At 37.8% G+C, this 72,089-nt stretch overlaps 1 protein-coding gene and 2 long non-coding RNA genes across 3 annotated transcripts; 1 reads left to right on the plus strand and 2 right to left on the minus strand.

Moving 5' to 3' along the window:
* Positions 1 to 23,660: 23,660 nt before the first annotated feature.
* On the minus strand, positions 23,661 to 38,379 carry LOC142170790 (uncharacterized). Its single transcript, XR_012700350.1, has 2 exons — positions 34,792 to 38,379; positions 23,661 to 23,877 (listed from the first exon to the last, which is right to left on the minus strand). It is a non-coding gene; the product is annotated as an uncharacterized LOC142170790 (long non-coding RNA).
* Positions 28,070 to 30,090, plus strand: LOC107761307 (UPF0481 protein At3g47200-like). Its single transcript, XM_016579530.2, has 3 exons — positions 28,070 to 28,156; positions 28,318 to 28,364; positions 28,498 to 30,090. The coding sequence occupies exon 3, from the start codon at positions 28,522 to 28,524 to the stop codon at positions 29,944 to 29,946; it is 1,425 nt and encodes a 474-aa protein (XP_016435016.1). The 5' UTR covers positions 28,070 to 28,156; positions 28,318 to 28,364; positions 28,498 to 28,521; the 3' UTR covers positions 29,947 to 30,090.
* A 2,819-nt stretch (positions 38,380 to 41,198) lies between the features above and the next one.
* On the minus strand, positions 41,199 to 47,375 carry LOC142170791 (uncharacterized). The gene is made up of 2 exons (XR_012700351.1): positions 46,285 to 47,375; positions 41,199 to 41,652 (listed from the first exon to the last, which is right to left on the minus strand). It is a non-coding gene; the product is annotated as an uncharacterized LOC142170791 (long non-coding RNA).
* Positions 47,376 to 72,089: the final 24,714 nt, after the last annotated feature.

The following is a 72,089-nucleotide window of genomic DNA, read 5'->3' on the forward strand; positions in this document are numbered from 1 at the left end:
CAAGTCACCAATTTTAATCCCGAATCGAGGAAAAGAATGACTCTATATTACCGTCTGCATACCAGAAATCCGGATAAGAAATTCTGTTAACCCGGGAGAAGGTGTTAGGCATTCCTGAGTTCCGTGGTTCTAGCACGGTCGCTCAACTATTATATTTGGCTTGATTATCTGATTTTATACATGTTGGACCGATGTGCAAATTTTAACTTTTAACCGCTTTTATCATTTATTGTTATTTTATCAAGAATTGCAACGTTGTGAAAATGTATCTCGAACCACGTTACAATCAATGCACCCGTGGTCGTCGACACACTTTGACTCCGTTGAGATTTGGATTTGGGTCACATCAATGTGCACCCGAGTTTAAGGAAATTAAATTATTAAAGGCGCGCCTAAAGCGACTAGCGTATTTATTTTGGGTAGGACCGTGGAATTTTGCTAAACGGTCCATCCCGAAATCTAAGCAATTTGAAAACAAATATTTACTGAGGGCCCCGCAATTTTGTATTTTTATTTGGCGAGGCTCATCTCATTCTTATTTTTTAAAAGGAATTTGCAACGTCATGGACACGCATCTCGAACCACGTCACAATCAATGTACCCGTGATTAGAAACACATTTCGACTCCGTTGAGATTTGGATTTGAGTCACATAAATGCGCACCCGAGTTTAAGAAGGTAAGATTTATTAAGGCGCGTCCTAAAGAGTCTAACGTATTGTTATTTTAGGAAGAAGCCGTGAACGTTCATTAAACGGCCAAATCCAAAGTCTAGTCAATGGTTACATTCTGTGAGGGCCCCGCACTCTATACGTTTTATTTGGCGAGGCTCGTCTCGTTCTTATTTTAAAGGGTAAACCTACAACGACTATATTTTCTATTAAGTTCGTTTCTAAAAAAAAGAAATCCTAATTTATTAATCGAACAATGGAAGCTAGTAGGATACAAGGCTAATGAAGAGTATCTCAAGCTTTGACGAATTACAATTAAACATGAACTTACATTTAGAACTAAACCATATGATGAACAACTGAATAATGACTAATAAAATTATAACAGAGCTTATTAAATCAATCTGACTACCCATTCGGCAAGCTAGTCACGAACATGAAAACTTTTGTACAACTTTCGTCTAGCATGCCCATTCGAGATAGCAATAACATAAGCACAAAACTAAAACTCGACGGATTTAAACAAAATCTTCAACATAACATGTATTCAAGCTCGGACACGATAGTAACCGATAGCAACTCAAACAAAGATTAGAAAATGAACCTCTAATGATAAACACTGCTGGGGATTTACAACTCATTCATCAAACCGAAATGGAGCCATAGTCGGCGAAATGACGCAACGAGACCAACGAACTGGAACCTCACCTCGGCACTCGAACGGACTTCAAACGGGAAACCATGGAAACAGTCATCACAGCTCAAACGGAATAGCTCGCGCTAAAACTCGAACTCGAACGGACTGAGCATGAAACATGGCTGCCACTGGTTTTCCCAGGTGATCCGTTGAACGCGAGGGGGGGTGCGACTGGTTTGGACGTTCGAGCTGGGCAGCGGCAGTGGGTTGTTGTCAACGATGTCTGGTGGTGGTGCTTGGACGGTGTCTGGTTGTACTCTGGACGTGGGGGAGTAGGGTTATGGGGTAGTGATCGTTGGGCAGTGACGACGACGGAGAGAGCTGGTTGAAGGGTCGTTTGGTGGTTTACTGGAGGTGGTTTTGGCATTGGGAGGGCAGCTGAACGGAGGTGGTCGTTTGAACAGTTGACGGAGTGGTGCGACTGGGTTTTTCGTCGAAGGTTGGTGGTTATGGCGTCTGGTGGGTGGTTCAGTTGACAAGGAGGGTGAGGCTGGTTATGGCGATGGTTATGGCTGGGTGGGTGATGGGGAAGGTGACTTGGGGTCGTTTTCCGGCGTCGGGGAAGGTGAGGGAGTTGAAGGTTTGTTGATGGAGGTGGAGTTTGGGCGTGACAGTAGGGTTTGGACGTGGTGTTGGGTCTGTTTATGGTGGTGTTTGGGTGGTTTTTGGGGCAGTGGTCGACGGTGGAGGGGCGACACAGGCGAGACAGAGAGGGGCGATGCAGGCAAGACGGAGAGGGGTCAGCTGGTGGACTGTTTGGTCGTTTGGTGGTATTCTGGACGTGAGGATGGGGGGAGCCATAGAAAACCTGAGGAGGCTGCTCATACCTTCGAGATGTTCTCCTGGGACCTCTTCTAGACCCTGATGTCATCATGATTTCTTCAATCTCCTCATTTGTGTCGCTAAGATTATCTGACTCAACCCGGACAGCCTGAGTTGCGTCTTTAAGAACAGCTTGACTTATAATTTTGCCTGTCTTAAGACCATTCTCTACCATTTCTCCAATTTTGATTGCTTCCGAGAAGGTTTTGCCAACTGCGGACACCATGTTTTGAAAGTAATCTGGCTCTTGCGCTTGAAGGAAGACAGTAATTAGCTCGTGGTCATCCATGGGTGGCTTAACTCGAGCTGCTTGCTCTCTCCATTTTATGGCATATTCCCTGAAACTTTCACTTGGTTTCTTCTTCAGGTTTGAAAGGGAAATGCGGTCTGGGGGAATGTCGATGTTGTATTGGAACTGTCTGACAAAGGCCTATGCCATGTCATCCCAGACATACCAGCGAGACGTGTCTTGATCCATAAACTATTCGGAGGCTACTCCCGTAAGGCTTTCCACAAAATAAGTCATCAACAATTTTTCATTTCTTCCTGCCCCTCTCAGTTAATTGCAATACCTTTTCAGGTGGGCTATGGGATCTCCATGTCCATCGTACTTTTCAAATTTGGGGGTCTTGAAACCAGGCGGCAAGTGGACATCGGGGAACATACATAGATCTTTGAAGGCAACACTCTTTTGGCCTGCTAGCCCTTGCATGTTTTCCAACCATTGTTCTAAGCTTTTCACTCCTTGGGTCATTTCTTCCTGTACCATCTTTCGGGCAGGCTTCTCAGTTTTTGCAGCAAGATCAAACGAGTATGAGTGATACTCAGGAGAGTGGTACTGCTCTTGTTGTGTCGCAAATTGTGACTCATGACGAGGAACCTTCCCACTCTGAGTCTCTGGAGCACTTGTAACAGCTTCGACGTTAGTTGTCATTTTTCTTTGAGGCACAAACCAACCACCTCAACTTTCTTCACAATTCAAAACCAAATATGTTAGAATGGACTCAGTCGGTCCTTATTATTATCAATATATATATATATATATATATATATATATATATATATATATATATATATATATATATATATATATATATATATATTTATTTATTTATTTATTACCTTTGTTTTTCTTTTTCTTTTTTCTCTTTTTCATCATTTTTTTGTGTGGTCGAATCTTATGGAGATTGCCTACGTATCATGACCCCGCATGAATCAGACCTTGCGTAGTTCGGACCAATAAAAGATAAACAATAATAAACATTTTTTTCTTATCAATTTTCATAATAAAACAAACTGGGTTTCAAAGGTTTAAAGATGACCTACAAACTCGAAAATCAAACAACCCATATATTCTAATAAAGAGATTTATAAACTCAAAAACAAAAGGCTAGCTCCCTTTCTCTGTTCGACAAATGCAACCAAACAGTTATTTTTGCAAATGTGGCCCCTTCCAAATTTCACATGAATTTTGAGGCCGGGGAGGATTATTTTATGACACTTTACAAACTTGTCCGTTCTTTTATGAAAATAACCTTTCGACAACTGAAAGATACTCTAAGGCTATTTCGGCAAGAACGGTTTAAGACGCGGCCGAAGCTGGCTCGGCTTATTTTGACCAAAAATCCGAACGGTATTCACCTGACCGCTGACTCTTTGTTTTTTTTCTTTTCAAATTGCAATAAAAACCTGGTGTTGCAAACACGGCCCTTCAGCGCCTCGGGGACGAAGATTTTTAAGGTTGTGTGGGTCCATATCTCAAAATGACCCAAAGGTGGCTGTTTATGCCAAATCAGCCTTCCGGCGTCCCTTTCGGGAACATTTGGCTATTTATGACAAAACAACATCACCTGACTTATTTATAACTCTTTTTTATCGTTTTTCAAATTAGAAAAGTCAATATTGCAAACACGGCCTTTCGACGTCTCGGGGACGAAGATTTTTAGGCTGTGGGGGTCAACTGGACCAAGTCTTAGAAATGACCCAAAGGTGGCTGTTTATGCAAAGTCAGCCTTACGGCGTCCCTTTCGGGAACATTCGGCTATGTCTTGATAAAACAGCGTCACCCGACTTCTTTATGACAAAATTAAAATTTGACATATATATATATTTTTTTTTTACTTCATTATTATTTATTTGTTTTTTTTGGATTTTTAGCAAAAGGTGAGGTTGGACCCGATGAGGATTGCCTACGTACCTCACATCCGGTGAGAATCAAACCCGCGTAGTTCGGGCAAATAAGTAGATGAACTAACTTTTTTTTTTTTTGAATTTCTGAAAGAGCTACTTTAAAAGAAGAAAGGAAGTATTTTTTTGAATTTTTGATTGATTTTCTTTTTAAAAGAAATACTTCTAAGATATACTTTTTTGAATTTTCATTGCCTTTTTTTCTAAAGAAAAAGAAGAATTTTTTTTGAATTTTACCTTTAATAAAAGAAATGCTTCTAAAAATGTTTTTTGAATTTTGAATTTTCTTTTCAATTTGAAAGAAGAATCAAAATATTTTCGGATTTGTTTTTTTTTTTATATTATATTTTTTATTCTTTTTTTTTTTAAAAGAAACAAAAACAATTAGAAAGACTTTCTAAAGAAGACAATAATGGAAAATATTTTTGGATTATTTTAATTTTGTCATTTTCATAAACAAATAAATAAAACATATTTCAAAAACAAGACTCTTTTTTTTTTTACTTTTATTTTTATGGCAAGACAAACTATTTTCTTTTCTATTAATATTTTTTTTTTTTTAGAAAAACAAGACAAAACAATGATAATTTCTTCTACTTTTCCTTTGCTTTTAATAAAAACAAACTATAAGACATATTTTTTTTATTTTCTCAAAATTTCGGCAGAGTTTCGACACTACTTGGACATTTGCTTCCTAACAATAAGTAGTCACATCTCTACACTGTTATTTTCTCCTCAATTCCACTATTTTCTAATTTGTGGATGGTGATGAAAACATACACAATCTTTTTTTTTTTTTTAATTTTCAATGTTTTTTTTATATATACATATATATTTTATTTTTTATATTTATTATATTTTCAAAATGTGGCATGGGGGATTCCGCAAATGTTCCCCATGTGCTTTTTCCAAAAATGAAGCGTGGGGGACATAGGGAATTCCAAGACTTCTTGGATTCCACAAATGTTCCCCATGTGCTTTTCCCAAAAACGAAGCATGGGGGACATAGGGAATTCCAATAATTCTTGGATTCCACAAATGTTCCCCATGTGCTTTTCCCCAAAAATGAAGCGTGGGGGACATGGAGAATTCCAAGACTTCTTGGATTCCACAAATGTTCCCCATGCTTTGATTAAAATAAACCATGCTGGAAATGACCAAATGACCCATTCGCCCTTGACTAAATACAACATGTTGCACATAGGATGCAAGTTGCAAGATGGTCTATTATTTTCAGGTTGCTTGTCCTAGACGGACCCAACCCCTGTGTTGAGTCCCCTAAGTCAAATGCACATGATGCAAATAAACGCTCCTACTAGGGATCCGGCATGAAATTGAGTTATTCTAGGTTCAAAACCTGGGTATTTGTTCTAGACAGTGTACCCGAGCGGACAACTCGAGTCGAGGAGGGGGCTACGTACCGGGGACCCGCGGGATCGTCCGACTTTGTAACTTGTCCGACCTCTTTCTTATTTCATGATATGACACTAACAGAATAGGGAGTCTCGACCACCGAGCTTCTCCCCGGAGGTAAGAAGAGAAGGGTTTCGGCACAGTTTATATGTACAGTTCAAATAATATCAAAGCGGTAAAAGCAGCATTTAGCACATTAGGCTAAAAACATGTAATAAAATCAGATAATAAACAAAGCCAGATAACAACAATTATTCTAAGCTCGAATTCTTAACCCTGTGTCACACCTCCTTTTTCCGCGCCCAAGGGGGCGCAGGGGAGTTTTTTTCCAATTAAAGGACAATCGAAACGGGATTTGTTTATTTATTTCAGAGTCGCCACTTGGGAGATTTAGGGTGTCCCAAGTCACCAATTTTAATCCCGAATCGAGGAAATAATGACTCTATATTACAGTCTGCGTACCAGAAATCTAGATAAGGAATTCTGTTAACCCGGGAGAAGGTGTTGGGCATTCCCGAGTTCCGTGGTTCTAGCACGGTCGCTCAACTGTTATATTTAGCTTGATTATCTGATTTTATACAAGTATGAACTTATGTGCAAATTTTAACTTTTAACCGCTTTATTATTATTGTTTTTACAAGAATGTGAACATCGCTTAAAACACGTCTTTGGACTGCGTCACATGAAATGCACCCACAATCCGGAACGCATTTTATTTGATGTTTTGAGATTTGGATTTGGGTCGCATGAAATGCACACCCGAGTTTAAGAAAGTAAATTATTAAACGCGCGCCTAAAGAGACTATCGCGTTATTATTTTGCGGAGGCCGTGAAATTCGCTAAACGACCCTCCCGAATTCTAAGTAATTTTAAACAAGTATTTACTGAGGGCCCCGCAATTTGTGTTTTTTTATTGGAAGAGGCTCATCTCATTCTTATTTTTAAAAAGGAATTTGTAACGTCATGGAAATGCATCTCATACCACGTCACGGTCAATGTACCCGTGATTAAAGACACATTTCGATTTCGTTGAGATTTGGATTTGGATCACATAAATGTGCACCCGAGTTTAGGGAGATAACATTATTAAAGGCGCGCTTAAAGCAACTAGCGCATTATTATTCTTTGGGTAAGGCCGTGAAATTTGCTAAACGGCCCGTCCCAGAATCTAAGTATTTAATACATATTTTTGTGAGGGCTCCGCAATCTGTACATTTTTTCCCGGCGAGGCTCGTCTCATTTTATTTATTTTTATTATTATTTTTTATTCATTTTTTTTTATAATTATTTATTTATTTTTAAAGGATGTCATTTCTATGCCTTTAACAATACTAAACTTACGGCCTCTTTACAACTAAAATCCCATGACTTGTTAGAAGTTTAATAAATGGGGTTTAGTGAATGAGTGTTTCGGTAGTAGTAACAGCATGCACTAATACTATTTTTTTCCCGAATGACCTAACCGAAGGAAAGGACGAACAGATTAACGTCAAACTTGTGTCGTAGAGCGACTAGTCCAACTTAATTAAACGACATCAAATAAATAAGAATAACATAACATGAAAATGAACCAAAATGCAGACAATGAAACATAGGCAGAAAATTTCCATACCAATTTTTATATTGCATCTCAAACATTCAACGTAAAGTTTATTTATCTAATACATCGAGGTTTACTAACCTTTGCACCTCGACAAACTCAGAACGACAAACACGATTCCGACGGAACTCAAACCGGACCTTTCTGAACGAAGAACAACGACGAAACCTCGGAACAAACTCGACGCACCGGACCTCGACTCAACCTTTGGACCTTGGACTAGAACTCGACCTCAACACAAGGTCGAGCAGCTCACCTCCATGAACTCCGGCTCAGCTAGTGGCGTGAAGCTGACGGACTGTTTAGTCGACGATTGTGGGGGTCGACAGGCAGTGTTTAATGGTGACGGGGTGATGGTTGTCGACTGGAAAATGACGAGGGCGTTGGTTGCGACAGTAGGGTGGGTTGTTTGGGCAGTGGTTGACGCGGGGAGCTTAGAGGTGGTAGGCTAGGTAGCGGGCAGCAATGGTGTTCGGACGTAGGGTCGACGAAGGGTGGTGGACGCAGCCGGTGATCGTTTGGGTGGTGGTTATGGTGTTTGGGCGATGGTGTTTGGACGTGAAGGTGACGACGCTGCTGCTACTCGTCGGGCTGGGTAGTGATGATGGTGGAGGAGGGTGGTCCGCGAGGTCGAGTTGGTGGTTTTGTTGGCGATGGAGGTGGTTGTTTGAGAAGGTGGTGCGTTTGGATGGTGGAGGAAGCCACTGGTTTTCAAAGGAGGAGGACGACGATCCACAGTAGGTGATGAGGGGAGGGGGACTGGGATCGTTTTTTTTTCTCCCGTAGGGTTTGCTTCTTTTCTCTTTTAAGAAGAAAGAGGAACAGTAGTCGTTCCCCTTCAAAAATCCAAAAAATCCCCTCCGTTCCTTTTGTTTTACCCGTGTATTTAGCATTCTTCTTTATCAAGAAGAAAGACCAACAGTCGTTTTTCTTCCCAAAAAATTCCCAGTCCGTGTTTTTGTAATGCAATGCCCATGAAAATGAGCCCCACGCGTGGTGGGGTTCGAGGCATATGTCCCCCACGCGTGGTGGGGTTCCCCATGTGTCCTGGACACGGTTTATTATGGGCTAGGTCCGAAAATTAGGCCTAAAACCGGGTAGTTTGAACCCGAATATTATTCTTTTGCCCGGACCCGAGAAATAGGAACACGTTGCTTAACTAGTCCTATGTAAGCAAAATAACTACCAAAAATAAGACTAGTATTTAAACAAAATTATATCTTTTTAAGTATTTTTCAAGATTTAAAATAGCTACAAAATATTAATAAACTATTTTTGTAATTTTCGTTTTTTTAAATATTAAAATAAAATATGAAGCAATATTTTTTGTATTTTTCAAAGTTAAAATGACTATAGAATATTAATAAAACTATTTTTTTGTAATTTTCGTTTTTATATAAAGTACCAAAATAAAGTACAATTTTTGTATTTTTCAAGTTTATGAGAAATACATAAACTAAAATTTATATATATATTTTGTGATTTTTTTTCTTTTTGCAACGAAATAAAGTAAAATAGTTAAAATAGCTATACTAGACCCAATTTCACATATTCACGCTAAAAATGTGAAAAATTCTCGGGGAGGGTCAAAAATCACGTGCTTACAGCTGCCCCTCTTTGACTGGAAACACGAAGAGTTTTCCGACAAAGAACGACTAGATGTGTTTTTGACCCGACCATTACTTGGACGGACTACACTTAAGGAAAGGGAGGGAATGTGACCGAGCCCTGGTATCTGAGCTGCCTACATATCCTTGGTTATACAGGAATCAGGCCACGTGTAGTTCGGAAATGAGAGAGATAGTGAAGTGTACCGAGGTGGAGAGCCGATCGAGGTGCCGTTCCGTTGAGGTTCCGGTCTGCGGTCCTGTCATTACAACAAAAATGAAAACTGAAAAAGACTAACTAAGCCTATCAGCTACTAGTTACAAGGATTCCTATCTCTTAAGTCTTATGAAACTTGGTCTTGAGTCTTGAATGGTGCTTCATACAGACTTTGGATCTGAACCTTGATACTTGCTAGTTGTAGGTGCTAGTTCTTGAGCAGACCACATTTGTTCTCCACTTCCGTAATTTGGGTTCTTTTCTTTTTTTCTTTTTCTCTCTCTTTTTTTCTTCTTGTTTTTTTGTTTTTTGGTGACCAGCTTCTGTTGATCATCCCAGACTGTTGACTTGCATTCTTGGGGCGAGCTTCTTGTTGCTTCTATCTTGGATTGAGTGCTGGGGATTTTTGTTGTAACCTTCTGCTTTCCAGTGGGTCACTGCTTGATCTTGAAAAATGTTTCCCTGTTCTACAGGCGGACTCCTGACTTCTTCTATCTTCGACACGCAACAACCTCCGTTCTACAGGCGGGTCCCTGACAATTAAAACAAACAAAATTTCCTAACCCAGTTTGTACTGGGAAGGTTTGTGAGTCGTTAGCAAAATCGTAACTTACTTACACTACTGATGCAATGATGAGAGTAAACTAAAGACTAGGCTAGGATGTGCATCTCCTATGAGTAAAACCAAAACTCTTGCTAGCAAATGTGTCTGCTAAAATAAAAACCTCAACGACTCAAACTAGAAAGTGTGTCTTCTATGGTTGAATCGGAATGAGCTAAACTAGGAAGTGCGTCTCCTAAGGGTGAAAACTTCAGTGACTAGAAACTAGGAAGTGCGTCTCCTATGAATAAAATCTCGATTAGGAAGTGCGTCTCCTATGGGTAAAACTAAACTTTGAGGAAGTGCGTCTCCTGTGGGTACAATAAACTTAGGAAGTGCGTCTCCTATTGGGGATAACTGTTCTTAGGAAGTGCGTCTCCTACTGGGTGAAACTATTCTTAGGAAGTGCGTCTCCTATTAGTACAATGGATCTAGGAAGTGTGTCTCCTATTGGTAAAACTTAGCTTAGGAAGTGCGTCTCCTATTGGTAAAACTTAGCTTAGGAAGTGCGTCTCCTATTGGTGAAATCAACTTAGGAAGTGCGTCTCCTATTGGTGAACCTATTCTTAGGAAGTGCGTCTCCTAATGGTAAAACTGAACTTAGGAAGTGCGTCTCCTATTGGTAGAACTAAACTTAGGAAGTGCGTCTCCTATGGGTGAAATGAACTTAGGAAGTGCGTCTCCTATGGGTGAAATGAACTTAGGAAGTGCGTCTCCTATGGTGAAACTGAACTTTAGGAAGTGCGTCTCCTATGGTAAAACTGAATTTTAGGAAGTGCGTCTCCTATGGTGAAACATATCTTAGGAAGTGCGTCTCCTATTGGTGAAACTGAAACTTAGGAAGTGCGTCTCCTACTGGTGAAACTTATCTTAGGAAGTGCGTCTCCTACTGATAAAACTTGCTTAGGAAGTGTGTCTCCTACTGGTGAAACTTGCTTAGGAAGTGCGTCTCCTACTGGTGAAATATTTTTAGGAAGTGCGTCTCCTATTGGTGTAACTTATCTTAGGAAGTGCGTCTCCTACTGATAAAACATGCTTAGGAAGTGTGTCTCCTACTGGTGAAACTTATCTTAGGAAGTGCGTCTCCTACTGATAAAACTCGCTTAGGAAGTGCGTCTCCTACTGGTGAAACTTGCTTAGGAAGTGCGTCTCCTACTGGTGAAACTTGCTTAGGAAGTACGTCTCCTACTGGTGCAGTGGATCTAGGAAGTGCGTCTCCTATTGGTAAAACTTGACTTAGAAAGGAAATGTATGCCTCTGTTATCTGGGCGGGCTCCCAACTTCAACAATTGAAATAAAAAGACTGAATGTATGCCTCTGTTATCTGGGCGGGCTCCCAACTTCAACACTTAAAAGTAAAGACTGAATGTATGCCTTTGTTATCTGGGCGGGCTCCCAACTTCAACACTTGAAAATAAAAACTGAATGTATGCCTCTGTTATCTGGGCGGGCTCCCAATTTCAACACTTAAAATAAAAAGACTGAAATGTATTCCTCTCGTTATACAGGTGGGCGCCTGGTATATGAAATGCAAATACTGAAATGTATTCCTCTCGTTATATAGGTGGGCGCCTGGTACATGAAATGCAAACACTGAAATGTATTCCTCTCGTTATTCAGGTGGGCGCCTGGTAAAGACATGAAAAATGATACGCCCGCATTATACTGGTGGGTGACTTTGAACAGAAATGAAAAGACAGAAAATGTATTCCTCTCGTTATTCAGGTGGGCGCCTGTCAAGAAATGTAAAGACTGAAACCAACATATCCTATTTGAGGGCGGATGAACCCGACAGATCCTATTTGAGGGCGGATGAACCCGACAGATCCTATTTGAGGGCGGATGAACCCAACATATCCTATTTGAGGGCGGATGAACCCGACAGATCCTATTTGAGGGCGGATGAACCCAACAGATCCTATTTGAGGGCGGATTAACCCAACAGATCCTATTTGAGGGCGGATTAACCCAACAGATCCTATTTGAGGGCGGATGAACCCGAAATATCCTATTTGAGGGCGGATGAACCCGACAGATCCTATTTGAGGGCGGATTAACCCAACAGATCCTATTTGAGGGCGGATGAACCCAACAGATCCTATTTGAGGGCGGATGAACCCGACAGATCCTATTTGAGGGCGGATTAACCCAACATATCCTATTTGAGGGCGGATGAACCCAACATATCCTATTTGAGGGCGGATGAACCCAACAGATCCTATTTGAGGGCGGATGAACCCAACAGATCCTATTTGAGGGTGGATGAACCCAACATATCCTATTTGAGGGCGGATGAACCCGACAGATCCTATTTGAGGGCGGATGAACCCAACATATCCTATTTGAGGGCGGATGAACCCGACATATCCTATTTGAGGGCGGATGAACCCAACAGATCCTATTTGAGGGCGGATGAACCCAAACAGATCCTGTTTGAGGGCGGATAAACCCAAAATATCCTTAAGACTTGAAGATGTCTTACCTTGAATACTTGCTGGGGATTGGGATGAGTTTTCCCTTTCTACCTTCCCCATTTATTATTATTATTATTATTTATTATTATTATTCCTTTCTACCTCCCTTGAGAGTCGTTTTGCCTTTCCCCGAAAGGAACCGCTGAGGATACCGACTTTCCAACCTTGTGTTGGACTCCTCGCAACTGCTAGGGATAACACTGTTGGGGAATTATTTACTTACCTGTTGGGGGGTAAAATGTTATCAGCTGGGGGTACCTGACTTCCAGAAAATTTTCTAAATGGAAGGAAAATTTTCTGCCCCAGTTTGATAATATCCCTTGTGGCATGCAGTTCTGGCATCAATGCCATTTCCGTTACCTGCTTCAAATCAAACAAAATTTTGTTAGTTTAAAACATGGTGGTTGGTTGTGATACTCCTACTGGGATGGCTTTCCCTTTCTCCTTCCTTGCGCTGTGCTCCACGACTTGTTGGGGATGATATTATGTGCTGGGGATAATCCCTTCCTGCTGGGGGATATCCTTCTTCTTTTGTGGCATAGCTTGGAAACTGGCATCTTCCCCGACCTTTTAGTCTAGTATGGATTTCGCCAAATCATGCTCACTGCTTTCCTTGCTTTGTCCATGGGCCTTGGCCTTGAGGTTTATAACTTTGATGAAGGCAACGGTATCCCTCTTGACGCTCGTCAATCCTTTTGTCAATTCCCTTTGCTGGGGATATCTTTTTTGACACTGGCCTCGCGCTTGTTCCTCGCTGACTATACCATTTGGATATACTAGTCAGATCTCATCTTGGAAAGCTGATGGCATATTCTGAAATCATTTCATACTTGTTCTGACCGGACAGACTCTATTGGGGAAAATTTTTTATGAAAGGAGAAAGATAACAGAGACACAATAAAATACAAAGGAAACGATGACTCTTTTACAAAAGAAACTATAAATAAAAACCTATCAAACGCAGATACCGACTCTAATGTCCATGCCATGCATATGGGGCCTATCCTTTACCGTCAATCATCTTTCAAGATCCTCAATTGGTGATTCTCCATCTGATTCTTAATCTTATTCGACTTGCAGTGCCCGAAGGGTTTTCACTATCAAGTCTCTCTCATTTTTGGCTTTTCTCTCAACTTTCATCGCCTTATGATGCCTGTGAAGGTTTTCACCGATAAGACTCTCTCATTTGTATCTCTCTCCAGCTGGGGGGGTTTGGAGTGTTGCCGGTATGACTCTTTCTGTTGGAGATTAGAGTCCTTTCTGCTGTGGAACAGAATGTTATGTTCGCCGGTAAGACTCTTCATTTGTCTGACTTGGCATTTTTTGAAAACTGATCAGAAGGTCTTTCTTTGGACCATAATGTGGTTTTTTGAATAGGGCTAGAAAGAAAGGGTATTAAAGGCTCAAAATGCATCGATTTTGGGTTATTAATTACAACTTTCGGAACTAGATTTATTTACAACAAACGCAACATCTGCCCCAGTTTCTTGCTTGGGGATATTTTAATTGATTTTTTTTTATTTTTCAAAACTATGACCGAGCCGTGAAGCGCCTATGTATCCTCTTTGAGGAATCAGGTCGAACGTAGTTCCCAATTCCTCTTTTTCATTTGACTTTCCCTTTTTTGCTTTTTGTTATCATTTTTCTTTTCTCTTTTTCTTTTGTCGTTTTTTTTTTCTTCCTCTCTTTTTCTTTTATTCTTCTTTTTCCATTTTGTTGTTTTCTTTTCTTTCTTTTCTCTTACCTGCCATGCTTGCGTATTTTATTCGTTGCTACTAATTCCGAACGAGGGGTATGAAAGAAAATAAATAAGGCTCAAAGGGCTAACGAAGGATAAAGTGTTTGGGTAGCAGAACAAAATGCCTTCGTCATTCCAGTCTTCAACACATGCCAAGTGCAAACAACACAATTAAACAATAGATTTATAGTCTCTTCCGATGGTGCCGGACTTGACAATTATATTCAATATTTGTTTGTTCATTTGTTACTTCTAAAACATCGTTGGGCGACACTCTCATTCTCATGACCGACCCTCATGCCAATTTGGCGAACCTTACTTTTAACGGTTTTCTTTGTGCTTAACTTGCCCCAGTTCCACATGACTCGGGCTCTGAATAATCTCAAACCGTCCTTATTTTCTTTAAATGGTCGGATCGCCTTTCCAGGGTTTTATGATTAACTTTAAAGACTAGGCCCAAAGTGTGTGCGCATGTCATGTTCCTAGAATCGGCATCGAATGAAATGATAAAAGGACTAAACAAAAGACGACTGGAACAAACAAAAGACCGACTTTGTATTAGACTACCGGCGAAATGGTTTGAATAATAAAACAAACAAAACAACCAGAATAAAATCCTAACACAAACTGGACAAAATTTAAACAAACTGCTATGACAAAAATGGAAAGATAAGAAGGTTTGACACATGACAAAATCCCAATTACAACCTTAATAATCCGAACAACAGAAATGACCACAAAATAAGCCACCAACTGCTTCTTTCTTGTTAACCAAGGAACGGAGCTTCCTCCCATTTTATCAAACTTGGCATCGTAGCCACTGAGCTTTGCATTAGTATTGCAATGACCATTGCCAACTTCAATATCATTGCCCTTAGTCAACAAGTTCCCAATAGGACTCGAATGCTTCCGTCATCAGGCCTGATTCCCGCAGAGTGTGCATCAGGAGGTGCAAGTAAAGGATTTTGGGTGTCATTGTCCGGCTTACCACAAACCAACCACCTTAACTTATTTGCAAACAAACGGGTTAGAATGGACTCAGTCGGTCCTCATTATTGACAACATCTTTTCTTTTTTTTTTTGGTTTTTTTTTTCTTTTTTTTTTCGATTTTTCTTTCTTTTTTTTTCATTGCTTTTTTCATTTTGCTTTTTCTATTTTTTTTTCATTTTTTTTTGTTGTGGTCGAATCTTATGGAGATTGCTTACGTATCATGACCCCGCATGAATCAAACCTTGCGTAGTTCGGCCAATAAAAGATAAACAATACTAAACACACATTTTTTTTAAAAAAATTTAGAACAAACTGGGTTTCAAGGATTTAAAGATTACCCACAAGCTTGAAAATTAAATAACCTGCATGTTCTAATCAAAAGATTGGTAGACTTAAAAACAAAATTCCAGCTCCATTTCTCTGTTCGACAAATGCAACCAAATGGTTATTTTTTGCAAATGTGGCCCCTTCCAATTTTCACATGAATTTTGAGGCCGGGGAGGATTATTTTGACACTTTAAAACTTGTCCATTCTTTTACGAAAATAACCTTTCGACAACTGCAAGATACTCTAAGGCTATTTCGGCAAGAACGGTTTAAGATGCGGCTGAAGCTGGCTCGGCTTATTATGACAAAAGACTGTATTCACATGACCGCTGACTCTTTGATTTTTTTTTCTTTTCGAATTACAATAAAAGACTTGGCGTTGTAAACACGGCCCTTCAGCGCCTCGGGGACGAAGACTTATAAGGCTGTGTGGGTCAACTTGGACCAAAAATTCTAAACATGACCCGAAGGTGGCTATTTATGCAAAGTCAGCCTTCCGGCGTCCCTTTCGGGAACATTCGGCTATTTATGACAAAACAACATCACCTGACTTATTTACGACTCTTTTAAAATTCGACATGTTTTCATTATTTGTTTGTTTTTGGCTTTTTAGCAAAGGTGGGGTTGGACCCGATGAGGGTTGCCTACGTATCTCACATCCGGTGAGAATCAAACCCGCGTAGTTCGGGCGAATAAACTATTTTTGAGAGGACCCTTTTCCATTTTCTATATTTTTTTTTTATTATTATTTTCACAACAAACAAATAGACTATTATTCTATTATTTTTTCGTTTATAACAAACAAACGAATTAACGAAAAACATAAAACATTCCTTCTTTTTGAGAAGGTGGGGGTTGGACCCGATGAGGGTTGCCTACGTATCTCACATCCGGTGAGAATCAAACCCGCGTAGTTCGGTCCTCGTGAATAAGTAAATGAACAACATTTTTTTTTAATTGGAATTTGTGAAAGAACTGCTTCAAAAGAAGAAAGGAAGTATATATATATTTTTTGATTGATTTCTTTTTGAAAGAAAGACTTGTAAAAATTCCTTTTCTATTGATTTTCACTTTGAGAATTTCAAAAGTAAAAGGAGGATATGTTTTTCTGGATTTTCATTTGTTTTTTTTTATTCTAAAGAAAAAGAAAATATATTGGGAATTTTACTTTTAATAAAAGGAATGCTTCTAAAAAAAATATTTTTTTTGAATTTTGAATTTTCTTTTCAATTTTGAAAGAAGAATCAAAATATTTTCGGATTTTCTTTTGAACCTTTTTTTTTGGATTATATATATATTTATTTTGGAACAAATAATAAAATCACGTTCAACGCCCGACTCTTTTTATATTTTTTTATTTTTTATTTTTAAAAACAAGACAGAACAATGATGATTTTTTTTCTTCTATTTTTCTTTGCATTTAATGGCAACACAAACCGTTTTTTTTTTTTTAACACAAGCCAGAACAATGACGATTTTTTTTCTTCTATTTTTCTTTGCTTTTAATATAACAAACTAATTTTCATTTTCTCAAAATTTCGGCAGAGTTTCGATACTACTCGGACATTGATTTTTCTCAAAAATAAGTAGTTATATCTCTACACTGTCATTTTTTTTCTCCTCTTTTTCACGACTCTTTTTTTTTAAAAAAAAACCTGTGGAAAATAATGAAAACATACAAAATCTTTTTTGAATTTTCATGCTTTGTTTTATTTGTAATTTTATTTTTTATATTTATTATTTCTTTCAACAATGTGGCATGGGAGACATAATGATTTCCAAAACTTCTTGGATTCCGCAAATGCTCCCCATGCGCTTTTCCCAACATATGAAGCGTGGGGGACATATGGGAATTCCAAGACTTCTTGGATTCCACAAATGTTCCCCATGTGCTTTCCCCAAAAGCAAGCGTGGGGGACATAGGGAATTCCAAGGCTTCTTGGATTCCACAAATGTTCCTCATGCTTTGATTAAAATAACATCATGCTGGAAATGACCAAATGACCCATACGCCCTTGACTAAATACAACATGTAGCACATAGGATGCCGAAAGATTGTCTATTATTTTCAGGTTGCTTGTCCTAGACGGACCCAACCCCTATGTTGAGTCCCCTAAGTCAAATGCACATGATGCAAATAAACGTTCCTACTAGGGATCCGGCATGAAGTCACGTTATTCTATGTTCAAAAACCTGGGTCAGTGTTCTAGACAGTGTACCCGAGCGGACAACTCGAGTCGAGGAGGGGGCAACTTACCGGGAACCAAAAGGCCGTCCGGCTTCGTAACTTATCCGTCCTCTTTCTTATTTCGGGTATTGACACTAACAGAATAGGGAGTCTCGACCAGCGAGCTTCTCCCCGGAGGTAAGAAGAGAAGGGTTTCGGCACAATTTATATACAGTCCAAATAATATCAAAGCGGTAAAAGCAGCATTTAGCACATTAGGCTCAAATATGTAAAAATCAGATAAAACCAAATATAACAATTTATCTAAGCTCGAATTCTAACCCTGAACCAGTGGTTCTGGGTCGTGATCCCCAGCGGAGTCGCCAGAGCTGTCACACCTCCTTTTTCCGCGCCCGAGGGGGCGCAGGGGAGTTTTTTCCAATTAAAGGACAATCGAAACGGGATTTGTTTATTTATTTCAGAGTCGCCACTTGGGAGATTTAGGGTGTCCCAAGTCACCAATTTTAATCCCGAATCGAGGAAATAATGACTCTATATTACAGTCTGCGTACCAGAAATCTAGATAAGGAATTCTGTTAACCCGGGAGAAGGTGTTAGGCATTCCCGAGTTCCGTGGTTCTAGCACGGTCGCTCAACTGTTATATTTAGCTTGATTATCTGATTTTATACAAGTATGAACTTATGTGCAAATTTTAACTTTTAACCGCTTTATTATTATTGTTTTTACAAGAATGTGAACATCGCTTAAAACACGTCTTTGGACTGCGTCACATGAAATGCACCCACAATCCGGAACGCATTTTATTTGATGTTTTGAGATTTGGATTTGGGTCGCATGAAATGCACACCCGAGTTTAAGAAAGTAAATTATTAAACGCGCGCCTAAAGAGACTATCGCGTTATTATTTTGCGGAGGCCGTGAAATTCGCTAAACGACCCTCCCGAATTCTAAGTAATTTTAAACAAGTATTTACTGAGGGCCCCGCAATTTGTGTTTTTTATTCGGCGAGGCTCATCTCATTCATTATTAAAAAAAAGGAATTTGCAACGTCATGGAAATGCATCTCATACCACGTCACAGTCAATGTACCCGTGATTAAAGACACATTTCGATTTCGTTGAGATTTGGATTTGGGTCACATAAATGTGCACCCGAGTTTAGGGAGATAACATTATTAAAGGCGCGCTTAAAGCAACTAGCGCATTATTATTCTTTGGGTAAGGCCGTGAAATTTGCTAAACGGCCCGTCCCAGAATCTAAGTATTTAATACATATTTTTGTGAGGGCTCCGCAATCTGTACATTTTTTCCCGGCGAGGCTCGTCTCATTTTATTTATTTTTATTATTATTTTTTATTCATTTTTTTTATAATTATTTATTTATTTTTAAAGGATGCCATTTCTATGCCTTTAACAATACTAAACTTACGGCCTCTTTACAACTAGAATCCCATGACTTGTTAGAAGTTTAATAAATGGGGTTTAGTGAATGAGTGTTTCGGTAGTAGTAACAGCATGCACTAATACTATTTTTTTCCCCGAATGACCTAACCGAAGGAAAGGACGAACAGATTAACGTCAAACTTGTGTCGTAGAGCGACTAGTCCAACTTAATTAAACGACATCAAATAAATAAGAATAACATAACATGAAAATGAACCAAAATGCAGACAATGAAACATAGGCAGAAAATTTCCATACCAATTTTTATATTGCATCTCAAACATTCAACGTAAAGTTTATTTATCTAATACATCGAGGTTTACTAACCTTTGCACCTCGACAAACTCAGAACGACAAACACGATTCCGACGGAACTCAAACCGGACCTTTCTGAACGAAGAACAACGACGAAACCTCGGAACAAACTCGACGCACCGGACCTCGACTCAACCTTTGGACCTTGGACTGGAACTCGACCTCAACACAAGGTCGAGCAGCTCACCTCCATGAACTCCGGCTCAGCTAGTGGCGTGAAGCTGACGGACTGTTTAGTCGACGATTGTGGGGGTCGACGGGCAGTGTTTAATGGTGACGGGGTGATGGTTGTCGACTGGAAAATGACGAGGGCGTTGTTTGCGACAGTAGGGTGGGTTGTTTGGGCAGTGGTTGACGCGGGGAGCTTAGAGGTGGTAGGCTAGGTAGCGGGCAGCAATGGTGTTCGGACGTAGGGTCGACGAAGGGTGGTGGACGCAGCCGGTGATCGTTTGGGTGGTGGTTATGGTGTTTGGGCGATGGTGTTTGGACGTGAAGGTGACGACGCTGCTGCTACTCGTCGGGCTGGGTAGTGATGATGGTGGAGGAGGGTGGTCCGCGAGGTCGAGTTGGTGGTTTTGTTGGCGATGGAGGTGGTTGTTTGAGAAGGTGGTGCGTTTGGATGGTGGAGGAAGCCACTGGTTTTCAAAGGAGGAGGACGACGATCCACAGTATGTGACCAGGGGAGGGGGACTGGGATCGTTTTTTTTTTCGTAGGGTTTGCTTCTTTTCTCTTTTAAGAAGAAAGAGGAACAGTAGTCGTTCCCCTTCAAAATCCAAAAATCCCTCCTGTTCCTTTTTTTTTCAGGTTTCCTTTCTTTCTTCTTTATCAAGAAGAAAGACCAACAGTCGTTTTTCTTCCCAAAAAATTCTCAGTCCGTGTTTTTGTAATGCAATGCCCATGAAAATGAGCCCCACGCGTGGTGGGGTTCGAGGCATATGTCCCCCACGCGTGGTGGGGTTCCCCATGTGTCCTGGACACGGTTTATTATGGGCTAGGTCCGAAAATTAGGCCTAAAACCGGGTAGTTTGAACCCGAATATTATTCTTTTGCCCGGACCCGAGAAATAGGAACACGTTGCTTAACTAGTCCTATGTAAGCAAAATAACTACCAAAAATAAGACTAGTATTTAAACAAAATTATATCTTTTTAAGTATTTTTCAAGATTTAAAATAGCTACAAAATATTAATAAACTATTTTTGTAATTTTCGTTTTTTTAAATATTAAAATAAAATATGAAGCAATATTTTTTGTATTTTTCAAAGTTAAAATGACTATAGAATATTAATAAAACTATTTTTTTGTAATTCGTTTTTATATAAAGTACCAAAATAAAGTACAATTTTTGTATTTTTCAAGTTTATGAGAAATACATAAACTAAAATTTATATATATATTTTGTGATTTTTTTCTTTTTGCAACGAAATAAAGTAAAATAGTTAAAATAGCTATACTAGACCCAATTTCACATATTCACGCTAAAAATGTGAAAATTCTCGGGGAGGGTCAAAAATCACGTGCTTACACCCTGAACCAGTGGTTCTGGGCCAAATCCCCAGCAGTGTTTATCATTATAGGTTCGTTTTCTAATCTTTGTTTGAGTTGCTATCGGTTACTATCGCCGAGCTTGAATACATGTTATGTTGAAGATTTTGTTTAAATCCGTCGAGTTTTAGTTTTGTGCTTATGTTATTGCTATCTCGAATGGGCATGCTAGACGAAAGTTGTACAAAAGTTTTCATGTTCGTGACTAGCTTGCCGAATGGGTAGTCGGATTGATTTAATAAGCTCTGTTATAATTTTATTAGTCATTATTCAGTTGTTCATCATATGGTTTAGTTCTAAATGTAGGTTCATGTCTAATTGTAATTCGTCAAAGCTTGAGATACTCTTCATTAGCCTTGTATCCTACTAGCTTCCATTGTTCGATTAATAAATTAGGATTTCTTTTTTTTAGAAACGAACTTAATAGAAAATATAGTCGTTGTAGGTTTACCCTTTAAAATAAGAACGAGACGAGCCTCGCCAAATAAAACTTATAGAGTGCGGGGCCCTCACAGAATGTATGGTTTAATTAGAATTCGGAAGGACCGTTTAGTGAATTTCACGGTCTTCCCAAAATAATAACGCGATAGTCTCTCTAGGCGCGTGTCTAGTATTTTACCTTCTTAAACTCGGGTGCACATTTATGTGACTCAAATCCAAATCTCAACGGAGTCGAAATGTGTTTCTAATCACGGGTACATTGATTGTGACGTGGTTCGAGATGCGTGTCCATGACGTTGAAAATTCCTTTTTTTTTAAATTATAATAATAATAATAATAAGAATGAGATGAGCCTCGCCAAAATAAAAATACAAATTTGCGGGGCCCTCAGTAAATATTTGCTTTTAAATTGCTTAGATTTCGGGGTGGACTATTTAGCAAAATTCCACGGTCCTACCCAAAATAAATACGCTAGTCGCTTTAGGCGCGCCTTTAATAATTTAATTTCCTTAAGCTCGGGTGCACATTGATGTGACCCAAATCCAAATCTCAACGGAGTCAAAGTGTGTCGACGACCACGGGTGCATCGATTGTAACGTGGTTCGAGATACATTTTCACAACGTTGCAATTCTTGATAAAATAACAATAAATGATAAAAGCGGTTAAAAGTTAAAATTTGCACATCGGTCCAACATGTATAAAATCAGATAATCAAGCCAAATATAACAGTTGAGCGACCTTGCTAGAACCACGGAACTCGGGAATGCCTAACACCTTCTCCCGGGTTAACAGAATTCCTTATCCGGATTTCTGGTATGCAGACGGTGATATAGAGTCATTCTTTTCCTCGATTCGGGATTAAAATTGGTGACTTGGGACACCCTAAATCTCCCAAGTGGAGACTCTGAAATAAATAAATAAATCCCCTTTCGATTGTCCTTTAATTGGAAAAAACTCCCTTGCGTCCCCGCGGGTGCGTAAAAAGGAGGTGTGACAGCTCTGGCGACTCTGCTTCGCCAGAGCTGTCACACCTCATTTTTGCGCGCCCGCCCCGAAGGGTTAAATGCGTGAGGGAGTTTTTCAAATTTAAGTGACAATATTCGAAGTGGGATTGTTTATTTAATTCAGAGTCGCCACTTGGGAAAGGTTTGGCTTTTGGTGTCCCAAGTCACCGGTTTATCTTGAATCCCAAATCGAGGAAATTTTCGACTTTTCCAAATGAAGTCTGCGAACCAGAAATTCTAAGTAAGGAATTCTGTTGACCCGAGGGAAGGTGTTAGGCACCCTCGAATCCCGTGGTTCTAGCACGGTCGCTTAAATTGTTATAATGGCTAAATATCGGATTTAAATACATGTTGTGACTTATGTGCTTTTATTAAGTTTAAAACCGCTTTTATTATTATCATTTATTTTTATAGAATTGCAACGTCATGAAAATGCATCTCGAACCACGTCACAATCAATGCACCCGTAGTTGTTAACACATTTCGACTCCGTTGAGATTTGGATTCGGGTCACATCAATGTACACCCGAATTTAAGAATATAATTTAATTAAACTGTGCCTAAAAAAAGTCTAACGCGTTATATTTTTTGGAGAAAGCCGTGAGATTCACTAAACGACCTGTCCTGAATTCTAAATATTTATTATGGTTAGTTATTGAGGGCCCCGCAATTTGCATTCTTACTTGGCGAGGCTCGTCTCATTATTTTAGAAAATGATATCCTGAAGCGACTACATTTCTATTACGTTTGTCTCTAAAAAAAATAAAAGAGAAAAATACCAAACTTACTTGTTTAAGCAACTAACATACTAAATCTCTACTATATGTGACGAGTCCGAATTTTGCTTGATTGCCTAATTGGTTGTTTATGGGGTGAGGATTATTTCATGCCTCGTCTTCAAGGAGTGAATAAGCTTTGTTAATTTGATAGGAGAGATTGCAAGCAACAAATAACTCATACTAAATTTACATTAAACAAACCTTAAGTTTGAACTTTATAATTAACTTATTTAGGCTTGATAAATGAAATCGGCTACTTATTAAGAAAAACTACTGTTAATTGGATTCGAGAATGCCTATTAGTTTTCCTCGAAAGTCATCGCATTATTCCGAAACAATGAATCTATATTGAAGCCCATATCGAAACTATGTAGAAACAAGTAATCTAACAAAAGGGTTGGCGTACATTATCACCCTGTTAACGTAACGCTGCATGAGAATTAGTTTGGGGTACACTTATCTTGAAGTCAAATGGAACCGAATATAGCAGATTCGATAGTTCAGAGATCTAGGCAAAAATACATACATATGCTTGCTATGATTCTATGTTATGATGTCATAACTGAAACCAAACTAACGGTTGTATGCATTAAAACACATCTGATCTAACAAGCAAATGCTATCTAATTGTTTATCTAAACTTAGAATGTATGTTAATTTATACAGAGTATTTGCAGTTTGCAGTTAAACAAATACAGGCTAAACTAACATTCAACCTATTTTTAACACAAGTATTATAAAGTAAACAGACATTCGTTTCTTTATTTCTGCTTCAAACTTCAAACTTTCAACAACATATGGTTTCAGAAGTTGTGTACCTGGAAATGTTTGACAATTGAAGAAAAAAGGGAAGTCAGCAGAGTAACAATGGCAACAAGTGCAGCAGCAGTAACAGGAGGTAACCAATAGAACAAATCCCAGTGCAAGATGCAGTTAGAGCCGATGGAAAAATGGCAAAATGAAACAATTTTCTAGTAGTATGGAATCAGAGTTTAGGCAGAACAAATCCAGAAGTGAACTAATGCTACCACACAACCAGTAACCTCAATCAAGACTCAGAAGAAAACAATATGGAACAAGGAAATCCAGACCAGTGAGAATCAAGACAAAGATGAAAATGCAGTCCCTTTTTCTGTGATATGCCTCTATCTATCTATTTCTGTCTGTGTGTGTATATATCAAAATCTGTTCCTCTATCCCCTTTTCTTAACAATTTCCCTGTGTGTCTGTATATTATCCTTTCCCTCTTCTCAAAATCTCCTCCCCTAATATCAGGTGTCCCCCCCCCCCTTTTATAAGCCTCAAATCACCCCTTTAACAGTCTGTTTTAGACAATCAGAGCACCCTCCCATGTGCTGCCTTCTTTTCAGTTTCCACTTACCATTTAAATAAAAACAAACCCCATGACATTCTCTGGCAAACTTACTTTTTTAGTAAGGTTTATTATTTCTGAAACTAAAGCAGTGTATGGGCAGCAGAATGTGATCTGACAGCATGTGCTGTCAACTATTTTATTCAAAAGCCCTTATGCAGGGCACAGGCTATGCACAAATGCACCTGTGGTGCACAAATGCACATGTTGTGCACAAGTGCACATGCCCTCCAATTCAGAACTTAAACAAAACATTCCTTTTATATTTCTGATTCAAATTAACCACTATAAGTAAACAAACTCAGTTCCTAATTAATTCAAACAAATGTGTCCAGAAGCAAATCGATTTGTTGTTGTTCAGGCAGTTGAAACTAATTGACGACACATGTCGACTCGACTATATTAATCATAACATGCACAATCGTAGCCAAAAATCAGACATTTAACAGTATCGACACATGATTTGAATTGTACTGACCAAATAGAATTGTACTCGAGGAGTCAGTTAATCGGTTCAAATTTTGAGATTCAGTTAATTGCACAACACATACATACATACGCATTATCAGAACAGGAGAGGGACCTAATCAAACACGTAGGTTCAAACAAAGTGGACAGGACACAGTTTGATAAAACTCAAAACACAAATTTCACAAAACATGAACAGCCTTTAAAACAATCACATGGACTAAAACAAATAAAGAAAAGAAAGCGAAACTCACCTTAAACCCCGAAAAATCAAAAGACCCTAGCTTGGACTCGAACAGACCTTTCTTAAGGCTGAACGGACTTTAATCGAAGTGTTTCTCAGATGAGAAACACTTCGATTAAGGTCCATTAGACCTTAATCTCTTCGGCTTGAACAAGATACGGACCAGTGACGAGGAACCCTAAGGTTCCAAAAATTAGATCCGGGATTCATGCTTCCCTGGTCAGATTCGGACCAAACCAAGCATGGTTTGGTCACGAGGGGGGTCTGGGGAGTGTCTGGTATGAATTTAGGGCAGATTGGTGTAGATCGAGTTTTGACTCGAATCTTCAAATGAAGATTTGAGAAGGTGGGATGGGATTCGAGCTGAACGGTTGGTGGATCTATGTTCAGGGTGTCAAGGTGGTCCTAGGGTGTTAAGGTGAAGGTCACCGGCGTTCATGCCGCCGGGTTTCTGGTGAAAGGAGATGGGGGCGGCTAGGTTTTGAAGGGGAAGGGTCTGGTGAAGACGAGGCTGGGGCATTGGACAGGGGGGCAGGGTATGGTTGTGGGTTTATATAGTTAGTGAGGGGTTGATTCCTAACCGTTGGATGGGGTGCGATGAAGGGTCAGGATCTCTTGGCTGATAGGGGACGGTGTTGTTTCATCTTTAGAGGGTTTGGGTCGGTCCGGGTGGAAACGGGTCGGGGTCATCAATGGGTTATGGGGAAGTGATCTTGGCCGTTGATCATTCAGAGATCAACGGCTCAGATCAGACTCAACCATTACGACGTCGTTTGGACGTCCTTGGTGTCAGCTGGACTGGACTGGGTTGCACAGGGGTTTTGGGCTGAGTTTGCTTGGGCCAATTTGTTTAAAATTGGACTGGCCCAAGTCTGAGAATTTTTTTTTATTATTATTTTTATTTTCTTCTTTATTTTAAAAACAAAACCCAAGTAAATCAAATTAAAATTAAATAAACACTTAATGCAATTATTTGCACTCACATATTAAAATATTTAAAACAGGTAAAATCAAACAAAACAAAAATCACGGACGAAGACGCATATTTGTGATTTTCTATTTAACAACCGGATTGCGGTTCAAATTACGCATGACACGTACATTTGTATTTTATTTTAATAAAAATAAAAATGGGTAAAAATTATAAATAATTAACAAAGTGCCATGTAAAATCCAAAAATTGTACAACATGACCATTTGTTATTATTTTTATTTCTTTTGGAGCGATTGTCGCGTAAAACAAAAATCACGTGCTCACAATCCAAACCTCGAGTTTTGACCAAGCAGGCCCGGGTTGATTTTTGTCTTTTTGGAAAAAATGATAGAAAACCTAAATTTTGGCATCGGGGTTGAATTCTATAGCATTTATTGATGTTGTTAAATTAATTTGGGTTAGATGGAAGTAAATTGGAGGCAAAATCTAAATGGAAAGCGGTGTTTGAGGCTTGAGTATGGCCATGGAAATTGAGGTAAGTGTTTGGTCTAACCTTAGCTTTAGGGAATAGGATTTATGGTCTTATTTGCTATGTGTTAAGTATTGAGTACGACGTATAGATGTGGTAGATGAGTATCTATACGTTGGTGTCAAGCATGCCCGTGAGTCTTATACTATAATTGTTGTGACTCCGTTATGTATTGTCCATGCTTAATATGATGATTATAAATATTGAACAAGGCTTAAGAAAGTATTATTGGTAATTGACCATTGTGGAGCGTTGGCTCAAGTTAAGACTTAGGTTGTGAAGTAATTGTGGAAACGAGATGAGATATATTGTTGATTCCCTTGCCGGGACGTTATCGTCTATGATATTGTTTCCCTTGTCGGGATGTTATTGCTTATGATATTGTTTCCCTTGCCGGAATATTGTTGTTATATTATTGTTCCCTTGCGGGAATTCTTTTGTGATTGGTATTGATTTGTATATTGGGATCGGGTTGCACGCCGCAATAATAATATATGGGATCGGGTTGCACGCTGCAACAAGGAGTAATAAGGGAGGACAGGTGGGGTCAGGTTGCACGCCGCAACATCATTATATGATTTGGGATCGGGTTGCGCACCGCAACAATATTATATGATTGGGATCGGATTGCACGTCGTAACAAGAAAGAATAAAAGTGAATGTTGATTCGCTATTGTTTTCCTTATTCTTGCTGATACGAAATTGTGGTGTCTCTATGCTTCTTTACTGAAATTCTGTTAGTACTTGATATTCCCCGCAGCATGTTCCCCTTCCCATCTTTAACTGCTAGTTTCTGTTATTATTATTATTTGTCGTTTATGCTTTAACTGCATATGTTTATTTGGTAGTCTTGTCCTAGCCTCGTCACTACTTCGCCGAGGTTAGACTCGACACTTACCAGCACATGTGGTTGGTTGTGCTGATACTACACTCTGCACTGTGTGAAGATCCCAGTACTGGAGCTTTTGGACCATAGTGAGGTTGATGCCTTCCGTCCAGCGGAGACCCGATGTAGTGCTACAGACGTCCGCAGGCCTTGGCGTCCCCTTCTATCATTTCCATTCTATTTTTATTTATTTCAGAGACAAACTTGTATTTTTCTATTCAGACCATTGTTTGTAGTATTCGTAGATGGTCCGTGATATTGTGACACCAGTTTTGGGTAGAGTTGTATTTTGAATTTTCGTACTAGTATTTAGTTAAATTATCAAATTTCGTCTTCCGCATTTCTTTTATTATTATTATTATTATTATTATTATTATTATTATTATTATTATTATTATTATTATTATTATTATTATTATTATATGTTTTAAAATTGTTAAAAAGGGTAATAAAAATCTGTAACACTCGGCTTGCCTAGCTTTCACGAGTAGGCGCCATCACGACTCCCGAGGGTAAAAAAATCGGGTCGTGATATTTATAAAAATTTGATTAGTATGTAAAGTATAGACAACTTCAGGCCTTTTCGTCATCATCATCCTCCTCCTCCTCCTCCTCCTTCTCTTTCTTCTTCCTCTTCTTAGTTGCTGTGTAAACAAAGGTGACGGTGAGTTTATAAGATATTTGTGAGCAGGTTTTAAGGTGATTTATTGTGATGCTCCGGTTCCCTCTATTAATCTTATTCCTCTTAGTTTGTGGAAACTACGGTTCATTGCATTCCTTCCTCGTTGACTATATTAATATCATTCCTCTAACGATATATTTCAGGGAAAGCAAGAGCAACAAGGAAAGAGGCAAACAGCCAAAACAAAGAGGTAACTTTCTGCATTTCTCATACTACTATGCCATACAGTTTTTGTCAGAATACAATTCTACAATTATTTTGCTGAACAAGAGTTTGTGCAGTACCATTTTAACACCCCCCCCCCCCTCCGGGTAATAATACAGTTTCAACAAAATTATCTAAGAGGGATGCCGAACAACATTGAGATTACCCCACTGCAAGATAGAACTCCTCTAAATGAAGCTACAATAAATGGTCAAGATGGATTAGTGTTGCAAACAAATATATCTGCAAAAGAAATCTTTGATGAAAGATTTAAGGATTTGAACAAATGGTCTACCAAATCTTGTACCATATTTAAAGTAAATGCGGGGCTACGTAGATCAAATTCAGATGCTTATACTCCACTGTTGATCTCTATTGGTCCTTACCATAAGAAGAATCCACAGCTTTGTTCCATGGAAAATTATAAACTACGTTACCTACAACGGTTTCTCCAGCGGAATAATGAGATTGATGTGAAGAGTTACATAAGGGAATTGCAGAAAATGAAAGATGAAGTTCTAAAGTGTTATGATGATAAAGTGGAACTTGGTAGTTATGCTTCCGGCCAATTTTTGGAAATGTTATTGCTTGATGGTTGTTTTGTGGTTGAGTATTTGCGAGAGGTTTTCAAAATTTTTCCAGAAGGAGAAGACAAGATTATCAACGCAGATTGGATGGTAAATCTAATAGATCGTGATTTGTTGCTACTAGAAAACCAACTTCCCTTTTTGGTCCTCACCAAACTTCATGACATGACTAAGTATCCTACAGAATCATTTATTAAAATGGTAAAATATAACTTTTGTGGTAGTTTACCGAGGGTAACTCCTAAATTCTTATATGAAGCTAATGGTAATGTCAAAGGAATCAAACATTTACTTCAAGTGGTACACATGTGTGGTACTGGTCGCCCCGAGAAACCTTATTCTCTAACATTTGAGTCAGAATTAGAGCCGCAAATTATTAAGGATGCCAACTTATGGCACGACCTCATGAGAAGTGCGACAGAGCTTGATGAAGCCGGAATCAACTTCGCAAAAGTTAGTGAAATCTATAGAATGCTGGGCGAAGACAACGAGGGGGACAACACGAGTTTATTCGATATCAAGTATAATAATGGAAGGATGAAAATCCCTTGTTTTGAAGTCGTTAATGGTACAGAGACAGTCCTGAGGAATCTAGTAGCTTACGAGCAACATTCTTCTGATGTATACACTAAATATTTCACAGATTACGTGATTTTTATGGATCGTCTTATCAACGCAGCCGAAGATGTGAAGTTGCTACGCATGAAGGAAATCATCAGGAACCGGATAGGCGACGACAGTGATGTGGCTAGCATCTTTAACAAACTTGGCGATGGAGTCATCCCTTCTTCTAACTTCTATTACAAAGAAGAATGTAAAAAAGTGGTGGAGCATTGTAATAAAAGATGGAATAGAAGGATGGCAAATTTGAGGCACAATTACTTTAATGGACCTTGGGTGGGACTTTCAACTGCAGCAGCCGTGTTCCTCCTCGTGCTCACACTTATGCAAACAGTTCTAACTTTCATAAGTACTCTTTAAGAAGGATGGGTAACTTAGTAACTTTTCATGCATCTACAAAAGTGTAACGTTAACGATCCGATAGGTCATTTTGAGTATTAGTTCTTTTTTCCTGTGTTACGAGACTTTTCATAACTCAATTTGATGATTTATGACTTGCGTGTGTGGTCCGTGTCGATTTTCGAAAAGTTTATATGTTAAATTTTACAGAAAATGTGATTTTTGGCTTTAAAAATGACTAGAGTTACCACGGTCAACGATTTTGATAAACGATCTCGAATCGGTTTTTAACGATTCCGGTAGGTTCGTATGATGATTTTGGACTTCTACGCATGTTTGGTTGGGGTCCCTGCTGACACGAGGCCGTATCGGCGTGTTATGTGGCAAATTGAAAAAATAAGTTTTGAACTTAAAAATCTTGAGTTTTAATACCCGATTCTTAATTTTTGATGTTATTTTGATGATCTGAGCTTGCGGGCGAGTTTGTATGTTGTTATTACATTTGTGTGAATGTTCGTATCGGAGCCTGAGGGGATCAGGTGAGTTTCAGATGTGTTGCGGATGGGTTTGGCATAGCTGATGAATTGCTGGTGTTTCATGGTCTGCAGGTCTCGCATTTTCGGAGACCTGTTCACAAATGCAAGCTTCGCTTTTGCGAAGTCGGACTTGCATTTGCGATGTGGGGGCTAGGACTGAGAACTTCGCTTTTACGAAGAACATGTCGCTTTTGCGAACTAGAGGGACCTCACATTTGCAACTTTGGTAACGCATTTGCGACACTGATAGGCTGAGGCGCAACTTTGCTTTTGAGAAGTTTGGTCCGCATTTGCGAGGAGAGGGGCCTTCGCAAATGCGATGTGAGAGTCGCATCTGCAAAAACTGCGAGGCTCAAGAACTGATCGCATCAGTGGTTCGCATTTGCGAACGTCACAATTGCGAACAAGGATTAGTAATTGTGATACCTTGAGCTGCATAAAAGTTGAAAATTTCGGGACTTAGCTCATTTTAAATTATTTTTGAAACCTAGTCTCCATAGAGATGATTTTTGGAGAGAAATTTCTTCGCACTTCATAGGTTAGTAATCTTAACTTATTTTCATTCAATTTACATTACGTTTTCATGAATTTCATCATCAAATCTAAGACTTATAGAGTAAAAATTGGGGATTTTGGGTAGAATTTAGAGATTTTGTAAAATTGAGATTTGAATCTTAAATTGAGGTCGGAATTTGAAATGAATCACATATTCGGGCTAGGGAGTGAATGGATAATTGAGGTTTTGGTTTTAATTTCGGATATCGATTATGTGAGCACGTGATGACCTTTTGATGACTTTTTTAGTTTTGTAAAGAATGAACCTTTATCGTGCGGGTAGGTTCTAAAGCTTGTTTTGACTTGTTTTTTTGAACAATAATTGATTAAATTTGTGTGGTTTGGAGAGTTGTTCCAAAGCGAAAGTCGTGTTGGATTATGATTGTGTTCCAGAAAGAGGTAAGTCTCGTGGTTAAACCTTGATTTGAGGGAATTAAGACTTGATTGGTCTATGTGCTATATGATTTTTATTATTATTATTATTATTATTATTATTATTATTATTATTATTATTATTATTACAATAATAACAACAAGATTAACATACCTAGTGTATTTTTACGAGTGGGTCTGGCAAGGATAAAGTCCACATAAATATTGTCTCTACTTTATGTAGGTGGAGTGACTATTTTCGGTAGATCCTCAGCACATACAATTGTGACAATCATTAGTTTTATTTCAATTTTTTCATTGGAGGAGGAAATAACATAAACGAGCAGGAACTTATTAATGATCTCCCATTTGTCAGCTAATACAAACAAAAATAGTCTGACAGAAAAATTTACAGGTGAAAAATAAAAAGAAACTAGCCCACAGACAAATGGCCGGTACTATCAACTAGTAATATTTATATGGGCTGTTAGCTGTCAATTAGTGTTATTAAATTATTATTAGTGGTGGTTGAAAGGTAAGGATATATAAAAGTTTCTGAAAAATAATATATTACCTCTTGCTAAATATTTGGACAAAATTATGGTTGGCTTTACTTTCTTTGTTTCAATTATGTGGCAGTATTTTTTTTAATCCATTTGAAAAAATGATAATTTTATAAATTAAAAAATAATTTTAACTTACACTCTATTTTTACCTTTAATGAGAAATTTTTATATCCATACAAATAACTATGACTTATTTTAGATCATAAATTATAAAAATCTATTATTCTTTCTCAAACTCTGTATTAATATAAATTTTTTCGGATAAAGTGGAATGAAGGGAGTAGTAAACTAGTAATCAGTGTAATTATCAACTTGAGAAAGTCTACTTCGCAGGTTTATTAATTTGTTGACTCCGCTCAATTATTAGCCTAAGTCATTTTAAAATCCACGATTTACTTTACATCCACCAATGGTGTAATGAATTTGGGCACAATTTAATGTTGTAATAATGCTAGAGCGTTTGGGAATATAAACAAGTTCAAAAATCCTCCATATCGCAGTTGAAGTTGAGTGAATGATGTACCCGAATTTTTATTCCTACAAACATAGATAAGAAATAACTATAATTCAAAGTCTTAATTTAAATTAACTACTAAAAAGCATAGAATTAAATATGAGAAGTATAGAGTCAGAAAGACGCACGGTCAGAAATTTTCATACAAAATACACACAGTGGAGAAAATGACTCGTAACAATGAAATTACTTGCACAAAATAAAAAAGGAAAACAAGTACTATGTCTTAAGTTTGGACCTAGATTTGATTGAAATTTGAAAAAGAATTTTTGAAGTTGTGTTGAAAAATAATTTTTGAAAGTTAAAGTTGTGTTTGGAAGAAAAAATTTTACTCAAAAACTGTCCCAAACCAGTTTTTGGGAACTTGAATTTTTTTTAAAATATAATTCCCAAAACATGATCATATTTCATAAACATACATTATTTTCAATTTTTTAAAAAAAAAATAAAACAAAAATCTATAACCAAACCGGACCTAAATTTCCTTCTCCGTTGACCCGTAAAGTGGTTATATGTCCATGTCTGGCTCAAAATTATTACAGTATTGTTTAATGTTCATTTCAAAGTGCCACTCATGTCAGACGCGAGTTTTCCGTTTACTTGAATGAAATCAATAGGTTATTCATATTTATATAATCAATAACCTTTGGTATCTCCGAGAAGTAATCAAGTTTAATACTCCATAATAAAATACTATAAATTTATTTTTATATGCTATTGTAACACTGGACCGAGTAAAACATATTGGAATTGCTCTATTGGCCGCACTCGTCAAATTGTGTTGGGCATATAATTTACGGTTTTGCTTAGCTGTACTTTTTAAAATATTTTCAGCACTAATTTCACCGATGTATCACGGTCGTTGGTTAATCCACATCTGCTCACGTCCTCACGATAGTGCTTTATTGGTAGGTGTCACACCTCCTTTTTCCGTACCCGAGAGGGCGCAGAGGAGTTTTATCCAATTAAAGGACAACCGAAACGGGATTGGTTTAATTATTTCAGAGTCGCCACTTGGGAGATTTAGGGTGTCCCAAGTCACCAATTTTAATCCCGAATCGAGGAAAAGAATGACTCTATATTATGGTCTGCGTACCAGAAATCCGGATAAGGAATTCTGTTAACCCGGGAGAAGGTGTTAGGCATTCCCGAGTTCCGTGGTTCTAGCACGGTCGCTCAACTGTTATATTCGGCTTATTTATCTGATTTTTGATACAATTATGAACCATGTGCAAATTTTATCTTTTAACCGCTTTATTAATTATTATTATTAGGAATGTGAACATCGCTTAAAATATATCTTTGGACTGTGTCACATGAAATGCACCCACAATCCGAAACATATTTTATTTGATGTTTTAGGATTTGGATTTGGGTCGCATGAAATGCACACCCGAGTTTAAGAAAATTAAATTATTAAAGGTGCGCCTAAAGCAACTAGCACATTATTATTTTGCGGAGGCCGTGAAATTCGCTAAACGACCCTCCTGAATTCTAAGTAATTTTAAACAAGTATTTACTGAGGGCCCCACGATTTGTGTTGTTATTCGGCGAGGCTCATCTCATGCTTATTTTTTTAAAAAGGAATTTGCAACGTCATGGAAATGCATCTCATACCACGTCACAATCAAGGTACCCATGATTAGAGGCACATTTCGATTTCGTTGAGATTTGGATTTGGGTCACATAAATGTGCACCCGAGTTTAGGGAGGTAACATTATTAAAGGCGCGCCTAAAGCAACTAGCGCATTATTATTTTGGGTAGGGCCGTGAAATTTGCTAAACGACCCATCCCGGAATCTAAGTATTTAATACATGTATTTTGTGAGGGCCCCACGATTTGTCCCTTTTATTTGGCGAGGCTCGTGTCATTTTATTTTTTTTATTATTATTATTATTATTTATTATTATTATTTTTATTATTATCTTTTTTTTTATTTTAAAAGGGATGCCATTTTTACGCCTTTAACCATACTAAACCTTATAGCCCCTTTACAAATACAATCTCATAACTTGTCAAGATTTAATAAAAGAAGTTAAGCGAATGAGTGTTTCGGGGGTAGTAACAACAGGTACTAATACTAATTTTGTCCAAATAAACTAAGACAATGAAGGGCCGAGCGAATCGACGTCAAACTGTGTCTTAGGACTACTAATACAACTAAATTAAACGACATCAAGTAAACGATAATAACATAACACAAAAATGAACTAAAATGCATACGGTGAAACATAAGCAGAAAATTATCATATCAATCGATATATTGCAACTTCGAACATTGAACGTAAAATTTCTTTACCAATACATCGAGGCTTACTAACCTGAATAAACAGAAATGCATAGAGCCATGGACCGAACCTCAACATCGACTTCAACGAACAAACTCGACGCGCCGGACCTCGACGAACAAAGACGACCTCAACGGACTGCACGACAACAGTGAAAGAACCACGATAACATGGCTGGTTGGTGGTCACGTTTGGATAGTATAGCTGAAGCAATGGTGTTTGGACGGTGTTCAGTGGTCGTTCGATCCACTGCTGGGCGTGAGGAAACGACAGGGACACTGGTTGTTGCTGTTGGTCGTGGTGTTGGGGAAGGTGACACAGCTGCGGTCGACGAACGGGAGGGAGTTGGTGGCGCGACGGACAGTGACGACGCAGCAACAACAGCTGCTGCTTGTCCGGCTGGGTTATGGTGGTTTGGACAGTAGGGTGGTGGTGTTTGGACGACGAGGGAGTGAAGGACGCTTGGTTCAATTCACTGCTGGGGAGCGAGGGGTCGTTTGGACAGTAGGGTGGTCGTTTGGGTGGTGGTTATGGTGTTTTGAAGGGACGGACTGTTTGGTCGTTGATGGTGGTGATGGTTGTGCGACTGGTTCGGACGTGAGGGAAGCTGGGGGAAGGTGATGGTTTGTAGGTGGTCGTCCTTGCTGCGACAGTAGGGGTCGTTAATGGTGTTTGGGCGATGGTCTTTTGACGATGGTCAGACGGAGGGTCTTGGAGTAAGGTGGTGTACGCCGGTGGTCGACGAGGGGAAGGTTGGGTCCGACGATGGAGGTGGTTCCTTCTATCGTTGGTTGGAACTGGATCGTTTTTATGGAGGTCGACCTGGGTTTTTTCACGCTAGGGTTTCTTCTTCTTCTTTTGAAGAAGAAGAAGACGATGAACAGTAGTCTCTTTCCCAAAATTCCTCCCCGTTTGTTTTCTTCTGTTCCTTCTTTTTAAAAGAGAAAGAAGCCCATGCACAGTAGTCCCTCTCCAATTTTTAAAAGTCTCTTTGTTGGTCCCCCCTTTCTTTGTGTTTTTTGTCCGTGTTTTGTAACACAATGCCCATGAAAATGAGCCCCACGCGTGGTGGGGTTCGAGGCATATGTCCCCCACGCGTGGTGGGGTTCCCCATGTGTCCTGGACACGGTTTATTATGGGCTAGATCCGAAAATTAGGCCTAAAACCGGGTAGTTTAAACCCGAATATTATTCTTTTGTCCGGACCCGAGAAATAGGAACACGTTGCTTAACTAGTCCTATGTAAGCAAAATAACTACCAAAAATAAGACTAGTATTTAAACAAAACTATATCTTTTTTTTTAAACATTTTCAAGATTTAAAATAGCTACAAAATATTAATAAAACTATTTTTTGTAATTTTCATTTTTTTTTAAATATTAAGATAAAATATGAAGAAATATTTTTTTGTATTTTTCAAAGTTAAAATGACTATAGAATATTATCAAAACTATATTTTTTTGTAATTTTCGAATTTATATAAAGTACCAAATTAAAGTACAATTTTTGTATTTTTCAAGTTTATGAGAGGTACATAAACTAAAATTTATATATATATTTTTTGAAATTTTCTTTTTGCAACGAAATAAAGTAAAAATAGTTAAAATAGCTATACTAGACCCAATTTCACATATTCATGCTAAAAATGTGAAAATTCTCGGGGAGGGTCAAAAATCACGTGCTTACAGCTGCCCCTCTTTGACTGGAAACACGAAGAGTTTTCCGACAAAGAACGACTAGACGTGTTTTTTGACCCGACCATTACTTGGACGGACTACACTTAAGGAAAGGGAGGGAATGTGACCGAGCCCTGGTATCTGAGCTGCCTACATATCCTTGGTTATACAGGAATCAGGCCACGTGTAGTTCGGGAATGAGAGAGATAGTGAAGTGTACCGAGGTGGAGAGCCGATCGAGGTGCCGTTCCGTCGAGGTTCCGGTCCGCGGTCCTGTCATTACAACAAAAATGAAAACTGAAAAAGACTAACTAAGCCTATCAGCTACTAGTTACAAGGATTCCTATCTCTTAAGTCTTCTGAAACTTGGTCTTGAGTCTTGAATGGTGCTTCATACAGACTTTGGATTTGAACCTTGATACTTGCTAGTTGTAGGCGCCAGTTCTTGAGCAGATCACATTTGTTCTCCACATCCGTGCTTCGGATTCATTCATTTTTCTTTTTTTTTTTTTCTTTTTCTTCTTTTTTTTCCTTTTTGTTTTTGTGACTAGCTTTTGTTGTCCCTCTCAGACTGTTGACTCGCATTCTTGGGGCGAGATTCTTGTTGCTTCTATCTTGGATTGAGTGCTGGGGATTTTTGTTGTGGCTTTCTGCCTTCCAATGGGTTACGACCTGACTTTGAACGATCACGTTGTTCTGCAGGCGGACCCCTAACTTCTTCAATCTTTGACATATAACAATCTTTTGCTCTACAGGCAGGCCCCTGACAATCAAAACAATCAAAACAAACAAAATTTCCTAACCCAGTTGGCACTGGGAAGGTTTGTGAGTCGTTAGCAAAATCGTAGCCCACTGATACTACTGATGCAGCGCTGAAAGTGAACTAAACACTAGATTAGGATGTATTCCTTTGTTATACAGGTGGGCGCCTAGCAAGAAATTTAAAGACTGAATGTATTCCTCTGTTATTATGGGCGGGCTCCCAATTTCAACACCTGAAAAGTAAAGACTGAAATGTATGCCTCTGTTATTATGGGCGGGCTCCCAATTTCAACACTTGATAGTAAAACTGAATGTATTCCCCTCGTTATACAGGTGGGCGCCTGGGTTTAGGAAAATGACTCTTTTTCAAAATGTTTTTTTTAGCATCTTAGGAGAAAGATTCATCGGACTAAGATTTTGATCCTAGGAGAAGGTTCGTCAGACTAGGTCTCTATCTTAGGAGAAAAATTCATCGGACTAAGATTTTGATCCTAGGAGAAGGTCATCAGACTAGGTCTTGTTTTTTGGTTATCTTAGGAGAAAGATTCATCAGACTAAGATTTGGATCCTAGGAGAAGGTTCGTCAGACTAGGTCTCTATCTTAGGAGAAAAATTCGTCAGACTAAGATTTTGATCCTAGGAGAAGGTTCATCAGACTAGGTCATTTTTTTTTGTTATCTTAGGAGAAAGATTCATCAGACTAAGATTTTGATCCTAGGAGAAAGTTCGTCAGGCTAGGTCATTTTTTGGTGATCTTAGGAGAAAGATTCATCAGACTAAGATTTTGATCCTAGGAGAAGGTTCATCAGACTAGGTCATTCATTTTTTGGCACCTTAGGAGAAAGATTCATCAGACTAAGATTGAGAAAGATTCATCAGACTAAGATTTTGATCCTAGGAGAAGGTTCGTCAGACTAGGTCATTTTTTGTTTTTGGTATCTCAGGAGAAAGATTCATCAGACTGAGATTTTGATCCTAGGAGAAGGTTCGTCAGACTAGGTCATTTTTTGTTTTTGGTATCTCAGGAGAAAGATTCATCAGACTGAGATTTTGATCCTAGGAGAAGGTTCGTCAGACTAGGTCTCTATCTTAGGAGAAAAATTCATCGGACTAAGATTTTGATCCTAGGAGAAGGTTCATCAGACTAGGTCTTGTTTTTTTTGGTATCTTAGGAGAAAGATTCATCAGACTAAGATTTTGATCCTAGGAGAAGGTTCGTCAGACTAGGTCTCTATCTTAGGAGAAAAATTCATCAGACTAAGATTTTGATCCTAGGAGAAGGTTCATCAGACTAGGTCTTGTTTGGGTAAAACTTAAACTTAGGAGGAAATGCGTCTCCTATAGGTAAAACTTAAACCTAGGAGGAAATGCATCTCCTATGGGGTGCAACTAAAACAATCTTAGGAGGAAATGCATCTCCTATGGGTGAAACTGAACAAACCTAGGAGGAAATGCATCTCCTATGGGGCGAAACTAAAACAATCTTAGGAGGAAATGCATCTCCTATGGGTAAAACTAAAACTTAGGAGGAAATGCATCTCCTATTGGTGCAACTAAAACGAACTTAGGAGGAAATGCATCTCCTATGGGTAAAACTAAAACTTAGGAGGAAATGCATCTCCTATTGGTACAACTAAAACGAACTTAGGAGGAAATGCATCTCTTATGGGTAGAACTCTAATGATTTCAAACTAGGAAGTGCGTCTCCTATTAATGAAACCTTCGCTTTTTTTTTTATTTTTTATTTTGAATTATTTACTTACCTGTGTTGTCCTCCCTCGAAACTGTTGGGGATTATTTAGATGGGGATGGCTTTTTACCTTTTTTTCCTTTTTTTCATTATTATCTTTTTATTCTATTCTTCTTTTTTTTTTATTCTTCCTTTTTTTTTCTTTCTTTTTTTTTGCATAGCTTCTTCCTTCAAATACTACCTCCCTTGAGAGTCGTGTTGGACCCCTCGCAACTGCTAGGGATGACACAATTGAGGAATTATTTACTTACCTGTTGGGGGTAAAATGTCATCAGCTGAGGGTACCTGACTTCCAGAAAATTTTCTAAATGGAAGGAAAATTTTCTGCCCCAGTTTGATAATATCCCTTGTGGCACGCAGTTCTGGCATCAATGCCATTTCCTTTACCTGTTTCAAATCAAACAAAATTGTTAGTTGAAAACATGGTGGTTGGTTGTGATACTCCCAACGGGATAGCTTTTCCTTTTTTCCTTCCTTGCTTTGCGTTGCACAACTTGTTGGGGATGATATTATGTGCTGGGGATAATCCCTTCCTGCTGGGGGATATCTCTCTTCTTTTGTGGCATAGCTTGGAAACTGGCGTTTTCCCCGACCTTTCAGTCTAGTACGGATTTCGCCAAATCATGCTCGCCGCTCTCCTTGCTTTGTTCATGGGCCTTGGCCTTTGAGGTTTATAACCTTGGTTTTGGCAAGGATATCTCTCTTGACGCTCGTCAATCCTTCTGTCAATTCCCTTTGCTGGGGATATCTTTTTGACACTGGCCTCGCGTTTGTTCCCTGCTGACTATACCACTTGGATGTACCAGTCAGATCTCATTTTGGAAAGCTGATGGCCTATTTGAAGTCATTTCATACTTGTTCTGACCAGACAGACTCTATTGGGGATTTTTCTATGAAAGGAAAAAGATAAAAAAGGAACAGAATAAAAAGACAAAGGGAAAAAAAACATGACTCTTTAACAAAAGAAACTATAAATAAAAACCCTATCAAATGCAGATACCGACTCTAATGGCCATGACATGCGTATGTGGCCTAATCCTCTACCGTCAATCATCTTTCAAGATCTTCAATTGGCGATTCCCTATCTGATTCTCAATCTTATTCGACTTGTAGTGCCCGAAGGGTTTTCACTATCAAGTCTCTCTCATTTTTGGGTTTTCTCTCAGCTTTCATCGCCTTATGGTGCCTGTGAAGGTTTTCACCAATAAGACTCTCTCGTTTTATATCTCTCTCCAGCTGGGGGATTTGGAGTGTCGCCGGTATGACTCTTTCTGCTGGAGATTAGAGTCCTTTCTGCTGTGGAACAGAATGTTATGTTCGCCGGTAAGACAACATTCGTCTGACTTGGCATCTTTTGAAGACTGATCGGAAGGTCTTTCTTTGGACCGTAATGTGGGTTTTGGATAGGGCTAGAAAGAAAGGGTATTAAAGGCTCAAAAATGCATTAATTCTTGGGTTATTAATTACAACCTTCGGAATTAGATTTATTTACAACAAACGCAACTTTTGCCCCAGTTTCTTGCTTGGGGATATTTTAATTGATTTTTTTTCATTTTTCAAAACTATGACCGAGCCGTGAAGCGCCTACGTATCCTCTTTGAGGAATCAGGTCAAACGTAGTTCCCAATTCCTCTTTTCATTTGATTTTTTTTTCTCTTTGTTATCAATTTCTTTTCTTTTCTTTTTCTCTTTTTTTTCTCTCTTTTCGTTTTGTTGTTTTCTTTCTTTCTCTTTTTTTCTTCGTTGCTACTGATTCCGAACGAGGGGTATGAAAGAAAAATAAATAAGGCTCAAAGGGGTAACGAAGGATAAAAGTGTTTGGGTAGCAGAACAAAATGCCTTCGTCATTCCAGTCTTCAAAATATGCCAAATGCAAACAACACGATTTAAATTTGTAGTCTCTTCTGATGGTGCTGGACTTGACAATTATATTCAACATCTGTTTGTTCATTTGTCACTTCTAAAGCACCGTTGGGCGACACTCTCATTCTCATTATTATGAACGACCCTCATGCCAATTTAGGCGAATCTTTCTTTAACGGTTTTCTTTGTGTTTAACTTGCCCCAGTTCCACATGACTCGGGCTCTGAATAATCTCAAACCGTCTTTATTTCCTTTAAATGGTCTGATCGCCTTTCCAGGGTTTTATGATTAACTTTAAGACTAGGCCCAAACTGGGTGCGCATGTCATGTCCCTAGAATCGGCATTGAACAAAAAATGATAAAAGGACTAAACAAAAAGATGACTGGAAATAATAAAAGACCGGATTTTGTATTAGACTACCGGTGAAATGGTTTGAATAACAAACAAATGAAATAAAAATCCTAAACAACCTGGACAAAACTAAAACAAACCGCTATGACAAAACGGAAAGATAAGCGGAAAGATATTGACACAAAACAAAATCCGAATTACAATCCTAATAATCCGAACAAACAGGAATGACAACAAAATAAGCCACCAACTGCTTCTTTCTTGTTAACCAAGGAACGGAGCGTCCTCCCATTTTATCAAAATTGGCCTTTTAACCACTGAGCTTTGCATCAATACTGCCAAGACCATTACCAGCTTCCATATCTCCGTCAACAAGTTTCCAACAGGATTCGAGTGCTTCTGTCATCAGGCCTGATCCCCGCAGAGTGTGCATCATGAGGTGCAAGTAAAGGATTCCGGGTGTCATTGTTCGGCTTACCACAAACCAACCACCTTAATTTTATTTGCAAAACAAACAGGTTAGAATGGACTCAGTCGGTCCTTATTATTGACAACATCTTTTTTCTTTTTCTCTTTTTCGATTTTTTCTTTTTTTTCGATTTTTGCAATTTTTTTTCTTTCTTTTTTTCATTTCCATTTTTCATTTTTTCATTTTTTTCATTTCGTTTTTTTTTTCATTCTCTTTTTTTCATTCTCTTTTTTTTTCATTCTTTTTTCTTTTGTTGTGGTCGAATCTTATGGAGATTGCCTACGTATCATGACCCCGCATGAATCAGACCTTGCGTAGTTCGTGCCAATAAGAGATAAACCATAACAAACAATTTTTCTTTTCACTTTTCATATTAAAACAAACTGGGTTTCAAAGGTTTAAAGATGACCTACCAACTTGAAAATCAAACAACCCGCCTATTTTAATCAAAAGATTTATAAACTCAAAAACAAAAGGCTAACTCCCTTTCTCTGTTCGACAAATGCAACCAAATGGTTATTTTTGCCAATGTGGCCCCTTCCAAATTTCACATGAATTTTGAGGCCGGGGAGGATTATTTTATGACACTTTTACAAACTTGTCCGTTCTTTTATGAAAATAACCTTTCGACAACTGACAGATACTCTAAGGCTACTTCGGCAAGAACGGTTTAAGACGCGGCCGAAACTGGCTCGGCTTATTTTATTTTTTCATATTCTTTTTGACTAAACATCCAAACGGCATTCACCTGACCGTCGACTCTTTGTTTTTTTTTTCAAATTATAATGAAAACCTGGTGTTGCAAACACGGCCCTTCAGCGCCTCGGGGACGAAAATTTTGAAGGCTGTGTGGGTCCATATCTCAAAATGACCCAAATGTGGCTGTTTATGCCAAGTCAGCCTTCCGGCGTCCCTTTCGGGAACATTCGGCTATTTATGACAAAACAGCATCACCTGACTTATTTATAACTCTTTTTATCGTTTTTCAAAATTAGAAAAGTCAATATTGCGAACACGGCCTTTCAACGTCTCGGGGACGAAGATTTTTAAGGCTGTGTGGGTCAACTGGACCAAATCTTAAATATGACCCAAAGGTGGCTTTTTATGCAAAGTCAGCCTTCCGGCGTCCCTTTCGGAAACATTCGGCTATGTCTTGATAAAACAGCGTCACCCGACTTCTTTATGACAAAAATTAAAATTTGACATATATATTTTTTTTATGATTATTATTAATTAATTGTTTTTGGCTTTTTAGCAAAAGATGGGGTTGGACCCGATGAGGGTTGCCTACGTATCTCACATCCGGTGAGAATCAAACCCGCGTAGTTCGGGCAAATAAACTATTATTGAGAAGACCCTTTTCCATTTTCTATATATATTTTTTTTATTATTTTCACAACAAACAAATAGACTATTATTCTGTTATTTTTCATTTATAACAAACAAACGAATTAACGAAAAACATAAAACATCCCTTCTTTTTTTAGAAGGTGGGGTTGGACCCGATGAGGGTTGCCTACGTATCTCACATCCGGTGAGAATCAAACCCGCGTAGTTCGGGCGAATGAGAATAAGTAGGCAAATAAGAATAAGTAGATGAACTAACTTTTTTTTTGAATTTGCGAAGGAAGGCAAATAAAAGAAGCAAGGAAGTATTTTTTTTGATTGATTTTCTTTTAAAAGAAAGACTTCTAAGATATTTTTTGAATTTTCATTTGCTCTTTTTTTTCTTTATTCTAAAGAAGAAGAAGAAAAATATTTTTCGGAATTTTGCTTTTAATAAAAGGAATGCTTCTCAAAAATGTTTTTTTTTGGATTTTGAATTTTCTTTTCAATTTTGAAAAAGAATCAAAATATTTTCGGATTTTTTTTATATTATATATACATGTTTTTTTTAAACAATTAGAAAGAATTTCTAAAGAAATCAATAATGGAAAGTATTTTTGGATTATTGTAATTTGAGCATTTTCATAAACAAGTAAATAAACATATTTTTTTTTAAAAAACAAGACCCTTTTTTACTCTTTTTTTATGGCAAGACAAACTATTATTTTTTTGAAAAACAAAACCAAACAATGATGATTTTTTCTACTTTTCCTTTGTTGTTAATAAAACTAACTAATAAGACATATTTTCCTTATTTTCTCAAAAATTCGGCAGAGTTCCGACACTACTTGGACATTTGTTTTTTCACATTTATAAACTGTTATTTTTTCCTCTTTTCCACTATTTCTAACTTGTGGATGATGATGAAAACATACAAAATCTTTTTTTTTTTTTTTGAATTTTTCAACGTTTTTTTATATATACATATATACATATATATTTTATTTTTTATATTTATTATATTTTCAAAAATGTGGCATGGGGGACATAGGGAATTTCAAGATTTCTTGGGTTCCGCAAATGTTCCCCATGTGCTTTTCCCAAAATGAAGCGTGGGAGACATAGTGGATTTCCAAGGCTTCTTGGATTCCACAAATGTTCCCCATGTGCTTTCCCAAAAAGCAAGCGTGGGGGACATAGGGAATTCCAAGAATTCTTGGATTCCACCAATGTTCCCCATGCTTTGATTAAAATAACATCATGCTGGAAAAACGTGCGGCCTTCTTATTTAAATGTGATCAACCTAACAAGGTGTGTTATTTGTCCGCAACTATTATTGGTCCACCAAACGACTCATTCACCCTTGAATAAATACAACATGTAGCACTTAGGATGCCAAAAGATGGTCTATTATTTTCAGGTTGCTTGTCCTAGACGGACCCAACCCCTGTGTTGAGTCCCCTAAGTCAAATGCACATGATGCAAATAAACGTTCCTACTAGGGATCCGGCATGAAGCTGAGTTATTCTAAGTTGATAACCTGGGTATTTGTCCTAGACCTGGCTTACCCGAGCGGACAACTCGAGCCAAGGATGGGAGCTGTGTACCGGTAACCAAAAGGCCATCCGATTTTGCAACTCCACCGAATCCTCGTTCTATTTTGGTATATGACACTAACAGAAAGAAGCCACGACCAGCGTGCACTCCTCAAGAGAGAGAAGAGAGGGTTTCGGCACAGTTTATATATACAGTCCAAATAATATCAAAGTAGTAAAAGCAGCATTTAGCACATTAGGCTCAAACACGTAAAAAACCAGATAATAAATAAAGCCAAATAATAACAATTATTTCAAGCTCGAATTCTTAACCCTGAACCAGTGGTTCTGGGTATAATCCCCAGCAGAGTCGCCAGAGCTGTCACACCTCCTTTTTCCGTACCCGAGAGGGCGCAGAGGAGTTTTATCCAATTAAAGGACAACCGAAACGGGATTGGTTTAATTATTTCAGAGTCGCCACTTGGGAGATTTAGGGTGTCCCAAGTCACCAATTTTAATCCCGAATCGAGGAAAAGAATGACTCTATATTATGGTCTGCGTACCAGAAATCCGGATAAGGAATTCTGTTAACCCGGGAGAAGGTGTTAGGCATTCCCGAGTTCCGTGGTTCTAGCACGGTCGCTCAACTGTTATATTCGGCTTATTTATCTGATTTTTGATACAATTATGAACCATGTGCAAATTTTATCTTTTAACCGCTTTATTAATTATTATTATTAGGAATGTGAACATCGCTTAAAATATATCTTTGGACTGTGTCACATGAAATGCACCCACAATCCGAAACATATTTTATTTGATGTTTTAGGATTTGGATTTGGGTCGCATGAAATGCACACCCGAGTTTAAGAAAATTAAATTATTAAAGGTGCGCCTAAAGCAACTAGCGCATTATTATTTTGCGGAGGCCGTGAAATTCGCTAAACGACCCTCCTGAATTCTAAGTAATTTTAAACAAGTATTTACTGAGGGCCCCACGATTTGTGTTGTTATTCGGCGAGGCTCATCTCATGCTTATTTTTTTAAAAAGGAATTTGCAACGTCATGGAAATGCATCTCATACCACGTCACAATCAAGGTACCCATGATTAGAGGCACATTTCGATTTCGTTGAGATTTGGATTTGGGTCACATAAATGTGCACCCGAGTTTAGGGAGATAACATTATTAAAGGCGCGCCTAAAGCAACTAGCGCATTATTATTTTGGGTAGGGCCGTGAAATTTGCTAAACGACCCATCCCGGAATCTAAGTATTTAATACATGTATTTTGTGAGGGCCCCACGATTTGTCCCTTTTATTTGGCGAGGCTCGTGTCATTTTATTTTTTTTTTATTATTATTATTATTTTTTATTATTATTATTTTTATTATTATCTTTTTTATTTTATTTTAAAAGGGATGCCATTTTTACGCCTTTAACCATACTAAACCTTACAGCCCCTTTACAAATACAATCTCATAACTTGTCAAGATTTAATAAAAGAAGTTAAGCGAATGAGTGTTTCGGGGGTAGTAACAACATGTACTAATACTAATTTTGTCCAAATAAACTAAGACAATGAAGGGCCGAACGAATCGACGTCAAACTGTGTCTTAGGACTACTAATACAACTAAATTAAACGACATCAAGTAAACGATAATAACATAACACAAAAATGAACTAAAATGCATACGGTGAAACATAAGCAGAAAATTATCATATCAATCGATATATTGCAACTTCGAACATTGAACGTAAAATTTCTTTACCAATACATCGAGGCTTACTAACCTGAATAAACAGAAATGCATAGAGCCATGGACCGAACCTCAACATCGACTTCAACGATCAAACTCGACGCGCCGGACCTCGACGAACAAAGACGACCTCAACGGACTGCACGACAACAGTGAAAGAACCACGATAACATGGCTGGTTGGTGGTCACGTTTGGATAGTATAGCTGAAGCAATGGTGTTTGGACGGTGTTCAGTGGTCGTTCGATCCACTGCTGGGCGTGAGGAAACGACAGGGACACTGGTTGTTGCTGTTGGTCGTGGTGTTGGGGAAGGTGACACAGCTGCGGTCGACGAACGGGAGGGAGTTGGTGGCGCGACGGACAGTGACGACGCAGCAACAACAGCTGCTGCTTGTCCGGCTGGGTTATGGTGGTTTGGACAGTAGGGTGGTGGTGTTTGGACGACGAGGGAGTGAAGGACGCTTGGTTCGATTCACTGCTGGGGAGCGAGGGGTCGTTTGGACAGTAGGGTGGTCGTTTGGGTGGTGGTTATGGTGTTTTGAAGGGACGGACTGTTTGGTCGTTGATGGTGGTGATGGTTGTGCGACTGGTTCGGACGTGAGGGAAGCTGGGGGAAGGTGATGGTTTGTAGGTGGTCGTCCTTGCTGCGATAGTAGGGGTCGTTAATGGTGTTTGGGCGATGGTCTTTTGAAGGTGGTCAGACGGAGGGTCTTGGAGTAAGGTGGTGTATGCCGGTGGTCGACGAGGGGAAGGTCGGGTCCGACAATGGAGGTGGTTCCTTCTGTCGTTGGTTGGAACTGGATCGTTTTTATGGAGGTCGACCTGGGTTTTTTCACGCTAGGGTTTCTTCTTCTTCTTTTGAAGAAGAAGAAGACGATGAACAGTAGTCTCTTTCCCAAAATTCCTCCCCGTTTGTTTTCTTCTGTTCCTTCTTTTTAAAAGAGAAAGAAGCCCATGCACAGTAGTCCCTCTCCAATTTTTAAAAGTCTCTTTGTTGGTCCCCCCTTTCTTTGTGTTTTTTGTCCGTGTTTTGTAACACAATGCCCATGAAAATGAGCCCCACGCGTGGTGGGGTTCGAGGCATATGTCCCCCACGCGTGGTGGGGTTCCCCACGTGTCCTGGACACGGTTTATTATGGGCTAGGTCCGAAAATTAGGCCTAAAACCGGGTAGTTTAAACCCGAATATTATTCTTTTGTCCGGACCCGAGAAATAGGAACACGTTGCTTAACTAGTCCTATGTAAGCAAAATAACTACCAAAAATAAGACTAGTATTTAAACAAAACTATATCTTTTTTTAAATATTTTTCAAGATTTAAAATAGCTACAAAATATTAATAAAACTATTTTTTGTAATTCTTTTTTTAAATATTAAGATAAAATATGAAGAAATATTTTTTTGTATTTTTCAAAGTTAAAATGACTATAGAATATTAATAAAACTATATTTTTTTGTAATTTTCGAATTTATATAAAGTACCAAAATAAAGTACAATTTTTGTATTTTTCAAGTTTATGAGAGGTACATAAACTAAAATTTATATATATATTTTTTGAAATTTTCTTTTTGCAACGAAATAAAGTAAAAATAGTTAAAATAGCTATACTAGACCCAATTTCACATATTCATGCTAAAAATGTGAAAATTCTCGGGGAGGGTCAAAAATCACGTGCTTACAGTAGGTACTGAATATTTTATTTTTAGAAGAAATTTTAGACAATAATTTAATTTAATAGTTAAATAATCTAATTTAACTTTATGATGATCTCGGAAGATGAGGAAAAAAAAAAAGAGCGGTCAAAGAAGAAGCAAGACAATTCGCAAGGAGATTAAACTCTTGGACGAGATTAAGCAGCTACCAAACGTGTGCACTTCAAATATTTATTCTTATCTAAGAAAAAGAAACGAAAAAAATTAACATATTCCATCTCGAACAAAAAAATAATTTGTTTACACATGTAAATATATTTAGCATAACTTCAACAAAGAATAAACGAAAGCTCTGAAATATTTAAAAGAATTTTTATGTTCTCCGTTACCATAAATCCAAATCACATAGTTGCCACGTCCACTAATAGTATATATTTTTTTCTTTTCTTTTTCGAGTAAATACAAATGATATCCAATATCCACAAGCAAATATTTTTATGCGTTGTTAGCTGTGATTTTGAGTTATTAAACTATCAGTGGTGGTTGGAAGGTAAGAATATATAAAGATTTCCGAAAAATAACTTTACTTCTTGCAAAATATTTGCTTAAGATTAAAAATATGGTTCGTTTTAATAATTCAGCATGATTTATGATCAAATAATATTTATGATCAAATAATATTGATCTAGGGTAACATTTTCTTCTTTTTAAAATATTTTTTTCTCAGTTCGTAGGTCTTTGGATTATTTATCTGCTCCTTCACGTTGTCACGACCTACTAAGAAAAAAATATATGTTAATAACAAGAAAATATTACCCAAGATCAATATTATTTGATCATAAATCATGCTGAATTATTAATCATCAAATATGTTCACGTTGACGTCACAAAGCTATACGTCATATTAAACAAGATGCGAGACGAAAACTATAAAGTAATGTAGGCGTAGCCACCGCCCATCTGTTTGCAAGTATTGTTTAGTGAAAAAAATTAGTAACGTGAAAGGGAATCTAGTTGACAATCAGAGCCAGTTCATTTCATTTATACTAGCAAAATGATGCCGTTATGTTCTCACTTCGTCGATTAATTAATCATTAGTCCAGTTGATCTAAATGGATAAATTATTCAATGATAGGTCGACTCTACTCACTTATTACGTGATGTCTCTGTGATAATTTTATGTATTTTGACGTTATTTACCCTATTTATTTGTTGTTTGGATTCTAATTTGCGCGACAATTACACTTAATAGGGCTTATTTCACGTGTAGGCATGTTTGGACATGAATTGAAGAAAGGTTACACGAAATGGTTCTTCGGAGCTACAAAATGGAGCAATAAAAGATGTGCAAGACAATGAAAAGTCATGGCCAGAGACAGTGCAAGACATAGTCCAGGGCACTGTCATTGGCGCCCCAGACAGTGCCTCACGCAGAAACATTGGCGCCATAGACAGTGCCTCGTGTAGAAATATTGGTGTCTCAAACAATGCCTCGCGTCCACGATGCTACCCGAGCCAATTTTAATTCCTCGCTAGTTTTGGACATGTAGACTTCGGCCCCAACCTTATAAATATCTCTTAAAGTTAGTTTTTGAAGGGAGAGACATTATTGGAGAGGCAAAAGGTTACAAGAATACTTGGAAGCAACGAATCACAAGAGTTTTCTCTTCATTTCTTCCTTAATCTGTATTTTAATGCTTTCAAGTATTATCGTGATTGTTAGCATGACTATGAATAGCTAATTTGTTAACTAGGGTTGTGATGGAACTTTTTATATGATAAATTCTTATTATCTTTTTATATAATTGAGCCGTTGGATTTCGCTACTTGTTCAACTACGTATTTATTGTTGTTGATTGAATGATCATCAATTGGCTATGCCTATTTAGTGTGTATTTATTGAGAGAGGGTACGCATTTAAGTAGTTGTTAAACAACATCACTCCTAAAGTATGTGAGATATCAATACAGAGGGTTTAAAGGCGGGATTAGAGATAACGAAACCTTGGTATGATCGTAGTGAGCGGTGATAGTGCTAGCTAACGTAGTTCGAGAGAATATGTCTAGTAAATTATGGTAGTTGCTCGAGAGAGAACTACGACACTCGAAGTACTCACAATCGGTAGAGAATAATTCGACAAAATTATAGAAGACATATCGGAAAAGATTCCGACAATTGGGGAAATCATAACTCTAGATCTCCTTAATCTTGTCTCCAACCCTTAATATCCCTAGTTGTTGATTTACTACTTTAATTTGTTACTTAATTAGTTAGATATAAAAATCTTAATATTTATAACTTAGAAATTGTTCGAACTTGTCTTCTTAGTGATATTGAACAGCTATAGTGAAACTTTAGTTCTCTGTGGGATTCGACTCCGAACTTTTAGACCGAATTATATTTGCAGGACCACTTATCCTTATTAGGACTAGAGTTGAGCGTGATCAAATTTTAGCATCGTTGTCGGGAAACTAACGGTGTAATTGTAGCTGTATATATTGTTAGGTTTCAAGTTTGAACTTTTATTTTGTTTTGTTTTGTTTTATTTTTTAAAATTTTATTTTATTTTACTTGTTGATTTAAGAAACATGACATCTTGGAATTATGGAAATTTAGGTGTTGGTAATTTTACTTTTGATCCGTATACATATTGTGAAGGAAACCACTCATGGCAAAATTTTCAAAACGTTCCTAAGAGCGAGTTATGTGCACCAACTCAATCTTATTTGTGGATTGTGTGTGATGTGTGTGGTGGTCAAAATAATCACTTTCATGGTTGTGCTTATATTTCTTATCCTCCTCCAACCCCTTACTATGATGGTTCTACTTTTTCTTGTGAAGTGAATAGGAACAAAGGACTCGGGAATGATGACCTGAATGAGATCAAAGATATGCCAAGATACCTTTTGGGAAATAATAATGAGACACAAATGCACCTACAAAGGCAAGATACATTCGCAATCTGGAGGCACAAGTGTCACGGCCCGGATTTTTCACCTTCGGGAATCGTGATGGCGCCTACTAGTGAAAGCTAGCAAGCCAACCGTTTGAACAATCTACCTTTTCCCATTTTTACTTTCTTTAACAATTGTGAATCAACAGTTATAAATAGCGAAAATTTAAAGCAAGTGGAAGAAAACGATAAAACATTTGAATAAATATCCCATACAACATCTTAAGCAAAATCTACTCATAACTGGTGTCACGCTTCACAGACAGTCTAGAATTTACTACAACTAGGATCTGAAAGATAGCTAATACACTATTTCTGAAATAGTATATGAAACTGGACGAAGGAATAGAGGGAGACGTCAGGGCCTGCGGACGCCTGCAGGACTACCTCGGAATTTCCAACTGGACTGAAGGCACTCACCCAAGCTAAGGTTTGAATACTGCTGCTCTGGGATCTGAACACAGTGCAGAGTGTAGTATCAGCACAACTGACCCTTTGTGCTGGTAAGTGCCTAGCCTAACTTCGGCGAAGTAGTGACGAGGCTAGGATCAGACTACCAAATAAACTTGTGCAGTTAAATCATATACAGTGGAAAAGAAGGACAGTAATGTACAGTTAAGTATGGGAGTGGTAACAAGCTGCGGGGACATCGAATAATAACAGAAAAACAATAAATAAATATGAGGATCACCATAGTTCAATTAAAAATAGGAAGGGGGAATCATGTTGCAGGGTATAACAAGTATCAACTGAAAACCAATAACTAAATGTAGAGAAATTGTAGCTTAGTTATCAATAAAAACCAGGAAATCAAAGACAAGTGCACGGCATCACCCTTCGTGATTTAACACTCTCTCACCAAAATAATACACGGTATCACCCTTCGTGCTTTAACACTCTCTCACCAAAACAATACGCGGCATCACCCTTCGTGTTTTAACACGCTTGCTCACCCAAGAAACAATCACAAATCAAATAGGGTAAGGGAATCTATAACATCACAATAAAATCAAGTAACAACAGAAAATCAGTGAATAAATGTAAAGGACAACATAACTCAATTATCAACAAGAATCAGGAAAATCAAGGACAAGTGCACGGCATCACCCTTCGTGTTTTTACTCTCATCCTCACCATAAGAATCAATATAATCTGCACGGCATCACCCTTCGTGCTTTTACTCTCGTCCTCACCATAATAATCAATATAATCGGCACAGAATGGTACATCGTGCGGCATGGCATCACCCTTCGTGCTTTACACTCTTTCTCACAAAAATCATACACGACATCACCCTTCGTGCTTTAATACTCTTCCTCACCCAAACAACAATTACAAGAAATAAGGGCAAGGAAATAAGTAAGATCATATTAAAATCCCGGCAAGGGAACAATAGTACAACAATCAAATCCCGATAAGGGAAACAATATCAAAATAATAACATCCCGACAAGGGAAATAATATTAAAACAACAACATCCCGGTAAGGGAGACAATATCATGATCCTCTCTTTTCTTTCCCTTTTTTTATACATTTACTTCACAACTCAATTCTCAACTTGAGACAACGCTCTACATTGTTCAATAAGTCAATTCTCAACTTGAGCCAATGCTCTACATTGTTCAATAAGTCAATTCTCAACTTGAGCCAATGCTCTACCATATTCAAAAATTAAGTTCTCAACTCGAGTCAATGCTCTTACCATGTTTAATTAACAATAATACTTCCACAAGTCATATTCATCAATATAAATCATCATATAGAGAATGAACAATACGAAACGGAATCACATAAATCATAGTATAAGACTCACGGGCATGTTTGACACAAATGTATAGATACTCGTCACCATGACTATACGTCGTACTTAACAATTAGCATATAGCAAATAAGACTCAACTCCTATTCCCTCATGATAAGGTTAGACCAAACACTTACCTCGATGCCATGAACACAATTCACGTCTCAACTATCACTTTACCCCTTGATTCCACCACCAATTCGCTCGTATCTAGCCACAAGTTACTTAATTACATCAATAAATGCTAAATGAATCAATTCCAATGCATGAAAATAAGTTTCCCATAGTTTTACCCAAAAAGTCAAAAATTGCCCCCGGACCCACATGGTCAAAACCCGAGGTTCGAACCAAAACTCGATTACCCATTCCCCCACGAACCCAAATATATAACCTAGGTTCTACCCAAAACACCCAATTTCCCCCATGAAAATCATTGATTTTGAGCTGAAATCATGTGAAAAGATGTTAATGATTGAAGAAAACGAGTTAAAATTGACTTACAATCGATTTGGAAGAAGAGTTATCTTTAAAAAATCGTCCAAGAGTGTTTTGATTTTGAAAGAGTGTGAAAAATGAAAGATTTTTGGCTAAGTTATAAAATTTCAAGTTGCAGATGTCACAATTGAGACCAGGGTCGCAATTGCGAACCCAAACTTCTGCTAAGTTTGAATTTGCGAAAATGGGCTCGCATTTGCGAGCTGGGAATTGCGATCAACATGTGTAAGCACGTGATTTTTGCCCTATGAAAGAATTACTCCCAAAAAATTCAAAATAAAATGATTTTCCTTGGTGTGCAATTTTGAGAATTTTTGTGACATTTTTGGATAATTATTTGTATTTGTCTGTGCATGTTTATTTGTTAAATTAATAAAAAATACAAAAATATGTCGCATTTTGCATGTAGGATTTAATTCTACAATTGTTAGTAATTAAGTTTGTTTTACAAAAATTGAAAATTACAAAAATAGGCATCTTTTGCATTTTTAGCATTTAATGTCCAATTGTACAATTTTATGCTTAATTATTACTTAATTATGTGTTAATTGTTATTGGGAATTAATTTGAGCTTTTATAAATTAATTTAGTTCTATATAATAATTTAAGGATTTTTAGAATTTAGTTTTAGAAAAATAAAAGAAGAAAAGAGAACAAAAAATATAAAGAAAATCGGAATTGGGCTCTTCTTCAAATTCAAGCCACAGGTCCAAAAAAATATCCAACCATCCCTACGACCCGGTCCATTTCAAACCGGGTCGACCCAGTCCATAACCCAAATACCCAACACCCCTATTATCTTACATTTCACAAAAAACAAAACAAAAAAACCCTAAACCTAAACCAAAAACCTACCCGCCCCCACCCTCTCCTTCTTCTTCTTCTTCTCCAAAACTCCCAAAAACCCATCCATGGCTGCCCCTTCACAACAGCCCCATGACCACCTGCTTCACTCTTTCTTCTTCTGCTGAAACACCAGCAGCTCCCCGTCGACCTCCCTCCAGATCCATACTAACCAGCGACCCCATTTCCTCTTAAGTCCAAACAGACCCTGTCACTGTTGCTTCGTCTTCTTCATCTCCGTCAAGCTCCCATGGCTGCTGCGTTGCTGTGTCTTCTGCTACGTCCAAACGGAACCCATTCTGCTACTTCTTCGACGAACAACGACCAGCCACAAACGACCACTGCCACTGCTTTGTCCGCCATGAACGACGTAAGCTCCAAGCTCGATTGTGTGTCGTCCAAACATCTGCTTCTACTTCTGCTTGCTGCGTCTCCTGCTACGTCCAAACACATGCTGCCACTACTTCGTCTTCTCCATCGTCGAGCTTGAGCTCGACATCTATGGCTGCTTCAAGACTGCTGCTTCATCGTCATCACGTTAGCTCCCTCCTGTAGCTTCCTTGCCTTCACGTTGTCGATTGTGTCAGAGGATTCGACCTCAAGGGTGATGGTCTTACCCGTCAGGGTTTTCACGAAGATCTGCATCTTCATTGTTCAATAGCAAAATGGCATTACTGTGCTTCATCTTCTTCAGTCGTTTCCCAGCATCTCCATCACGTCCAAACAAATCCTATGGTTGTTGGTCGATGCCCCTAGCGCCTCCCTTCTGCTGCGGTGTTGCTGCCACGACGAGCAACTGCTTCGCTTCAGCTGTTTTGCTGCCACCATTTCATTTATTCAAGCTTCCGTCAAGGTCGTCGTTTGTTGTTTTGAGGTCGTCAAGATTAAAAGGAAGGTGAGTTTGTCGTTGAATTCAAGATCTGTTAGGTCGTTGACAGTCTTGGTGCGATAATCGTTTCCGGACAGATTTGTTCTCATTCAAGTGCTTCGTTGTTTCGATCCAGTTAATGGGTTTTGAGTTTCACTTTTGTCCGTATTTTGTTTTTGACATTCTCGAATCTAAAATCGGTAAATGTTTGATTTTTGTTTTGTTCGTGTTCATTGTTTTGTTAATTTTTCAGTTTGTTCATGCGAAATTGTTAGTTTAATGTCGTTAGATTCAAATTGAAGTTTAATTAATTATTTCTTCAGTTTGTTTCATGTGTTGTTATTTATTTATTTTTCAGAAATTTTTAATGTTGGTTAAATCATTTGAATCCGTCATGTTTGTTGTTTAAAATAGATTTAATTCATGTTCATCTTTGTTTGAAGTTCGTTTTTAATCCAGTGATTTAATGTGAGTTTATGTTTTGGTTTTTGACTTGTTGATTTAGTTTGAATCATGTATCTTTGTTGTTAATATTGTTGTCTCTTTTGCTCATTCATTTTTGGTCTAAGTTAACCAGGATTGGTTGCCAATATGGTTAATTTATTCTCATTAATTTGAAGTTGTATGATTCATCTGTGCTCATGTGATTTGTTGTTGAATTTGTTTAGAAATTGGTCATATTTGCTATATTTTGGTTGAGATTGATTAGGTGAATTGGTTATAGCTGATGGGGTAGTTTGGTAAATTGCAGTACGTTCAGGGGTAAAATGGTAATTGCAATAAGGTCGGAGGGGTAGTTTTGGAATTGAACATTTTGAATAATTCTTTATGTTAAGCATGGGGGACAAGATGTAATGGGTTGGGGTTGATATAATTGTTTAATATAATGGGGGACAAGACATAAATTAGTGGGGGAATAATGTAATTCTTTATGTTAAGCATGGAGGACAAGATGTAATGGGGTGGAGTTGATATAATTAGTTTAACATAATGGGGGACAAGACATAATGTAGTGGGGTGGGAATAATGTAATTATTTATGTTAAGCATGGGGGACAAGGTTTAAAATAAAGAAAACATTAATTAGTGGGGGCAAAACATGCAATTGGGGGAATATTTCGGGTTGGGGATTCAAGACAAGAGTCTTGTTATAAATAGAGTCATTTGACACATTTTAAAGAAAAACCAAGACTTGAGAAAGAGCTTTTAGACTTAGAGGAGGAAGACTTAGACTAGAACTTAGAAGATTTTTGGGGAGAACATTTTTGAGAGAGGAATACATTCTGAAAATCGGAAGAGAGTGTGATAGAGTTTAAAAAGAGAAAACAAAAACAAAGTGAGAAACGAGTTTAGTTTCGGGTTTTAATACACGCGTGGGTTGTTGCTGTTTAGTTTGTTTACATACTTTTGGGTTTGTTCTATTGAGTTATTCGGTTTTTCTTCAAAGTTTTCTGGGCCTTGAATCTGGTTCGAATTTGTTGCTGTTGGGTTGCTGCTGTTGCTGTGTATTTACACTACTGCTGCTTCTACTGATCTTCGTCTTCTTTCCTTGCTTTCCAAATACTAGGTACACAAACTGATACACTGGTTCATCTTGTAAGCCACTCGAAGCGTGAATGCAAAAATGAGAAAGATTTGAAGTTGTAGTTTAATGTAGTCTTTTCTTTCTTTTAATGTCTGTATATAGAACATTATATCCGTTGTCCATGTAAACTCTTTAAATGACTCATTTTCGAAACTTGACTATAATAACTCGAAAGTATGTAAATAAAGTAGGACCTTTTCTTCATTTATTTTAGAAAACGAACTTAATAGAAAAAAATGTAGCCACTATAGGTTTATCCTTTTAAAAATAATGAGACGAGCCTCGCCAAATAAAAAAATGCAAATTGCGGGGCCCTCACTAATTGGTCATAATAAATACTTAGAATTTGGGATGGACTGTTTAGTGAATTTCACTTCCTTCCCCAAAGATAATAACGCGCTAGACTCTTTAGGCGCGATTTAATTAATCTTACCTTCTTAAACTCGGGTGCGCATTTCATGCGACCCAAATCTAAATCCCAAAACATTGAATAAAAATGTGTTCCGGATTGCGGGTGCATTTCATGTGACATAATCCAAAGACATGTTTTAAATGATGTTCACATTCTCTTAAAAATATAATAATAAAAGCGGTAAAGAGTTAAAATTGCACATGAGCGCATAATGGTATAAAATCAGATAAACAAGCCAAATATGACAGTTCAGCGACCGTGCTAGAACCACGGAATTCGTAAATGCCTAACACCTTCTCCCGGATTAACAGAATTCCTTATCAGATTTCTGGTATGCGGACTGTAATACAAAGTCATTCTTTTCCTCGATTCGGGATTAAATTGGTGACTTGGGACACTATAAATCTCCCAAGTGGCGACTCTGAAATAAACAAATAAATCCCGTTTCGATTGTCCTTTAATTGGAAAAAACTCCTTCACCCCTCGTGGGGGCGGAAAAAGGAGGTGTGACAGCTCTGGCGACTCTGCTGGGGACAAACCCAGAACCACTGGTTCAGGGTTAGAAATCGAGCTTAGAATAAATTGTTATGTTTAAATTTATCTGATTTTGTTACATGATCTGTGTTTAATGTGCTACTAACTGCTTTTACCGCTTTGATATTTTGTGAACTGTATATAAACTGTGTTGAAACCCATATCCTCTCTGAGTCTTCTGAATCATGAAGAAGGGTATACTTCGTATGACTTCTTTTCTGTATAGTGTCAAATCCCAATTTAGAACGAGGTTCGGACAAGTTGCTAAGTCGGTGAAGCTTATGTATTCCCGGTACGTTGCCCCCCCTCGGCTCGAGCTGTCCGCTCGGGTAAGCCAGGTCTAGAACAAACACCCAGGTTCTGAACCTAGAATAACTCAACTTCATGTCGGATCCCTAGTAGGAACGCTTATCTGCATCATGTGCATTTTTGACTTAAGGGACTCAACATAGGGGTTTGGTCCGTCTAGGAATAGCAACCTGAAACAGAAAAGACCATCCTGATGCATCCTACTCACCGCTTGTGCATTTATTTACTTTGGACTTGCATGATGACCGTTTTTGAATATTAGGAAAAATTTAAAAAAAAAAGAGAAAGAAAGGAAAATAGCGGTGTATAGGGTTACTCTTATGTTTTGAAAAAATAACAATGTCCAAATACAGGCGAAATTCTGCCGAAATTTTTGGGAAAAATGAAAAAGAAAAGAAAAATATTTTTTTATATATAGTTTGTTTCGCTCAAAAAGCAAAAGAAAAAAATAGAAAAAGAGTCTCTTATTTTTAGGTTGAAGAATAGGTTGGTCATTTTGTTGAAACGGAAAAATCTTCATTTTGTCTAGTCTTCAAAATGAAAAAAAAGAAGAAAAAGAAAAATAGTTTGTCTTGCCATGAAAAATTAAAATGAAAAAAGAGTCTTGTTTTTAAAATGGTTTTTTATTTATTTATTTGTTTATAAAAATGCCAAAAATGAAAATAAAAAGAGTCTTGTGTTGAACGTGGTTTTATTATTTGTTGCAATATATATATATATATATATATATATATATATATATATATATATATATATATATATATAAGTGGACGGCGTGCCACACGATTATTTCCTTTCTAGAAAAGTTTTTTTTGACCCCCAATTTTCAAGAAAAAAAATCCAAAAATATTTTCCATTATTGATGTCTTTAGAAAGTCTTTTTAATTGTGTTAAAAACTATATATAAAAAAAATATATAAAAAAATATTTTCATTTAATTTCTTCCAAAAAATCCGAAAATGTTTTCATTCCTCTTTCAAAATTGAAAAGAAAATTCAAAATTCAAAAATATTTTTAGAAGAATTTCTTTCATTGAAAGTAAAATTCCAAAAATATTTTTTTCTTCTTTAGAAGTTTTCCTTTCAAAAAAAAAAAAAAAATTTAAAATATTTTTCTTTAGAAATCGTTCTTTGCAAAAATGCTCCCTTTCTTCTTTATAAGTCTTTCCTTCAAAAAATAAATAAATAAATAAAAAAGTTAGTTCATTTACTTTATTCATGATGTTCCCGAACTACGCGGGTTTGATTCTCATCGGATGTGAGATACGTAGGCAACCCTCATCGGGTCCAACCTCCCCTTTTGCTAAAATAACCAAAAACAAATAAATAAACAAAAAACATGTCAAAATTTTAATTTTGTCATAAATAAGTCGGGTTATGTCCAACCTCCCCTTTTGCAAAAAATAGCATATATATATATATATGTCAAATTTTAATTTCATCATAAAGAAGTCGGGTGACATTGTTTTGTCAAGACATAGCCGAATGTTCCCGAAAGGGACGCCGGAAGGCTGACTTTGCATAAACAACCACCTTTTGGGTCATGGTTAAGATTTGGTGCAGTTGATCCACACAGCCTTAAAATCTTCGTCCCCGAGGCGTTGAAAGGTCGTGTTTGCAATATTGAGTTTTCTATTTTGAAAAACGATAAAAAGAGTCATAAATAAGTCGGGTGATGTTGTTTTGTCAAAAATAGCCGAATGTTCCCGAAAGGGACGCCGGAGGGCTGACTTTGCATAAACAGCCACCTTTGGGTCATTGTTTTAGATTTTATCCAGTTGACCCACACAGCCTTAAAAATCTTCGTCACCGAGGCGCTGAAGGGCCGTGTTTGCAACACCAGGTTTTTATTGTAATTTGAAAAAAAAAACAAAGAGTCAGCGGTCAGGTGAATACCGTTTGAATTTTTAGTCAAAAATAAGCCGAGCCAGCTTCGACCGCGTCTTAAACCGTTCTTGCCGAAATGGCCTTAGAGTATCTTTCAGTTGTCGAAAGGCTATTTTCGTAAAATAACGGACAAGTTTGTAAAGTGTCATAAAATAATCCTCCCCGGCCTCAAATTTCATGTGAAATTTGGAAGGGACCACATTTGCAAAAATAACCGTTTGGTTGCATTTGTCAAACGGAGAAAGGGAGCTGGCCTTTTGTTTTTGAGTTTATAAATCTTTTGATTAGAATATGTGGGTTGTTTGATTTTCAAGTTTGTAGGTCATCTTTAAACCTTTGAAACCCAGTTTGTTTTATTATGAAAATTGATAAAGAAAAAAAATGTTTCATTGTTGTTACCTTTCATTTTGTCCGAACTACGCAAGGTCTGATTCATGCGGAGTCATGATACGTAGGCAATCTCTATAAGATTCGACCACAACATAAAAAAAATGATGGAAAAAAATGATGAAAAAAAAAGAAAGGAAAAGAAAGAAAAAAAGAAAGAAAAAAGAAAAAAAAGGAAAAGAGAAAAAAGGGGAAAAAAGATGTTGTTAATAATGAGGACCGACTGAGTCCATTCTAACCTGTTTTGTTCTGAATCATAAAGAAAGTTAAGGTGGTTGGTTTGTGGTAAGCCGGGAATACAAGATCCAGAAGCTCACTTTGCGGGGATCAAGCCTGATGACAGAAGCACTCGAATCCTATTGGGAACTTGTTGACTAAGATTGATGATATTGAAGTTGGTAATGGTCTAGGCAATACTGATGTGAAGCTCAGTGGCTAAGATGCCAGTTTTGATAAAGTAGGAGGACGCTCTGTTCCTTGGTTAGCAAGAGAGAAGCTTGTGGTGGCTTATTTTGTTGTCATTTCTGTTGTTCGGATTATTAGGATTGTAATTCGAATATTGTTTTGTGTCAAACTGTCTTATCTTTCCGCTTTGTCATAGCGGTTTGTTTAAGTTGCTCCAGGTTGTTTTAGGATTTTATTCTAGTTTGTTTTTGTTTGTTTTGTTATTCAAACCATTTCATCGGTAGTCTAATTCAAAATCCGGTCTTTTATTATTTCCAGTCATCTTTTTATTTAGTCCTTTTATCATTTTTATTTAACGTCGATTCTAGTGACATGACATGCGCACACAGTTTGGGTCTAATCTTAAAAGTTAATCATAAAACCCCGGAAAGGTGATCAGAACATTTAAAGGAAATAAGGACGGTTTGAGATTATTCGGAGCTCGAGTCATGTGGAACTAGGGCAAGTAAAACACAAAGAAAACCGTTTAAAAGCAAGATTTGCCAAATTGGCATAAGGGTCGTTCATGATAATGAGAGTGAGAGTGTCGCCCAACGGTGCTTTAGAAATGACAAATGAAAAAGCAAATGTTGAATATAATTGTCAAGTCCAGCACCATCAGAAGAGGCTACAAATCTTTGTTTAAATTGTGTTGTTTGCACTTGGCATGTTTTGAAGACTGGAATGACGAAGGCATTTTGTTCTGCTACTTAAACACTTTATCCTTCGTTACCCCTTTTGAGCCTTATTTATTTTTCTTTCGTACCCCTCATTCGGAATCAGTAGCAACGACTAGAAAACACAAGCATGGCAGGTAAAGAAAAGAAAAAAAAGGAAAAAAACACAAAAAGAAAAAGAAAAAAAATCAACAAAACGACAAAAGAAAGTCAGAAGAAAACGGAGGAATTGGGAACTACGTTTGACCTGATTCCTCAAAGAGGATACGTAGGCACTTCACGGCTCGGTCATAGGGTGCATAAGGGCCATAATGGTCATAGTGTGCATAGTGTAACATAGTATAACAGAAATAAAAATCCCCAAGCAAGAAACTGGGGCAAGAGTTGCGCTTGTTGTAAACAAATATGATTCCGAAAGTTGTAATTTTGAACCCCAAATTTATTTTGTTTTTTGAGCCTTTAATATCCTTTCTTTCTAGCCCTATCCAAAAACCCACATTACGGTCCAAAGAAAGACCTTCTGATCAGTCTTCAAAAGATGCCAAGTCAGACAAGTGAGAGTCTTACCGGTGAACATAACACTCTGTTCCACAACAGAAAGGACTCTAATCCCCAGCAGAAAGAGTCATACCGGCAACACTCCAAATCTCCAGCTGGAAAGTGATACAAATGAGAGAGTCTTATCGGTGAAAATCTTTACGGACACCATAAGACGATGAAAGTTGAGAGAAAAACCAAAATGTGAGAGGCTTGATAGTGAAAACCCTTCGGGCACTACAAGTCGAATAAGATTGGGAATCAGATGGGGAATCGTCAAGGGAAGATCTTGAAAGACGATTGACGGCGGAGGATAGGCCACATATGCATGTCATGACCATTAGAGTCGGTATCTGCGTTTGATAGGTTTTTATTTATAGTTTCTTTTGTTAAAAAATCATCTTTTTCCTTTGTCTTTTATTCTGTTCCTTTTTATCTTTCTCCTTTCATAGAAAAATTCCCCAGTAGAGTCTGTTTGGTCAGAACAAGTGAGAAATGACTTCAAAATATGACATCGGCTTTCCAATTATGCAAGATAAGATCTGACTAGTACATCCAAGTGGTATAGTCAGCAAGGAACAAACGTGAGGCCAACGTCAAGAAAGATATCCCCAGCAAAAGGGAATTGATAAAAGGATTGACGAGTGTCAAGAGGGATATCCTTGCCGAAATCAAAGGTGATAAACCTCAAGGCCAAGGCCCGTGGACAAATCAAGGAGAGCAATGAGCATGAAGAGGGATATCCCCAGCAGAAAGGGAATATCCCCAGCAATTAATATCATCCCCAACAAGTTTGGAAACGCATAGCAGGGAAGGAGAAAGGGAAAAGCCATCCCAGTAGGAGTATCACAACCAACCACCGCGTTTTAAACTAACAAATTTTGTTTGATTTGAAACAGGTAAAGGAAATGGCAATGATGACGGAAATGCATGCCACAAGAGAGGTTATCAAACTGGGGCAGAAAAGTTTCCTTTCATTTAGAATATTTTCTGGAAGTCAGGTACCCATTTGGGGAAGAATAAAAGATAGTACCAGTCTCAAGGGAAGCGGTCTTTGAACCAGTGTTACCCCCAACATAACAAGTTTTAATGAAGGAAGTTGTTCCCCAGCGGACGGAACAAAAGGATGAAACTTATGCTCGAAGAAGCAAAAGGCCGGCCAGTGCCATTCCCAGTAGCCTTCCGAAGAGTGAAGCACTAGTTTTGAAGAATCAAAATCCCCCAGCAGTGTTATCCTCGACAGCGTTATCCTCAGCTGATAACATTTTATCCCCTAACAGGTAAGTAAATAATTCCCCAATAGTGTTATCCCCGGCAGTTGCGAGGGAGGACAACACAAGTTTTTAAGGAAATGGTTCACGCATAGGAGACGCACTTCCTAAGTTTAATTTTACCAATAGGAGACGCACTTCCTAAGTTTAGTTTTACCAATAGGAGACGCACTTCCTAAGTTTATTTTCAGGCATAAGAGACGCACTTCCTAGTTCAAAATCATTAAAGTTACGAGGGAAGACAACACAAGTTTTTTAAGGAAATGATTCACGCATAGGAGACGCACTTCCTAAGTTTACTTTTACACCATAGGAAACGTACTTCCTAAGTTTATTTTTACCCTAGGAGACGCACTTCCTGAGTTTATTTTCATTCATAGGAGACGCACTTCCTAGTTTAAAGTCATTAAAGTTTTACCCATAGGAGACGCACTTCCTAAGTTTATTTTTACCCCTAGGAGACGCACTTCCTAAGTTTAATTTCATGCTAGGAGACGCACTTCCTAAGTTTAGTTTTACCAATAGGAGACGCACTTCCTAAGTTTATTTTCAGGCATAGGAGATGCACTTTCTAGTTCAAAATCATTAAGGTTTCACCCATAGGAGACGCACTTCCTAAAAGTTTATTTTTTACCCTAGGAGACGCACTTCCTAAGTTATTTTTCCCATAGGAGACACACTTCCTGAGTTATTTTTACCCATAGGAGATGCACTTCCTAAATTAAAATTTCATGCATAGGAGACGCACTTCCTAAATTAAGTTTGTAGGAGACGCACTTCCTAGCTTAAAATTATTAAAGTTTTACCCCTAGGAGACGCACTTCCTAAGTTTATTTTACCCATAGGAGACACACTTCATAAGTCTGTTTTACCCCTAGGACACGCACTTCCTAAGTTTAGTTACCACTAGGAGACACACTTCCTAGTCTGGTTCATTTAAGTTCATGAATAGGAGACACACTTCCTAGTTTGAATCATTTAAGTTTCACCCCTAGGAGACGCACTTCCTAGTCTGGTTCATTTAAGTTCATTTGTAGGAGACGCACTTCCTAGTTTGAATCATTGAAGTTTCACCCCTAGGATAGGATATGTCGGGTTCATCCGCCCTCGAATAGGATATGTCGGGTTCATCCGCCCTCGAATAGGATATGTCGGGTTCATCCTCCCTCGAATAGGATATGTCGGGTTCATCCGCCCTCGAATAGGATATGTTGGGTTCATCCGCCCTCGAATAGGATATTTTGGGTTCATCCGTCCTCGAATAGGATATTTTGGGTTCATCCGCCCTCGAATAGGATATTTTGGGTTCATCCGCCCTCGAATAGGATATTTTGGGTTCATCCGCCCTCGAATAGGATATTTTGGGTTCATCCGCCCTCGAATAGGACATTTTGGGTGCATCCGCCCTCGAATAGGATATTTTGGGTTAATCCGCCCTCGAATAGGATATTTTGGGTGCATCCGCCCTCGAATAGGATATTTTGGGTTCATCCGCCCTCGAATAGGATATTTTGGGTTCATCCGCCCTCGAATAGGATATTTTGGGTTCATCCGCCCTCGAATAGGATATTTTGGGTGCATCCGCCCTCGAATAGGATATTTTGGGTTCATCCGCCCTCGAATAGGATATTTTGGGTTCATCCGCCCTCGAATAGGGTATTTTGGGTTCATCCGCCCTCGAATAGGATATTTTGGGTTCATCCGCCCTCGAATAGGATATTTTGGGTTCATCCGCCCTCGAATAGGATATTTTGGGTTCATCCGCCCTCGAATAGGATATTTTGGGTTCATCCGCCCTCGAATAGGATATTTTGGGTTCATCCGCCCTCGAATATGATATTTTGGGTTCATCCGCCCTCGAATAGGATATTTTGGGTTCATCCGCCCTCGAATAGGATATTTTGGGTTCATCCGCCCTCGAATAGGATATTTCGGGTTCATCCTCCCTCAAAATAGGATATGTTGAGTTCATCCGCCCTCAAATAGGATTTTATTTTTCAAAGTTGTTGTTGAAATCAGGAGCCCGCCTGAAGAGAGGAAAGGCGTTTTATTTTTAAAAGTTGTTGAAATCTCGCCAACCTAAAGAAAGGAATGACATTTTATTTTCAAAGTTGTTGAAGTCAGGAGCCCGCCTGAAGAGAGGAAATGCGTTTTATTTTTCAAAGTTGTTGTTGAAATCAGGAGGCTTCCTGAAGAGAGGAAAGGCGTTTTATTTTTAAAAGTTGTTGAAATCTCGCCAACCTAAAGAAAGGAATGACATTTTATTTTCAAAGCTGTTGAAGTCAGGAGCCCGCCTGAAGAGAGGAAGGCATTTTATTTTCAAAGTTGTTTAAATCTCGCCAACCTAAAGGAAGGAATGACACTTTATTTTCAAAGTTGTTGTTGAAATCAGGAGCCCGCCTGAAGAGAGGAAAGGCGTTTTATTTTTAAAAGTTGTTGAAATCTCGCCAACCTAAAGAAAGGAATGACATTTTATTTTCAAAGTTGTTGAAGTCAGGAGCCCGCCTGAAGAGAGGAAATGCGTTTTATTTTTCAAAGTTGTTGTTGAAATCAGGAGCCCGCCTGAAGAGAGGAAAGTCGTTTTATTTTTAAAAGTTGTTGAAATCTCGCCAACCTAAAGAAAGGAATGACATTTTATTTTCAAAGTTGTTGAAGTCAGGAGCCCGCCTGAAGAGAGGAAGGCATTTTATTTTCAAAGTTGTTTAAATCTCGCCAACCTAGAGAAAAGAATGACATTTTATTTTCAGAGTTGTTGTTGAAATCAGGAGCCCGCCTGAAGAGAGGAAAGGCGTTTTATTTTTAAAATTGTTGTTGAAATCAGGAGCCCGCCTGAAGAGAGGAATGGTGTTTTATTTTCAAAGTTGTTGTTGAAGTCAGGCGCCCACCTACATAATGAGAGGAATACTTTTCAGTCTTTACATTTCATGTCTCAGGCGCCCACCTACATAACGAGAGGAATACTTTTCAGTCTTTACATTCCATGTCTCAGGCGCCCACCTACATAACGAGAGGAATACTTTTCAGTCTTTACATTTCATGTCTCAGGCGCCCACCTACATAACGAGAGGAATACTTTTCAGTCTTTACATTTCATGTCTCAGGCGCCCACCTACATAACGAGAGGAATACTTTTCAGTCTTTACATTTCATGTCTCAGGCGCGCATCTACATAACGAGAGGAATACTTTTCAGTCTTTACATTTGATGTTTCAGGCGCCCACCTGTATAACGAGAGGAATACCTTTTAGTCCTATACTTTAGATTTTGAAATCAGTAACCCACCAGAAGGCAGAAGGTTACAACAGGAATCCCCAGCAGGAAACAATAAAAATCCCCAGCACCGGGAAGCAGAAGGTTGCAACATGAGGTCCCAGCACAAATTCAAGCGCCTGAGTCAAAAGGAAGAAAAGACGCGTCTTGAAAGAAGCGGCTTGTGAACGTTAAATTATGCCCAGCATAACAAATCTGATGAAAAAAGCCGTATCCCCAGAGGAACCACCGAAAAGCTTAATGAAGGAAGCCATATCCTCAGCGGACCGAAAAAAATGATGAAAACTGGTATTCAGAAAAGAAAAAGGCCAATGTAATCCCCAAATTCACGGAAGAAAAGCACCGGAAGAAACGCAGGCCGACAAGAAAGCAAGGCAACAAGAACAAGTTGAAGATAGATGAGATCTTATGATCCGTAGTCTAGCCTAGCTTCTTTTTTTCCTTTTAAGCACGGTGTAACAAGAAGATCGGTAAGTAGTGATAACAACATGCAACAACAGTAACATTGCAGTCCCATGGTAGTCCCAGCTACCAAAACTTCTCGAACTACATTAACCTGATTCCCCTTTAGCCGAAGCAACAGTGACAGGGTCTGTTTGGACTTAAGAGGAAATGGGGTCGCTGGTTAGTATGGATCTGGAGGGAGGTCGACGGGGAGCTGCTGGTGTTTCAGCAAAAGAAGAAAGAGTGAAGCAGGTGGTCATGGGGCTGTTGTGAAGGGGCAGCCATGGATGGGTTTTTGGGAGTTTTGGAGGAGAAGAAGAAGAAGGAGAGGGTGGGGGGCGGATAGGTTTTTGGTTTAGGTTTAGGGTTTTTTTGTTTTGTTTTTTGTGAAATGTAAGATAATAGGGGTGTTGGGTATTTGGGTTATGGACTGGGTCGACCCGGTTTGAAATGGACCGGGTCGTAGGGATGGTTGGATATTTTTTTGGGCCTGTGGCTTGAATTTGAAGAAGAGTCCAATTCTGATTTTCTTTATATTTTTTGTTCTCTTTTCTTCTTTTATTTTTCTAAAACTAAATTCTAAAAATCCTTAAATTATTATATAGAACTAAATTAATTTATAAAAGCGCAAATTAATTCCCAATAACAATTAACACATAATTAAGTAATAATTAAGCATAAAATTGTACAATTGGACATTAAATGCTAAAAATGCAAACGATGCCTATTTTTGTAATTGTCAATAGTTGTAAAACAAACTTAATTACTAACAATTGTAGACTTAAATCCTACATACAAAATGCGACATATTTTTGTATTTTTTTTATTAATTTAACAAATAAACATGCACAGACAAATACAAATAATTATCCAAAAATATCATAAAAATTCTCAAAATTGCACACCAAGGAAAATCATTTTATTTTGAATTTTTTGGGAGTAATTCTTTCATAGGGCAAAAATCACGTGCTTACAGCTGCCCCTCTTTGCCCGAAGACCCGAAGGGTTTTCGTACAAAGATAAAATGAGCGATTTTTGTCTTGTCACCTTTCTTATTGTCTTTTTAGTTCTGTAAATGCATATTTTAATAACATGACATGCTTGCGAACTTCATGCCCAGATCCTAAAATGCTGTCAGATTTCGAAATAATGAACCAAGAAGCATAATGTGTTGAAGATAAGGCTTGTAAGAAAATAAACAAAGAATTGAAACGACAATGAGATTCCCTCTCTTCAGATCATTGTTGAAGCCGAGATCGCTGATGAATATTAAGTCAAGACCCGATTGAAACATTGTCTTTGATTTATGAAAAGTGATTGGCCGGAGGCTACCATGGGCAGTTGTACAACAAAGAATGGCCCATGCTTACAACAAAAATTACGTCCCAAGAAATTTGAAGTGGGGCAACTCGTCTTGAGACATATTCTCCCGCACCATGAAGAAGCTAAGAAAAAATTTGCTCCAAATTGCAAAGGTCCATACATTGTAACAAGAGTATTGCATAGGTCCGTTGTATTTGGGAGACATCAAAGGAAATGTCCTTGAGACAACAATCAATACAGATGCGATCAAAAGTTACCATGTCTCATTACTTGGTTTAACATTCTCTGATTGGCATGACAGAGGCTTTCTTTCTCGCTACCCAAAACGCTATTAATCCTTTTGCAAACCTTTTGAGCCGGTTCCCTCTCTTTGATTACCCTATTTGGAATCTGGAAGTTATTATTAAAAAAATGACAAAGAAAAGAAAGAAAGAAAACAAAAACTAAAAAAAAGCAAAAAAAAAAAAACAAAAAAAAACAAAAGAAAACAAAATTGAAAAAAAAAATCAAAAATAGGGTTCTCTGAATTACGTTCGACTTGATTCCGAAAGGATACGTAGGCAACCTCTCTCTGAGGTTCAGTCACGCCAAAATAAAAATTCAAATTCCCCGAAAAGTGAAACTGGGGCAGATATTATAATGTTTCGATAATTGTTTTGCCTGAAAGGTTCCAAAGTTGTAATTCAGTCCAAATTCTTTTTACCCAAATCCTTTTCATGTCCTTCTGATCAATGAACGAGAATGTTTACAGAATTAAAGGATACAATCGTTTGGATCTGATACAATTAAAATGAGAGAGTCTTATTAGTGAAAACCCTCATTGGCACCGTAAGGCGATGGTAAGCAGAGAAATTAAAATGAGAGAGTCTTGTTAGTGAAAACTCACAAAGAGCACTACAAGGCGACGGTGAGAAGAGAAACGAGAGAGGTTAGCTGGTGAAAACCTGCAAAGGGTGCCACTGATCGAAAGAGGATCCTTATGACCATTTGGCATCAACAAAACCCTGGCAAGGTTTCTTGGTTTGAAAGCATGAGTTGTGATGAATTTCTGAGAGTTGGACAGTTTACATAGATCAGGCATCCAGTCCAAGTGGCATGTCATGTTCATTGAAGTCTGCATGTACTCCAGATAAGTCCTTCTTTCCTTTCCCCGAAAGGGATACCTCTCGTGTAAGTTCATTTGTCCATTTCATTGTTTGTTTTTCTTTGAATCCATTTCGGTCTAATTCAGTTATGAAACTAAGACAAAGAAAGGATGTCAAGACTGATTTGCAGGGTTCTCGTTTGAAGCAAGTTGATATATTCAAAAGGCGCCCAGCCTCGATAAGGGCATCAAGTCAACCCCGACTGGCCATAATTGGCCGATGTTTTGAAATGGAAAACTTTGAAAGAAGTCAAAAGCGAAATGCTCACAGAGGCAATATAAAGTTGAAAAAGGTTAAGTACCATCATGGCAAAGTTTGGAAAAGCTAAAGGTTCTCGAGGGTCAGAAATGCAGTTGGTATTCAGGAAATAATCAGTTGCAGTTGAAATCATTAAAGAAGATGAGCCGAGATCAAGAGATTGAAATAATCAAGGCCACAAACCGATCACCATTTTAAAACTAAGGAATCTTTCTTTGTTTAGAACAAGAACAGAATAATTTTAGAACACAGTTCGTGAAAAGACGAACATCACTCAGTGAAGTTCTCAAATCCTTGATTTTTTTTTATTTTTATTTTTAATATACATGTAATGTAATTATTTTATTTTTAGTTTCATTATAGGGTACCAATACCCTATCTTCAACACAAGGTACTATATCCCTTGGTTGTATTTCTTGTTGCAAACATAGGGTACGACATTCCCTAGTAGCATCCTATGAGTGCCTTGAGCCTCATCTTATTGCCGATACATGGTACTACATCCCTTGGTCGCATTACTTTCTACCTACATAGGGTACGACATTTCCTAGTAGCATCTCCGAGTGCCACGAGCCTTGTCTTATTGCTAACATAGGGTACTACATCCCCTGGTTGCACTTTTTGTTGCCAAGAGTATGTAATTTTCTTTTCATTTTGATGTAATAGTAGGAACCGCGGATCGGAACCTCGACGGAACTTCACTCGACTTTCCATCTAAGCAGACTCCATCATTCTTTTTCTACTTGAACTACACGTGACCTGATTCCCTTATAACCCGGGATATGTAGGCTGCTTAAAACCAAGGCTCGGTCAAAAAAAAAAATTCTTTTATATTCTCCTTTTCAAATAACAGTGAGATAAAAAATCAGTCACCTTTTTCATTTTCTTTGCCTGAAAACTCTTCATGTTTCCAAGCAAAGAGGGGCATGCTGTGAACACCTAATTTTTGACCTCACCCAAATTCTATTCTATTTTAATGTAAATATTTCTTTTAGGTCTTATCGTATTATTTTAAACTTTTGCCTTATTTTTAGTAGAACTTATTTAAGAAAATTAAAAACTACAAAATAAATATTAACATTCTTAGAATACATGTGTTATTTCTATTTGTAAAGAAAAAAAAAAGTTTACAAACAATATATGGTTTCTTTAATTAATATTTTAATAAGTAACTTATGGTGTCTTTTCTTAGTATTATTTAAAGTACATGTAAATATTTAATTTTTCTATATTGTAAGAAATGTTGGTTAATCTTCTTATATTTATAATTTAATTTATCTTTTAAAATAAAAGACAAAAAAAAAAGGTTACGTTAAAAGAGATAAAGTTTGTTAAAGGTTACGTTAAAGGTTACGTCAAACTTTATCTTAAAAATCTGATTTGAATTAGTCCTAACTCCCTCGTAATTAAACCCCCACTCCTCACGTATCAACCCCATGTCCCCAATATCTAAACCACGTTCCCCCACTTCAAGGGAGAAGAACGAAAACTACTGCTAAGATTCCTTATAAAGAGAAAAGGGAATACTTAGAAAAAAGGGGGAGAACTGATGGAGGGCAAGATTTTGAAAAAAACCAAAAAAAAAAAAAAAAAAAAACTTGGACCAAAAGGAAAATAACGTTGAATCAAGAAGCAAGAAAAGACTTTGCAAAAGAAAAAGAAAAGGCAGTAACCAAGGAAAATTCAAAAGAACTATGTTCTTTATGTCTTACTTTGATTTTTTTTTTTTAAATTTGAATAGTATATCAAAGATGGATTAGTTTTATGTTGGTTGTCTTAAGTTATACTTGAATCTTCAATACGTGGATATTGTGTCTTTGTTCGAGACTTTGGCTACTGTCTTTTGGATATGTAATTAGTTATCTCAGTGAGTTTACTTAAATCAATAGCATATTTTATCACCATATTTTATTCGTTTGTCACTTTTTCTTTATGAGGTCTCATAATTTTGGGAATATTTGCATTTTTATTGAAATTTCATGAGTAGGATTAATTAAAATATCATACTGACATGAATTTTTCATCTCGTGGTTGAAGATTTAAGGATGTCCAATTATTAAATAATCTAGTATGATTCATTTGGGTCTTTGTCATATTATGAACCTTTCAATTTTATTTTTTTTCTCTTTCTTTCTTTCTCGTTCATTTTAGGTGTAACTAATAATTATTTTGACATCACACAACCACAATCTTAAGAGATCGACAATTGAACTAAGAAGCAAGTATGGTGTTAAAGTTTTCATGAAACTGAGGTATTAAGTATTTTTACAAGTTAATTGTTTAGCCTTGGGAATATGTTAATAATTATGAATGTTTTCATTAATGGAAAGAAGCTTGAAGTATGTTCTAGTCTTCGTGTGAGTCAAATCTGATTTTGCTTAGTAAAAAAAAAACCTTTAGAGGTGTTAAGTCCAGAACATATTGATTTAATCCAGCACTAATAGGCTGGCTTGTTCTATCAAATAAGTGCCATATTTGAATATTTGTATTAGTCCAGTATATCTTCTACACATAATAAATAACTGTGAGGAAGAAATGAGCCATGAACTAATTCAAGACTCGTTTCAATAAGTAAAAGAACAAATAATAATAAAAATATACAATTATATATCTCTGAAAGAGACAAAATAACTGAAATACCCTAAAACACTAGAAATTTTCTAGATGTACTTTAAATATTAGTCCATGTGTTCATACCCGAACCTTGGATTGTTATGCTTAAATAATAAAAGGATCATGTGCGCA

This window comes from Nicotiana tabacum, chromosome 16 (assembly GCF_000715075.1).
Source record: "Nicotiana tabacum cultivar K326 chromosome 16, ASM71507v2, whole genome shotgun sequence".
Taxonomy (NCBI): domain Eukaryota; kingdom Viridiplantae; phylum Streptophyta; class Magnoliopsida; order Solanales; family Solanaceae; genus Nicotiana; species Nicotiana tabacum.

Excerpts from the sequence above, each read along its gene's own strand:
- LOC107761307 (XM_016579530.2), top strand. The coding sequence starts at position 28,522 with ATGCCGAACAACATTGAGATTACCCCACTGCAAGATAGAACTCCTCTA.